The 58,534-nt window shown below is 30.6% G+C and overlaps 1 protein-coding gene and 1 long non-coding RNA gene across 11 annotated transcripts; one reads left to right on the top strand and one right to left on the bottom strand.

The window, feature by feature from the left end:
- Window positions 1-21,564: 21,564 nt before the first annotated feature.
- On the bottom strand, window positions 21,565-58,100 carry LOC147803243 (inositol 1,4,5-trisphosphate receptor-like). Of its 10 annotated transcripts, XM_087150644.1 has the most exons (12): window positions 57,758-57,964; window positions 56,392-56,558; window positions 54,616-54,743; window positions 48,939-49,022; window positions 43,638-43,707; window positions 41,064-41,255; window positions 36,721-36,832; window positions 31,715-31,872; window positions 30,256-30,455; window positions 28,828-28,900; window positions 28,474-28,569; window positions 21,565-21,794 (listed from the first exon to the last, which is right to left on the bottom strand). In XM_087150644.1, the coding sequence occupies exons 8-12, from the start codon at window positions 31,772-31,774 to the stop codon at window positions 21,648-21,650; spliced, it is 576 nt and encodes a 191-aa protein (XP_087006770.1). In that variant the 5' UTR covers window positions 31,775-31,872; window positions 36,721-36,832; window positions 41,064-41,255; window positions 43,638-43,707; window positions 48,939-49,022; window positions 54,616-54,743; window positions 56,392-56,558; window positions 57,758-57,964; the 3' UTR covers window positions 21,565-21,647. The 10 variants fall into 10 exon arrangements, with proteins under 10 accessions (XP_087006770.1, XP_087006762.1, XP_087006760.1 ...); XM_087150636.1 differs by lacking the exons at window positions 36,721-36,832; window positions 41,064-41,255 and adding an exon at window positions 56,231-56,361 and having other exon boundaries at window positions 56,462-56,558; window positions 57,758-58,100; XM_087150634.1 differs by lacking the exons at window positions 36,721-36,832; window positions 41,064-41,255 and having other exon boundaries at window positions 57,758-58,100.
- Window positions 52,237-52,427, top strand: LOC147803244 (uncharacterized). Its single transcript, XR_015428938.1, has 2 exons — window positions 52,237-52,313; window positions 52,345-52,427. It is a non-coding gene; the product is annotated as an uncharacterized LOC147803244 (long non-coding RNA).
- Window positions 58,101-58,534: the final 434 nt, after the last annotated feature.

The raw sequence follows: 58,534 nt of genomic DNA, 5'->3' as shown, positions 1-58,534 counted from the left end.
TTTTCTGCTATTAGTCCCACTTTCCCAAAGAAAAATAATTATTTTTATCTATATAACACTTTATTCACGTTGAAATATCGAAAAATAAATTTCAAAAAATAAAATAAGGAAAATAGAAAAAAAAATTAAAAATTAATCCGAGACCTGGACCGAACCCCTGACCACCGCGTTTACAAACTTCTTTACCCATAGCGGTAACAACCACACCACGACTCACACGATACTTCCACGAATATATAGCTTAAAAATTTTTCCTTCCGGTTAATTGACAAACTCTATTTTGGCCCTTTATGTGCCCCCTAATTAGTGTATAAAAATCCCCTTTGGTACGATAGTTTGGTATATAAAAATCTATTTTCTGGCAGTGTTTGAAAATTATAAGTTAATATTAAAGGGAGTTACGGAGTGAGTGGTGTGCGTAGCTCCGGAGACGAAATTTATCCCTTTTTCTGCTATTAGTCCCACTTTCCCAAAGAAAAATAATTATTTTTATCTATATAACACTTTATTCACATTGAAATATCGAAAAATAAATTTCAAAAAATAAAAAAAGGAAAATAGAAAAAAAAATTAAAAATTAATCCGTTACCTGGACCGAACCCCTGACCACCGCGTTTACAAACTTCTTTACCCATAGCGGTAACAACCACACCACGACTCACACGATACTTCCACGAATATATAGCTTAAAAAATTTTCCTTCCGGTTAATTGACTAACTCTATTTTGGCCCTTTATGTGCCCCCTAATTAGTGTATAAAAATCCCCTTTGGTACGATAGTTTGGTATATAAAAATCTATTTTCTGGCAGTGTTTGAAAATTATAAGTTAATATTAAAGGGAGTTACGGAGTGAGTGGTGTGCGTAGCTCCGGAGACGAAATTTATCCCTTTTTCTGCTATTAGTCCCACTTTCCCAAGGAAAAATAATTATTTTTATCTATATAACACTTTATTCACGTTGAAATATCGAAAAATAAATTTCAAAAAATAAAATAAGGAAAATAGAAAAAAAAATTAAAAATTAATCCGTGACCTGGACCGAACCCCTGACCACCGCGTTTACAAACTTCTTTACCCATAGCGGTAGCAACCACACCACGACTCACACGATGCTTCCACGAATATACAGCTTAAAAAAATTTCCTTCCGGTTAATTGACAAACTCTATTTTGGCCCTTTATGTGCCCCCTAATTAATGTATAAAAATCCCCTATGGTACGATTGTTTGATATATAAAAATCTATTTTCTGGCAGAGTTTGAAAATTATAAGTTAATATTAAAGGGAGTTACGGAGTGAGTGGTGTGCGTAGCTCCGGAGACGAAATTTATCTCTTTTTCAGCTTCTAATCCCACTTTCCCAAAGAAAAATAATTATTTTTTTATCTATATAACACTTTATTCACGTTAAAATATCGAAAAATAAATTTCAAGAAATAAAATAAGGAAAATAGAAAAAAAAATTAAAAATTAATCCTTGACCTGGACCGAACCCCTGACCACCGTGTCTACAAACTTCCTTACCCATAGCGGTAACAACCACACCACGACTCACACGATGCTTCCACGAACATGCAGCTTTAAAACATTTCCTTCCGGTTAATTGACAAACTCTATTTTGGCCCTTTATGTGCCCCCTAATTAGTGTATAAAAATCCCCTTTGGTACGATAGTTTGGTATATAAAAATCTATTTTCTGGCAGATTTTGAAAATTATAAGTTAATATTAAAGGGAGTTACGGAGTGAGTGGTGTGCGTAGCTCCTTAGACGAAATTTATCCCTTTTTCTGCTATTAGTCCCACTTTCCCAAAGAAAAATAATTATTTTTATCTATATAACACTTTATTCACGTTGAAATATCGAAAAATAAATTTCAAAAAATAAAATACGGAAAATAGAAAAAAAAATTAAAAATTAATCCGTGACCTGGACCGAACCCCTGACCACCGTGTCTACAAACTTCTTTACCCATAGCGGTAACAACCACACCACGACTCACACGAAGCTTCCACGAATATACGGCTTAAAAAAATTTCCTTCCGGTTAATTGACAAACTCTATTTTGGCCCTTTATGTGCCCCCTAATTAATGTATAAAAATCCCCTTAGGTACGATTGTTTGGTATATAAAACTTTATTTTCTGGCAGAGTTTGAAAATTATAAGTTAATATTAAAGGGAGTGTAGGAGTGAGTGGTGTGCGTAGCTCCGGAGACGAAATTTATCCCTTTTTCTGCTATTAGTCCCACTTTCCCAAAGAAAAATAATTATTTTTATCTATATAACACTTTATTCACGTTGAAATATCGAAAAATAAATTTCAAGAAATAAAATAAGGAAAATAGAAAAAAAAAATTAAAAATTAATCCTTGACCTGGACCGAACCCCTGACCACCGTGTCTACAAACTTCCTTACCCATAGCGGTAACAACCACACCACGACTCACACGATGCTTCCACGAACATGCAGCTTTAAAAAATTTCCTTCCGGTTAATTGACAAACTCTATTTTGGCCCTTTATGTGCCCCCTAATTAATGTATAAAAATCCCCTTAGGTACGATTGTTTGGTATATAAAACTTTATTTTCTGGCAGAGTTTGAAAATTATAAGTTAATATTAAAGGGAGTGTAGGAGTGAGTGGTGTGCGTAGCTCCGGAGACGAAATTTATCCCTTTTTCTGCTATTAGTCCCACTTTCCCAAAGAAAAATAATTATTTTTATCTATATAACACTTTATTCACGTTGAAATATCGAAAAATAAATTTCAAGAAATAAAATAAGGAAAATAGAAAAAAAAAATTAAAAATTAATCCTTGACCTGGACCGAACCCCTGACCACCGTGTCTACAAACTTCCTTACCCATAGCGGTAACAACCACACCACGACTCACACGATGCTTCCACGAACATGCAGCTTTAAAACATTTCCTTCCGGTTAATTGACAAACTCTATTTTGGCCCTTTATGTGCCCCCTAATTAGTGTATAAAAATCCCCTTAGGTACGATTGTTTGGTATATAAAAATCTATTTTCTGGCAGAGTTTGAAAATTATAAGTTAATATTAAAGGGAGTGTAGGAGTGAGTGGTGTGCGTAGCTCCGGAGACGAAATTTATCCCTTTTTCTGCTATTAGTCCCACTTTCCCAAAGAAAAATAATTATTTTTATCTATATAACACTTTATTCACGTTGAAATATCGAAAAATAAATTTCAAGAAATAAAATAAGGAAAATAGAAAAAAAAATTAAAAATTAATCCTTGACCTGGACCGAACCCCTGACCACCGTGTCTACAAACTTCCTTACCCATAGCGGTAACAACCACACCACGACTCACACGATGCTTCCACGAACATGCAGCTTTAAAAAATTTCCTTCCGGTTAATTGACAAACTCTATTTTGGCCCTTTATGTGCCCCCTAATTAATGTATAAAAATCCCCTTAGGTACGATTGTTTGGTATATAAAAATCTATTTTCTGGCAGAGTTTGAAAATTATAAGTTAATATTAAAGGGAGTGTAGGAGTGAGTGGTGTGCGTAGCTCCGGAGACGAAATTTATCCCTTTTTCTGCTATTAGTCCCACTTTCCCAAAGAAAAATAATTATTTTTATCTATATAACACTTTATTCACGTTGAAATATCGAAAAATAAATTTCAAGAAATAAAATAAGGAAAATAGAAAAAAAAAATTAAAAATTAATCCTTGACCTGGACCGAACCCCTGACCACCGTGTCTACAAACTTCCTTACCCATAGCGGTAACAACCACACCACGACTCACACGATGCTTCCACGAACATGCAGCTTTAAAACAATTCCTTCCGGTTAATTGACAAACTCTATTTTGGCCCTTTATGTGCCCCCTAATTAGTGTATAAAAATCCCCTTAGGTACGATTGTTTGGTATATAAAAATCTATTTTCTGGCAGAGTTTGAAAATTATAAGTTAATATTAAAGGGAGTGTAGGAGTGAGTGGTGTGCGTAGCTCCGGAGACGAAATTTATCCCTTTTTCTGCTATTAGTCCCACTTTCCCAAAGAAAAATAATTATTTTTATCTATATAACACTTTATTCACGTTGAAATATCGAAAAATAAATTTCAAGAAATAAAATAAGGAAAATAGAAAAAAAAAATTAAAAATTAATCCTTGACCTGGACCGAACCCCTGACCACCGTGTCTACAAACTTCCTTACCCATAGCGGTAACAACCACACCACGACTCACACGATGCTTCCACGAACATGCAGCTTTAAAACATTTCCTTCCGGTTAATTGACAAACTCTATTTTGGCCCTTTATGTGCCCCCTAATTAGTGTATAAAAATCCCCTTAGGTACGATTGTTTGGTATATAAAAATCTATTTTCTGGCAGAGTTTGAAAATTATAAGTTAATATTAAAGGGAGTGTAGGAGTGAGTGGTGTGCGTAGCTCCGGAGACGAAATTTATCCCTTTTTCTGCTATTAGTCCCACTTTCCCAAAGAAAAATAATTATTTTTATCTATATAACACTTTATTCACGTTGAAATATCGAAAAATAAATTTCAAGAAATAAAATAAGGAAAATAGAAAAAAAAAATTAAAAATTAATCCTTGACCTGGACCGAACCCCTGACCACCGTGTCTACAAACTTCCTTACCCATAGCGGTAACAACCACACCACGACTCACACGATGCTTCCACGAACATGCAGCTTTAAAACATTTCCTTCCGGTTAATTGACAAACTCTATTTTGGCCCTTTATGTGCCCCCTAATTAGTGTATAAAAATCCCCTTAGGTACGATTGTTTGGTATATAAAAATCTATTTTCTGGCAGAGTTTGAAAATTATAAGTTAATATTAAAGGGAGTGTAGGAGTGAGTGGTGTGCGTAGCTCCGGAGACGAAATTTATCCCTTTTTCTGCTATTAGTCCCACTTTCCCAAAGAAAAATAATTATTTTTATCTATATAACACTTTATTCACGTTGAAATATCGAAAAATAAATTTCAAGAAATAAAATAAGGAAAATAGAAAAAAAAAATTAAAAATTAATCCTTGACCTGGACCGAACCCCTGACCACCGTGTCTACAAACTTCCTTACCCATAGCGGTAACAACCACACCACGACTCACACGATGCTTCCACGAACATGCAGCTTTAAAAAATTTCCTTCCGGTTAATTGACAAACTCTATTTTGGCCCTTTATGTGCCCCCTAATTAATGTATAAAAATCCCCTTAGGTACGATTGTTTGGTATATAAAACTTTATTTTCTGGCAGAGTTTGAAAATTATAAGTTAATATTAAAGGGAGTGTAGGAGTGAGTGGTGTGCGTAGCTCCGGAGACGAAATTTATCCCTTTTTCTGCTATTAGTCCCACTTTCCCAAAGAAAAATAATTATTTTTATCTATATAACACTTTATTCACGTTGAAATATCGAAAAATAAATTTCAAGAAATAAAATAAGGAAAATAGAAAAAAAAAATTAAAAATTAATCCTTGACCTGGACCGAACCCCTGACCACCGTGTCTACAAACTTCCTTACCCATAGCGGTAACAACCACACCACGACTCACACGATGCTTCCACGAACATACAGCTTTAAAACATTTCCTTCCGGTTAATTGACAAACTCTATTTTGGCCCTTTATGTGCCCCCTAATTAATGTATAAAAATCCCCTTAGGTACGATTGTTTGGTATATAAAACTTTATTTTCTGGCAGAGTTTGAAAATTATAAGTTAATATTAAAGGGAGTGTAGGAGTGAGTGGTGTGCGTAGCTCCGGAGACGAAATTTATCCCTTTTTCTGCTATTAGTCCCACTTTCCCAAAGAAAAATAATTATTTTTATCTATATAACACTTTATTCACGTTGAAATATCGAAAAATAAATTTCAAGAAATAAAATAAGGAAAATAGAAAAAAAAAATTAAAAATTAATCCTTGACCTGGACCGAACCCCTGACCACCGTGTCTACAAACTTCCTTACCCATAGCGGTAACAACCACACCACGACTCAAACGATGCTTCCACGAACATGCAGCTTTAAAACATTTCCTTCCGGTTAATTGACAAACTCTATTTTGGCCCTTTATGTGCCCCCTAATTAGTGTATAAAAATCCCCTTAGGTACGATTGTTTGGTATATAAAAATCTATTTTCTGGCAGAGTTTGAAAATTATAAGTTAATATTAAAGGGAGTGTAGGAGTGAGTGGTGTGCGTAGCTCCGGATACGAAATTTATCCCTTTTTCTGCTATTAGTCCCACTTTCCCAAAGAAAAATAATTATTTTTATCTATATAACACTTTATTCACGTTGAAATATCGAAAAATAAATTTCAAGAAATAAAATAAGGAAAATAGAAAAAAAAAATTAAAAATTAATCCTTGACCTGGACCGAACCCCTGACCACCGTGTCTACAAACTTCCTTACCCATAGCGGTAACAACCACACCACGACTCACACGATGCTTCCACGAACATGCAGCTTTAAAAAATTTCCTTCCGGTTAATTGACAAACTCTATTTTGGCCCTTTATGTGCCCCCTAATTAATGTATAAAAATCCCCTTAGGTACGATTGTTTGGTATATAAAACTTTATTTTCTGGCAGAGTTTGAAAATTATAAGTTAATATTAAAGGGAGTGTAGGAGTGAGTGGTGTGCGTAGCTCCGGAGACGAAATTTATCCCTTTTTCTGCTATTAGTCCCACTTTCCCAAAGAAAAATAATTATTTTTATCTATATAACACTTTATTCACGTTGAAATATCGAAAAATAAATTTCAAGAAATAAAATAAGGAAAATAGAAAAAAAAAATTAAAAATTAATCCTTGACCTGGACCGAACCCCTGACCACCGTGTCTACAAACTTCCTTACCCATAGCGGTAACAACCACACCACGACTCACACGATGCTTCCACGAACATGCAGCTTTAAAACATTTCCTTCCGGTTAATTGACAAACTCTATTTTGGCCCTTTATGTGCCCCCTAATTAATGTATAAAAATCCCCTTAGGTACGATTGTTTGGTATATAAAACTTTATTTTCTGGCAGAGTTTGAAAATTATAAGTTAATATTAAAGGGAGTGTAGGAGTGAGTGGTGTGCGTAGCTCCGGAGACGAAATTTATCCCTTTTTCTGCTATTAGTCCCACTTTCCCAAAGAAAAATAATTATTTTTATCTATATAACACTTTATTCACGTTGAAATATCGAAAAATAAATTTCAAGAAATAAAATAAGGAAAATAGAAAAAAAAAATTAAAAATTAATCCTTGACCTGGACCGAACCCCTGACCACCGTGTCTACAAACTTCCTTACCCATAGCGGTAACAACCACACCACGACTCACACGATGCTTCCACGAACATGCAGCTTTAAAACATTTCCTTCCGGTTAATTGACAAACTCTATTTTGGCCCTTTATGTGCCCCCTAATTAGTGTATAAAAATCCCCTTAGGTACGATTGTTTGGTATATAAAAATCTATTTTCTGGCAGAGTTTGAAAATTATAAGTTAATATTAAAGGGAGTGTAGGAGTGAGTGGTGTGCGTAGCTCCGGAGACGAAATTTATCCCTTTTTCTGATATTAGTCCCACTTTCCCAAAGAAAAATAATTATTTTTATCTATATAACACTTTATTCACGTTGAAATATCGAAAAATAAATTTCAAGAAATAAAATAAGGAAAATAGAAAAAAAAAATTAAAAATTAATCCTTGACCTGGACCGAACCCCTGACCACCGTGTCTACAAACTTCCTTACCCATAGCGGTAACAACCACACCACGACTCACACGATGCTTCCACGAACATGCAGCTTTAAAAAATTTCCTTCCGGTTAATTGACAAACTCTATTTTGGCCCTTTATGTGCCCCCTAATTAATGTATAAAAATCCCCTTAGGTACGATTGTTTGGTATATAAAACTTTATTTTCTGGCAGAGTTTGAAAATTATAAGTTAAGTGTAGGAGTGAGTGGTGTGCGTAGCTCCGGAGACGAAATTTATCCCTTTTTCTGCTATTAGTCCCACTTTCCCAAAGAAAAATAATTATTTTTATCTATATAACACTTTATTCACGTTGAAATATCGAAAAATAAATTTCAAGAAATAAAATAAGGAAAATAGAAAAAAAAAATTAAAAATTAATCCTTGACCTGGACCGAACCCCTGACCACCGTGTCTACAAACTTCCTTACCCATAGCGGTAACAACCACACCACGACTCACACGATGCTTCCACGAACATGCAGCTTTAAAACATTTCCTTCCGGTTAATTGACAAACTCTATTTTGGCCCTTTATGTGCCCCCTAATTAATGTATAAAAATCCCCTTAGGTACGATTGTTTGGTATATAAAACTTTATTTTCTGGCAGAGTTTGAAAATTATAAGTTAATATTAAAGGGAGTGTAGGAGTGAGTGGTGTGCGTAGCTCCGGAGACGAAATTTATCCCTTTTTCTGCTATTAGTCCCACTTTCCCAAAGAAAAATAATTATTTTTATCTATATAACACTTTATTCACGTTGAAATATCGAAAAATAAATTTCAAGAAATAAAATAAGGAAAATAGAAAAAAAAAATTAAAAATTAATCCTTGACCTGGACCGAACCCCTGACCACCGTGTCTACAAACTTCCTTACCCATAGCGGTAACAACCACACCACGACTCACACGATGCTTCCACGAACATGCAGCTTTAAAACATTTCCTTCCGGTTAATTGACAAACTCTATTTTGGCCCTTTATGTGCCCCCTAATTAGTGTATAAAAATCCCCTTAGGTACGATTGTTTGGTATATAAAAATCTATTTTCTGGCAGAGTTTGAAAATTATAAGTTAATATTAAAGGGAGTGTAGGAGTGAGTGGTGTGCGTAGCTCCGGAGACGAAATTTATCCCTTTTTCTGCTATTAGTCCCACTTTCCCAAAGAAAAATAATTATTTTTATCTATATAACACTTTATTCACGTTGAAATATCGAAAAATAAATTTCAAGAAATAAAATAAGGAAAATAGAAAAAAAAAATTAAAAATTAATCCTTGACCTGGACCGAACCCCTGACCACCGTGTCTACAAACTTCCTTACCCATAGCGGTAACAACCACACCACGACTCACACGATGCTTCCACGAACATGCAGCTTTAAAACATTTCCTTCCGGTTAATTGACAAACTCTATTTTGGCCCTTTATGTGCCCCCTAATTAGTGTATAAAAATCCCCTTAGGTACGATTGTTTGGTATATAAAAATCTATTTTCTGGCAGAGTTTGAAAATTATAAGTTAATATTAAAGGGAGTGTAGGAGTGAGTGGTGTGCGTAGCTCCGGAGACGAAATTTATCCCTTTTTCTGCTATTAGTCCCACTTTCCCAAAGAAAAATAATTATTTTTATCTATATAACACTTTATTCACGTTGAAATATCGAAAAATAAATTTCAAGAAATAAAATAAGGAAAATAGAAAAAAAAAATTAAAAATTAATCCTTGACCTGGACCGAACCCCTGACCACCGTGTCTACAAACTTCCTTACCCATAGCGGTAACAACCACACCACGACTCACACGATGCTTCCACGAACATGCAGCTTTAAAACATTTCCTTCCGGTTAATTGACAAACTCTATTTTGGCCCTTTATGTGCCCCCTAATTAGTGTATAAAAATCCCCTTAGGTACGATTGTTTGGTATATAAAAATCTATTTTCTGGCAGAGTTTGAAAATTATAAGTTAATATTAAAGGGAGTGTAGGAGTGAGTGGTGTGCGTAGCTCCGGAGACGAAATTTATCCCTTTTTCTGCTATTAGTCCCACTTTCCCAAAGAAAAATAATTATTTTTATCTATATAACACTTTATTCACGTTGAAATATCGAAAAATAAATTTCAAGAAATAAAATAAGGAAAATAGAAAAAAAAAATTAAAAATTAATCCTTGACCTGGACCGAACCCCTGACCACCGTGTCTACAAACTTCCTTACCCATAGCGGTAACAACCACACCACGACTCACACGATACTTCCACGAATATATAGCTTAAAAAATTTTCCTTCCGGTTAATTGACAAACTCTATTTTGGTCCTTTATGTGCCCCCTAATTAGTGTATAAAAATCCCCTTAGGTACGATTGTTTGGTATATAAAAATCTATTTTCTGGCAGAGTTTGAAAATTATAAGTTAATATTAAAGGGAGTTACGGAGTGAGTGGTGTGCGTAGCTCCGGAGACGAAATTTATCCCTTTTTCTGCTATTAGTCCCACTTTCCCAAAGAAAAATAATTATTTTTATCTATATAACACTTTATTCACGTTGAAATATCGAAAAATAAATTTCAAAAAATAAAATAAGGAAAATAGAAAAAAAAAATTAAAAATTAATCCGTGACCTGGACCGAACCCCTGACCACCGCGTTTACAAACTTCTTTACCCATAGCGGTAACAACCACACCACGACTCACACGATACTTCCACGAATATATAGCTTAAAAAATTTTCCTTCCGGTTAATTGACAAACTCTATTTTGGCCCTTTATGTGCCCCCTAATTAGTGTATAAAAATCCCCTTTGGTACGATTGTTTGGTATATAAAAGTCTATTTTCTGGCAGAGTTTGAAAATTATAAGTTAATATTAAAGGGAGTTACGGAGTGAGTGGTGTGCGTAGCTCCGGAGACGAAATTTATCCCTTTTTCTGCTATTAGTCCCACTTTCCCAAAGAAAAATAATTATTTTTATCTATATAACACTTTATTCACGTTGAAATGTCGAAAAATAAATTTCAAAAAATAAAATAAGGAAAATAGAAAAAAAAAATTAAAAATTAATCCGAGACCTGGACCGAACCCCTGACCACCGCGTTTACAAACTTCTTTACCCATAGCGGTAACAACCACACCACGACTCACACGATACTTCCACGAATATATAGCTTAAAAAATTTTCCTTCCGGTTAATTGACAAACTCTATTTTGGCCCTTTATGTGCCCCCTAATTAGTGTATAAAAATCCCCTTAGGTACGATTGTTTGGTATATAAAAGTCTATTTTCTGGCAGAGTTTGAAAATTATAAGTTAATATTAAAGGGAGTGTAGGAGTGAGTGGTGTGCGTAGCTCCGGAGACGAAATTTATCCCTTTTTCTGCTATTAGTCCCACTTTCCCAAAGAAAAATAATTATTTTTATCTATATAACACTTTATTCACGTTGAAATATCGAAAAATAAATTTCAAAAAATAAAATAAGGAAAATAGAGAAAAAAAAATTAAAAATTAATCCGTGACCTGGACCGAACCCCTGACCACCGCGTTTACAAACTTCTTTACCCATAGCGGTAACAACCACACCACGACTCACACGATACTTCCACGAATATATAGCTTAAAAAATTTTCCTTCCGGTTAATTGACAAACTCTATTTTGGCCCTTTATGTGCCCCCTAATTAGTGTATAAAAATCCCCTTTGGTACGATTGTTTGGTATATAAAAATCTATTTTCTGGCAGAGTTTGAAAATTATAAGTTAATATTAAAGGGAGTTACGGAGTGAGTGGTGTGCGTAGCTCCGGAGACGAAATTTATCCCTTTTTCTGCTATTAGTCCCACTTTCCCAAAGAAAAATAATTATTTTTATCTATATAACACTTTATTCACGTTGAAATATCGAAAAATAAATTTCAAAAAATAAAAAAAGGAAAATAGAAAAAAAAATTAAAACTTAATCCGTGACCTGGACCGAACCCCTCACCACCGCGTTTACAAACTTCTTTTCCCATAGCGGTAACAACCACACCACGACTCACACGATACTTCCACGAATATATAGCTTAAAAAATTTTCCTTCCGGTTAATTGACAAACTCTATTTTGGCCCTTTATGTGCCCCCTAATTAGTGTATAAAAATCCCCTTTGGTACGATTGTTTGGTATATAAAAATCTATTTTCTGGCAGAGTTTGAAAATTATAAGTTAATATTAAAGGGAGTTACGGAGTGAGTGGTGTGCGTAGCTCCTTAGACGAAATTTATCCCTTTTTCTGCTATTAGTCCCACTTTCCCAAAGAAAAATAATTATTTTTATCTATATAACACTTTATTCACGTTGAAATATCGAAAAATAAATTTCAAAAAATAAAATACGGAAAATAGAAAAAAAAATTAAAAATTAATCCGTGACCTGGACCGAACCCCTGACCACCGTGTCTACAAACTTCCTTACCCATAGCGGTAACAACCACACCACGACTCACACGATGCTTCCACGAACATACAGCTTTAAAACATTTCCTTCCGGTTAATTGACAAACTCTATTTTGGCCCTTTATGTGCCCCCTAATTAGTGTATAAAAATCCCCTTAGGTACGATTGTTTGGTATATAAAAGTCTATTTTCTGGCAGAGTTTGAAAATTATAAGATAATATTAAAGGGAGTTACGGAGTGAGTGGTGTGCGTAGCTCCGGAGACGAAATTTATCCCTTTTTCTGCTATTAGTCCCACTTTCCCAAAGAAAAATAATTATTTTTATCAATATAACACTTTATTCACGTTGAAATATCGAAAAATAAATTTCAAAAAATATAATAAGGAAAATAGAAAAAAAAAATTAAAAATTAATCCTTGACCTGGACCGAACCCCTGACCACCGTGTCTACAAACTTCCTTACCCATAGCGGTAACAACCACACCACGACTCACACGATGCTTCCACGAACATGCAGCTTTAAAACATTTCCTTCCGGTTAATTGACAAACTCTATTTTGGCCCTTTATGTGCCCCCTAATTAGTGTATAAAAATCCCCTTAGGTACGATTGTTTGGTATATAAAAATCTATTTTCTGGCAGAGTTTGAAAATTATAAGTTAATATTAAAGGGAGTGTAGGAGTGAGTGGTGTGCGTAGCTCCGGAGACGAAATTTATCCCTTTTTCTGCTATTAGTCCCACTTTCCCAAAGAAAAATAATTATTTTTATCTATATAACACTTTATTCACGTTGAAATATCGAAAAATAAATTTCAAGAAATAAAATAAGGAAAATAGAAAAAAAAAATTAAAAATTAATCCTTGACCTGGACCGAACCCCTGACCACCGTGTCTACAAACTTCCTTACCCATAGCGGTAACAACCACACCACGACTCACACGATGCTTCCACGAACATGCAGCTTTAAAACATTTCCTTCCGGTTAATTGACAAACTCTATTTTGGCCCTTTATGTGCCCCCTAATTAGTGTATAAAAATCCCCTTAGGTACGATTGTTTGGTATATAAAAATCTATTTTCTGGCAGAGTTTGAAAATTATAAGTTAATATTAAAGGGAGTGTAGGAGTGAGTGGTGTGCGTAGCTCCGGAGACGAAATTTATCCCTTTTTCTGCTATTAGTCCCACTTTCCCAAAGAAAAATAATTATTTTTATCTATATAACACTTTATTCACGTTGAAATATCGAAAAATAAATTTCAAGAAATAAAATAAGGAAAATAGAAAAAAAAAATTAAAAATTAATCCTTGACCTGGACCGAACCCCTGACCACCGTGTCTACAAACTTCCTTACCCATAGCGGTAACAACCACACCACGACTCACACGATGCTTCCACGAACATGCAGCTTTAAAACATTTCCTTCCGGTTAATTGACAAACTCTATTTTGGCCCTTTATGTGCCCCCTAATTAGTGTATAAAAATCCCCTTAGGTACGATTGTTTGGTATATAAAAATCTATTTTCTGGCAGAGTTTGAAAATTATAAGTTAATATTAAAGGGAGTGTAGGAGTGAGTGGTGTGCGTAGCTCCGGAGACGAAATTTATCCCTTTTTCTGCTATTAGTCCCACTTTCCCAAAGAAAAATAATTATTTTTATCTATATAACACTTTATTCACGTTGAAATATCGAAAAATAAATTTCAAGAAATAAAATAAGGAAAATAGAAAAAAAAAATTAAAAATTAATCCTTGACCTGGACCGAACCCCTGACCACCGTGTCTACAAACTTCCTTACCCATAGCGGTAACAACCACACCACGACTCACACGATACTTCCACGAATATATAGCTTAAAAAATTTTCCTTCCGGTTAATTGACAAACTCTATTTTGGTCCTTTATGTGCCCCCTAATTAGTGTATAAAAATCCCCTTAGGTACGATTGTTTGGTATATAAAAATCTATTTTCTGGCAGAGTTTGAAAATTATAAGTTAATATTAAAGGGAGTTACGGAGTGAGTGGTGTGCGTAGCTCCGGAGACGAAATTTATCCCTTTTTCTGCTATTAGTCCCACTTTCCCAAAGAAAAATAATTATTTTTATCTATATAACACTTTATTCACGTTGAAATATCGAAAAATAAATTTCAAAAAATAAAATAAGGAAAATAGAAAAAAAAAATTAAAAATTAATCCGTGACCTGGACCGAACCCCTGACCACCGCGTTTACAAACTTCTTTACCCATAGCGGTAACAACCACACCACGACTCACACGATACTTCCACGAATATATAGCTTAAAAAATTTTCCTTCCGGTTAATTGACAAACTCTATTTTGGCCCTTTATGTGCCCCCTAATTAGTGTATAAAAATCCCCTTTGGTACGATTGTTTGGTATATAAAAGTCTATTTTCTGGCAGAGTTTGAAAATTATAAGTTAATATTAAAGGGAGTTACGGAGTGAGTGGTGTGCGTAGCTCCGGAGACGAAATTTATCCCTTTTTCTGCTATTAGTCCCACTTTCCCAAAGAAAAATAATTATTTTTATCTATATAACACTTTATTCACGTTGAAATGTCGAAAAATAAATTTCAAAAAATAAAATAAGGAAAATAGAAAAAAAAAATTAAAAATTAATCCGAGACCTGGACCGAACCCCTGACCACCGCGTTTACAAACTTCTTTACCCATAGCGGTAACAACCACACCACGACTCACACGATACTTCCACGAATATATAGCTTAAAAAATTTTCCTTCCGGTTAATTGACAAACTCTATTTTGGCCCTTTATGTGCCCCCTAATTAGTGTATAAAAATCCCCTTAGGTACGATTGTTTGGTATATAAAAGTCTATTTTCTGGCAGAGTTTGAAAATTATAAGTTAATATTAAAGGGAGTGTAGGAGTGAGTGGTGTGCGTAGCTCCGGAGACGAAATTTATCCCTTTTTCTGCTATTAGTCCCACTTTCCCAAAGAAAAATAATTATTTTTATCTATATAACACTTTATTCACGTTGAAATATCGAAAAATAAATTTCAAAAAATAAAATAAGGAAAATAGAAAAAAAAAATTAAAAATTAATCCGTGACCTGGACCGAACCCCTGACCACCGCGTTTACAAACTTCTTTACCCATAGCGGTAACAACCACACCACGACTCACACGATACTTCCACGAATATATAGCTTAAAAAATTTTCCTTCCGGTTAATTGACAAACTCTATTTTGGCCCTTTATGTGCCCCCTAATTAGTGTATAAAAATCCCCTTTGGTACGATTGTTTGGTATATAAAAATCTATTTTCTGGCAGAGTTTGAAAATTATAAGTTAATATTAAAGGGAGTTACGGAGTGAGTGGTGTGCGTAGCTCCGGAGACGAAATTTATCCCTTTTTCTGCTATTAGTCCCACTTTCCCAAAGAAAAATAATTATTTTTATCTATATAACACTTTATTCACGTTGAAATATCGAAAAATAAATTTCAAAAAATAAAAAAAGGAAAATAGAAAAAAAAATTAAAACTTAATCCGTGACCTGGACCGAACCCCTCACCACCGCGTTTACAAACTTCTTTTCCCATAGCGGTAACAACCACACCACGACTCACACGATACTTCCACGAATATATAGCTTAAAAAATTTTCCTTCCGGTTAATTGACAAACTCTATTTTGGCCCTTTATGTGCCCCCTAATTAGTGTATAAAAATCCCCTTTGGTACGATTGTTTGGTATATAAAAATCTATTTTCTGGCAGAGTTTGAAAATTATAAGTTAATATTAAAGGGAGTTACGGAGTGAGTGGTGTGCGTAGCTCCGGAGACGAAATTTATCCCTTTTTCTGCTATTAGTCCCACTTTCCCAAAGAAAAATAATTATTTTTATCTATATAACACTTTATTCACGTTGAAATATCGAAAAATAAATTTCAAAAAATAAAATAAGGAAAATAGAAAAAAAAATTAAAAATTAATCCGAGACCTGGACCGAACCCCTGACCACCGCGTTTACAAACTTCTTTACCCTTAGCGGTAACAACCACACCACGACTCACACGATACTTCCACGAATATATAGCTTAAAAAATTTTCCTTCCGGTTAATTGACAAACTCTATTTTGGCCCTTTATGTGCCCCCTAATTAGTGTATAAAAATCCCCTTTGGTACGATTGTTTGGTATATAAAAATCTATTTTCTGGCAGAGTTTGAAAATTATAAGTTAATATTAAAGGGAGTTACGGAGTGAGTGGTGTGCGTAGCTCCGGAGACGAAATTTATCCCTTTTTCTGCTATTAGTCCCACTTTCCCAAAGAAAAATAATTATTTTTATTTTTATATAACACTTTATTCACGTTGAAATATCGAAAAATAAATTTCAAAAAATAAAATAAGGAAAATAGAAAAAAAAATTAAAAATTAATCCGAGACCTGGACCGAACCCCTGACCACCGCGTTTACAAACTTCTTTACCCATAGCGGTAACAACCACACCACGACTCACACGATACTTCCACGAATATATAGCTTAAAAATTTTTCCTTCCGGTTAATTGACAAACTCTATTTTGGCCCTTTATGTGCCCCCTAATTAGTGTATAAAAATCCCCTTTGGTACGATAGTTTGGTATATAAAAATCTATTTTCTGGCAGATTTTGAAAATTATAAGTTAATATTAAAGGGAGTTACGGAGTGAGTGGTGTGCGTAGCTCCTTAGACGAAATTTATCCCTTTTTCTGCTATTAGTCCCACTTTCCCAAAGAAAAATAATTATTTTTATCTATATAACACTTTATTCACGTTGAAATATCGAAAAATAAATTTCAAAAAATAAAATACGGAAAATAGAAAAAAAAATTAAAAATTAATCCGTGACCTGGACCGAACCCCTGACCACCGTGTCTACAAACTTCCTTACCCATAGCGGTAACAACCACACCACGACTCACACGATGCTTCCACGAACATACAGCTTTAAAACATTTCCTTCCGGTTAATTGACAAACTCTATTTTGGCCCTTTATGTGCCCCCTAATTAGTGTATAAAAATCCCCTTAGGTACGATTGTTTGGTATATAAAAGTCTATTTTCTGGCAGAGTTTGAAAATTATAAGATAATATTAAAGGGAGTTACGGAGTGAGTGGTGTGCGTAGCTCCGGAGACGAAATTTATCCCTTTTTCTGCTATTAGTCCCACTTTCCCAAAGAAAAATAATTATTTTTATCAATATAACACTTTATTCACGTTGAAATATCGAAAAATAAATTTCAAAAAATATAATAAGGAAAATAGAAAAAAAAATTAAAAATTAATCCTTGACCTGGACCGAACCCCTGACCACCGTGTCTACAAACTTCCTTACCCATAGCGGTAACAACCACACCACGACTCACACAATGCTTCCACGAATATACAGCTTAAAAAAATTTCCTTCCGATTAATTGACAAACTCTATTTTGGCCCTTTATGTGCCCCCTAATTAGTGTATAAAAATCCCCTTTGGTACGATAGTTTGGTATATAAAAATCTATTTTCTGGCTGAGTTTGAAAATTATAAGTTAATATTAAAGGGAGTTACGGAGTGAGTGGTGTGCGTAGCTCCGGAGACGAAATTTATCCCTTTTTCAGCTACTAGTCCCACTTTCCCAAAATATAAAATAAATAATCCCATAATATAAAATAAAATCCATATAATAAAATCCCATAATATAAAATAAATTAAAAAAAATTAAAAGTCGACCCTCGCAGGGTTTCGAACCCAGGACCTCCGGGACTAGATATATACACCTTGCCCACAGCGAAATGAAATTTATAGGTTAATATTATACGGAGTAACGGGGTGTGATGTGTGCGTGCCTCCTGATACGACTTTCGTCCTTTTTTCAGCCATTATTCGCTCTGTAACAAAGAAAAATAATTCCTTTCATATTTAAAACACTTTATTCACTTAAAAAAATTGAGAAAGAAGTTAAAAAAATAACATTAAAATAAATAAAAAATAATCAAAATTTATTTGTTTATTAGTTATTATTCGCTATTTCATAAACGAAAAATAGTTATTTCTATATACAGAACACTTCATTCACGCTAAATTGTCGAAAAGTATATTAAACAACATAATATAAATTAAATAAAAAAATTTTTTGGTCGACCCTTGCAGGGTATCGAACCCAGGACTTCCGGGACTATATACCATCCTTGCCCACAGCGCTACCAACTGCACCACGATTCACATACCTGCTCCGCGTATATTTAGCTTAAAGCACCTCCTCCCGGTTAATCAACAAAACATATTTTGGAACATTGTGGACCCACTAATTAGTATATAAAAAATTCCTTCGGTACAATTGTTTGTTACATTAGACTCTAATTTCAGGCCGAATTTGAAATTTATAGGTTAATTTTATAGGGAGAAACGGGGTGTGATGTGCGCGTGCCTCCAGATACGACTTTTGTCCCTTTTTCAGCCATTATTCGCTCTTTAACAAAAAAAAATAATTCTTTTTATATAAAACACTCTATTCACTTAAAAATATTGAGAAAGAAGTTAAAAAAATGACATTAAATAAAATAAATAAATAAATAAAAAATAATCAAAATTTTACTGTTTATTAGCTATTATTCGATATTTCATGAAGGAAAAATAGTTATTTCTATATACAGAACACTTCATTCACGCTAAATTGTCGAAAATGTATTAAATATTATAATACATTATCTACAATTAATACATTAGTATAACATATAAAGTTTTTAAATTTTGACTCATCTTTTTTATGATACCTGGGCTCTAGCTGCCCAAATTTTTAAAAAAAAAGATACTCAGTGAAAATTCTGGGAACCCCTTTAAAACTATTATTTTACTGTTGGGGTAGCTGGAAAGTAATTTCGGTGTTTTAGAGTGAAATAAACTTTTTTTTTCCCTACACAAAAGATAAAATTAGTCAAATATTCTATTTGACTGACTTTTCTACTATTTCCATGATCCAAAGCTCATAGAACTTCAGGTCCTTATAAGCAAAACTTTTTTTTTTATTTTACTAGAAATGTCATTACTGCACAGAATGGTAATTTTATCACAATTTTATGTGATTTTTATTGATAAAATCTTTAAAATTTAAAAATTTTGTAAAATTCGTAAAAATGGTAATCAAGATATGATAAATGATGTAAATAAATAAATATTAAATGATAGTGGGAGTTCGGGTCTACATGGGGGATGCGACAATACCTCCCAATCAAGCTACTATAATTTTGTACCGAGTTAACTCGGGTGGGTCTATAAATTGAAAATATTTATTTATTATCCCGACAATACCCGGGCATAGCAGAATTTGTCAGTTTTTTTTCCCGTTTTTACTAGATTGGAATAAAAATCTGCTGTCATTGGAAGATTACAAAGGTTTGTTTATGACATTTGCTGTTGGATTGCGATACTGCACACGTGCTTTGTGCGATTGTATATACGACGGTTACTAAATTTACGTAGGGTCTGCGTAGGGACCGAGGGTGTGCGGTATTGGTCCTCGTTAAACTGTGCTGCCGTAAAGTGCTCGACTTCGCGTGCAGGTCGTCGGGCTACCGAAGCGGAGGCGCCTCCCCCTTTGCAGAGGATCAAAATTGTAATGGCATGTCTTCGGATCATCCTCCGGGATGTTTCCCAGACCGTCGCCAATAGCCCATTGTGCAGCTCTAGTGCGACGTAAATTACAACAACAAATTTATGTAGGAAAAAAAAAAGAGTAAAAAATATAGCGTATCACTTCACTGTTGTTTGGAAAGTATCACTTTGTTTTGTCCCTTGTTTTAAAAACTATCATACGAAGACTAATATTTAACTTATTTCATTTTCTGAGATAACTCAGGATAGTACAGTGATGGTAAATTAAATGTCATCATGAAATGTGCCTCATTTCAGCAAATATTCCTCTATATAAAATGTATTTTTTAAAAAGAAATAATTTTTAAGCAATCTTACTAAGAGCAATTGGAATTTAAGAAAAGAAGATAATTTTATAACCATCATGCTGTTAGTATTATATGATAATAAAGTTCCATCCCAGGAAAAACAAATACATAGGTCCAGCACCACAAAACTGCTGGTTGCCAGCAGCTAAAGCGACGGGTCTAAGTCACTTTCAACTGTACTTATGCTGGCCAGTAGTATTCAACACAGCATTCGTCGTCTAAGAAGCGCAGGATGAGGGATTGCCCGACATTTTCCAGCAGAGGGTAATCAATAATTGAGGGCCAGCAATTTATATGCACTCAGCAGCATCCTTTCAGTCTATTGAGACTTACTAGAAGTCACTGACCTAGTTACAGGGGTAATTAAAACCCTCAAATCCAATTATTTTTATTTAATACAATTCAATTAGCTAAATAAATATCTAATAACATATTTGAATAAATTATTAATAAATGAACTAAGAAAATATTTTTAGGTAATTCTCTCATTTAAATTGCTTTTTGTAAAGAAAAATATTTTTTACACAGTTCAACCCCTTAGTCCAGAAGATGTGCCCTGCATAATCTATGTTTAACTCCTTAACGATCGGTTAATTTTCATGAAAACGATCATAAAAGTGCCTATTTTCTTGGCTTTTGTATTTATATTTAACTAGTTTATAACAACTAGTTTAAAATGAACTAATTACACTTACTCTACAATTACCTTAAAATTTTCCTGTTACTGCCACCAGGTGTGTAAAATGAGAAATAAAATGTTTTCCTTGCAAAAGAAATGAATTAGTTTTATTCTTATTGGCGCGTTACTACTGAACACTCCAGCCCGTTAATATCACGGGAGCGAGAAATAGCGGGCAAAATCTCACCCCGTCATTTTCACGGGAGCGAGAAGGAAGGGGTTAAACTTATTAGTACATTTTTAAGCTAGGTAAACATACATAATAGTTTTTCCTTCACTGTGCTATTCTACTTAAAAGCAGAGTAATAAAACTGCTGTCCAGATTTATAGAAATTCCGTATCTCACAAGTAATTGTTCAAGTTTTAACTTGTAGTCAATATATGTATATAAATTACTAAACATAAAATAAATAGATAATAAAGTTAAAAATAGAGTTTTAAAATAAAAGCTGTGCGTTTTTAAGGAATCTAGTGATACTATTGTACCCTATACAGAAACTATATACAACCTACAGCCGATAATATTAAGAAGCTGTCTACAGATGATGATTTAGTGCAGTATTGATCATGAATTCATGTTTTACAGATTATATTTTGTCTTGCAGGAAATTTAGCAAAAAATAAGTGTATTGTACAAAAATGTACTAATATAATCACCTGGTTATCTCATGTAATGAATTGAATGTACACTGAAAGTAGTTAAATACATAATCAACATTGTCTCTAGCATACATTTTATTATACAAAGATATATAAATACAAAGACATATCCATAAACAATACAAATATTACACAAATTTCTATTTATATTTAATTTTAAAAATAATAAAGACAACAGAGAAATAAATATTTTTGTCAACATAGAATCCCTTGGAATAGCATAGAAGAGTTCTGAAAAACTTCAATATAACAACTGCAACAAACAATGCTTGACATTTTTCAAAATCCTGAAAGAGAAGATATTAAAATAAGAATTATGCAAATCATATATTTTAAGCAACTTGAGTATTTTTGTACAAATGTGCTTTTAAAACTAAAATTTCTATTTTGAAAAGTTTTTGTTTTCATTATTTCATTGATAAATTTTGACTCAACAACAAAATACATATTGTAACACCATGCAAGTATACACCTGCCTTATAATTTAGAAAGATTTTGAACACAAAATTCCTTTTTGAAGGAAATTATTGACTCACGAACCCATTAAGATTGACACCTAGTACAGGAAAAGCTGACTGTTAAATGAAAAGTTATTCAGGGTGTTCACTTTTTTATTTTGTGCACACCTTTTCTCAGAAAATATTTAACTTTCAAAAACATACTGTTTTTTTTCCATTATTTATTTTATGGTGCTCAATTTTATTGCTTTTAATATTTAAAATAATTATGATACTCTAATGTAAATTATTGTTTCAAGGAAAGGCATAGAAGAAAAAGTACTTCTAAATATATAGTATTACTTACATACATGAATTTATCAATTGTATTTCTTTTTCGGTTTATTTTAATGATTAAATTTGCTATTGGATTCCTTCGACAAAAAAAATGTCAAAATTTACAACGTTTTTCATATTAAAACAATAATACGTAATGAAATTGAAACCAATTCAGTAATAAATGAAAAAAGATTGCTCAAAATTTGCTAGTTAAAAAGGCAAATAATTTTCCAATACTGTAACTAATTTATATTTCAAAAAGTTTTTAAATTACTTTAATGGTGATGCTTTGAGAAATTCATAAGTTTTCCTTACATAAAAAACACAAGAGTTAGATAAGAATAATCACAGATTTGAGCAAGTCACGATTTCCGTAATGTCTCTATATAACTGGTACAGATGTAAGACAAAAAAGGAAATGTTTAAATAAATATTAATAACATTGTTTACATCTCTGAAGAAATTTTTTTTACTTCACTTTTTTTTATTTATTTAGTTGCTTTTTTAACTAAAATTTTTTCTTAAATACTCCATTACTACGCCTACTACAGAGTTCTCCCTTGGAATAAAAAAGCGCAAGATGCTTCCGCACAGAAAAGGGTACATCGAGTTTTTAAAGGGCTTTTATTTAACACAATAAATATTTAACAAAATGTGTACTATTATGTAGTAGCTGAATTTGATTCTCAACGACTGTAAAATTACCATCTTATACTAATTTACATGTGTATTTCAAAAAGTAGTTCTCACCCATTATCAAAATGAGAAAAATTTTTAGTTTACGAAAAAAAAAGATATGCTAAAAGAAAACCATTGTGCACAGTTTAAAAAAAAAAAAATTAATTGTTAAACTAGAGATCTTTTTCTATAATTTAAACTAAAAATTATGAGAAAAATAAATACTTAAAGGTACATTTAAAAAAAAATATATATTTATTATATTAAAAATATATATTTATCCCTTAATAAACTTATTGATACCAAAAAGAGAAACTTTGAAAAATTTAACCAGATGAGAAAAATCCTAACAAAGTAAATATTTGTAATGGTATCAAAATCAAACCTATTAACACGAATAATTTTAAAAGTATGTAATTATCATATACACATTTAATTTTTTAAAAGGAATATTAACAGACAGTGTCATCAAAGGGCAGTGAGGAGGGGTGGCCCTTCTCGAGGAAGTACACTACATACTACATGCATTTTCACTTGATACAGAAAAATTAGTTGTCATTTTCTGTAGATTAGTATAGCAGGGGTTCCACATTAACCACTTTCAATATATGCTTTTCGAATTCTAGTAAAGAAAAACTTTGTTATAAGACGCACACATCAAGGGTCACAAAGGAAAAGAAACAATCTAATCTAATGAATAATTCGGAGGAAAACCGGACTGAAAATATTTTAACCTGTTTGATTGCCAGAGGACTGAAAAGTTAAAAAATAATCTTTGAAAACTTCAACATTTCAATGCGCAATTAAATTGGTTCTGTTGTTTTTCATCTTTTTTAACTCATAAGAAAATTGTGAAATTTCTATAAATTTTTTGCTTCCTTCACACTTAAATGTTAGTTTAGTGATTCCTATTGCATTTACATTTTAAACTTCTGTTTCAAGAAAGCTTTTTTTTTGAAAAGGTGTATTTTTGCCAAATAAAAAGATTTTCTACTATATAAGAATAGATAAATAAGTGAAATGTAGGTGTTATTAACATTATTTTTAGTTACCATAAATTAAAAAACTTTTACGAGGCATTTTACTTGCTTGGAATAAAAAAAATTTCTTATTGCAAAGAATTGTTCTACCAAATAATGTCTTAGAAGGCATTCAATATTGTACAGGTTAGTTTCAAGATGCTTCAAACCAGTACTTTGTCATTTATTTTTCTCTCTTTAACCTATATATTTTTAAGCTATGTTAACAAGGTAGGTTTTTAAATATGATTGTGTTTGCACAATCAAAATCTTATTGTACTTAATAAAATTAAAAAAAGCATAATAAAATTTATAAATATAACACTTTTTTTCATTGAATAGGGGAGAGAACTATTAAAATGAAAATTAATAAACTAATAAATCATGTAGGGAATGGTTTCGACGTTTCAAGAATGGTGTGGTATAGTATGAGCTGCTACTACCTGGCGATTCCATTATAGGCGATCGGTATAGGCTACAATTGATTCGTTTGTGCCGTGCATTAAGAGAAAAACAGCCCGAATACGAGCAAAGACATGACAAAGTTATTCTTCTTCATGACAACGGTTGGCTTCATGTCGCAATTTTTTTTTTGTAAACGCTCAAGTATTTGCCAAACATTGCTCCTTCTGATTGCTGGTTGCTCCGACGGACGCAGCACGATTTGGCAGGTTCACTTCTTTTGCAGAAATCGAAAGTTGCCTCTTAACTTGGATCGCCTCAAAAGAAGAGAAGAGATAGAATTCGAAAATTGCCTGAGAGGTGGGAAAAAGTAGTAGCCAATGATGGACAATACTTTGATTAATCTGTTCATTAATTTTGTTCTGAAATAAATGGATTTTTAACCACAAAAAAAGGACTGAATTAATTTGTACTCCCAATACATAACTAATTATTTTATGGAGCAATAAATGCATACTAAAGGCAAAACAGGACACCCAAATTCTAAGTCCTGTTGTCCCTTGGGTCCTTTCTGTTTTTCTCTTTCATTTGAAAAGAGAAATGAAATTAAAATTTTTTTTTTAAAATGTGCAAACATTTCTACGTAATTGTAATGATCTGTATCTCTATTTTCAGGGTGGCCACTCAAATCAGATTTCAAATTTCCCTGATTTTCCCAGGTTTTCCACATAAAAATCTTAAAATTTCCAGGTTTTTGCTTCTTTTTTCGTGTAAAGTGTAGGATGTGTACAAGAAAAGTGTCGGTATTATAAAATATTTTATTCAAAATATTATTTTTTTAACATATTATCTTGAAAAAAATAATTTATTTTGACAATTTTCAAGATTTTTTATTTAATTTTTAATGTTTTGGTACAAAATTTTGAATCAAAAATCATTAATGCAACAATTGTAGAGATTTGTTGACAAACATTGCAGTTAGCGATTGTAAAAATATGTGATTGGTTGGTTTGCTGAGAAAAAAATAATTCATAGATTTCTTTGTATGGGAGTAGAAAAGCTTTCAGAAAAAGGGTGCAATATAAAGTCTATTATTATTAAATTATAACCAACTAATTTTTGGAGAATTTCATAAAGTTAAAAATACAAAAACATTTTGTCAAAATAGGAAAAAAAAATACCACCAAAGCATCGGAACAAACTTGAGCCATAAATGGATTCAGCCCAAGAACAGAATTTAAAAACAGAAGCTAATATCCTAATCCCTCTTTCCACCTCCACCAGAATCTTTCCTAAATTGAACAGTCCCATAGCGGTCAAAGGTTTCTACATTCGTTTAGCAACCGTGGCAGAATTTTATGTGGCATTCTAGTTTAACAGAGCTGTAATGGAGCAAATTTTGATGCAAGCAAAGTATCGCTAAGTTGATAATATTTCAACTGTTTGGCGATACATTTCCGTTTACAAAAAAGTGGGTATAATGGATGAAATAATTTAAATTTAAAAAATTTGTAAATAATTTAAATTGGTGAAATTAAAAAAATGATCAAAGAAAAAATTTCCAGCTTTTCTTTAAAATTCCCTGATTTTTCCAGGTTTTTATCCAAATTTCCCTGATATTTCCAGGTTTTTTCCAGTATAAAAAAAATTCCCTGATAATTCCAGGTTTTCCAGGTGGGTGGCCACCCTGTCTGTATCTCTATTTTATTAATTTTTTAGCTCCTAATATTTATCCTTTTTTCAAAGTTCTTTTTTTCAAGGGAGGAATCATTTGAAAAGAATGACTGGAGGTAGTTATCTTAAAAATCTTTTACAATTTTTATACATTATTTCATAATAATTAACACAGATACATAAATAACAGAATACAAAAAAGGACAGTTTTCCTTGAAACTTAAATAAGTTCTTCTCTAATTCATTAGAATATTGTGGGCAATCACTGGAAAATAGTACTTGAAATAATTTGGAGATATGATTTCACGCTTAATAGTTTGTAAATACTTAATAATCATTAAAGAAATTCCTGGCTTTTGCTAATAGAAATATTGAATAAACAATTTGGAATGTTTATATCAAAATAGATACATCTAATTAGTAGCGGGACTGAATCGAGAAGAGACTAAAACCGCAATGAGAATGAAATGGAGGAAACAAAATGTCACAAGACTTCAAACTACTAAAAAAAAAAAAAAAATAGTATTAAAAGATCAAATGCCTTATGATAATTAACCATTAAATGAAACTTTTGTTTTGAGGAAGCACTAATTAGTGTTAAGCATAGACTCACTCTTAGAGGCTTGAGGCTTACTCTAAATTTAAGCCGGTTTTATATGTGTTAAAGATTTTGTATGTAAGATTAAGTTAAAATTTGTAAAGATATAAGACTAAGTAAAATATGTTTGAGATTAGTATATTGAGATCACTTATTTAAAAATTAGCAAGTAAATAAAAACTATGTCATTAGCCTGAGTATGGAAAATGTTTCCAGACAATGAGTCTCAGCTAGTTGTCAAGCCCAGGTGGGACTCATCTCCAATAAGGATGCATTAGCTTCTTATTATGAAATACTAGAATGTAAGCAGATCAAAAAATTATTAATAATTATTACAAATGAAATTATTTATTTTCTATTTAACAAAGATAATGCACATTATGATGAGTTCCGAACTTAATAAATTAGATGGAAGAAATAACTGACAAAAATATAACATTTGTAATCTTTGAAATCTCTGTGACTTATTAATTATCGTTAGAATAAATTTAGAAAGCTTCTCCTAATATAATTTGAAATAATTTAATCTTAAAATATTTTTCAATTGCTACAAGAATTATACTGACAGAAAAAGAAATTTATGTAATTTTCACAAGCTTCCCACAATTTTCTAGAGCTAGATACAAATTTAAATTTATGCACTTGATAATTTATTAAAATATCACATTCCATTAAATTACAATAGAAGTATTTTGAATAATTTTAAAGAAGTTCTAATTAAAAAAAAGTACACATAAAATCAAACTCTTAAAAATAACTAAATACTAAAAATAAAAAAAAAAATAAACAGTTAAAATAAAAAATTTAAGCAGGTAGGCTGGTAATAGTCGTATTTAGGCTCTGAAATAAATAACAGGAACGATGTAACTGCAGAAATACGAAAGAGAATCACAGCAGCAAATAGGTGCCTTTATGGATTAAGAAAGCTTTTAAGATCAAATGTAATCAAGAGAAAAACAAAGCTGTTATTATTTAAAGGCCTCATTAGGTCAGTTTTAACATATGCTTGTGAAACATGGACATTGACTCGTGCAGATGAAGAAATGCTGAGCATATTTGAGAGAAAGATATTACGGTGCATTTTTGGAGGAATAAATAAAAACGGTCAGTGGTTAAGAAGATCAAATTTAGAACTCTATCGATCATATAATGAACCAGACATCATAAGATTCATTAAGGTCCAAAAGATAAAATGGGCAGGCCACTTAGTAAGAATGGAAGAAGACCGTATTGTGAAAAAGATTTTTGATGCCCGGCCGACAGGAACACGTAGAAGGGGCAGGCCAAATCTCAGATGGCTAGATACCCTGGAGAAAGATTTATCTATATTAAAAATAAAGAATTGGAAGTCCATTGCCAAAAGAAGGACAGCTTGGAAAAAACTACTGGAGAAGGCCAAGGCCCATCCTGGGCTGTCGAGCCAGTGAGGAAGGAAGGAAGGAAGGCTGGTAATAGTAGTAATACTCTTATTCACATAAATATCTCTTCTTCAATTTTTTTTTTTTTTAAATGTAACAGAAGATAAGAAGCCATTAATAAAATGAAGAAATTGAAATTTTCAGCAGTTTACAAAATATTTAATTTATTTTGTTATCAAAGAAAAAAATCTGTAAAAAATAAGTAAAAAATTAAATAAACAAAAAAATGAATACCTAGAAAACAAAGTAATTGGTAATTTGAATTAAAAAATTAAGTTAAAAAATGCTAAATAATATTGCTTTATTTTTAATCCTTTATTTATTAACTTGAATAATGTAAATAAATATTTAAAAAAAAATGTCCTCAGTAAATAGGAAATTTATTTAAAATATTACTTTACCAGTTGCTTTGGACTCATATTATGGAGAATTCGTTCAGCATTTTCACTGTCACCTCTGCCTTCCATTCTTGCCAGCAATAACTTCGATGCATTGTTCTGTGTAAAAGAATACACAATAGGTTACAAAAGTAGCTAACAATTTTTTTAAACCAAATTTAAATCCGTTAAGTTAAATCTAAAACATTGCATATTGGTTTACTTAAAAATTTTTTTTTAATTAAAAAATGGAAAGGTTAACAACAAATTACGAAAACAGCTACAGTTTAGAACCAATTACAGGTTTTATTATTCTAATATTCCATAAGTTTATAAAGAAAAACATTTTTTGTTAGATTAGAAGAAATATACAGAAACCTTCAGTTCAAGGACTAAATCCATTCGTTTTCCCCATACTGTAGTAGTAACTACCTGGCTACCACACTGTTTCCTAACCAACCAAGGAACTTAATTTAGAAACTATTAAGGACATTACATTAGGTTGGATTTCAATAAGAACTATCTTACACAGGGTTACCACTCAAATCTGGGGAAAAAATTCCCTGTACATATTATACACAATATATTAAGAGGAAACAACAATTACTGTGCTCTTGTGTGAGATATATTGGGCTAACTATTTTTATTAGTTTTAATTGCTGGAAAAACAGTGAACATACTTAAATAATGCTTTAGCAAATGAAATAATTTAGTATAGCTGAAATATAAGTGTTAAATATCCCATAGATTAGTCTTTGAGGAGTCACCATTTTTTAAAAGACAAAAATAAGAAACAAAATTCCCTGTATTTTCCCAGTTTGTAAAGAAAAAATCAAAATTCCCTGCATTTTCCTAGTTATTTTAAGTGATTTTTAAATTCCCTGTATTTTCCAGGCTTTTCCTGTGGAGTGGCAACCCTGTTACAATCAGAGAATGATAAAATCATTTCTCTCCTTTCTTTTGGGATCCTGAACAACAATTATTCGAGTCCTTACAACATAGGATCTAAATAACAGTGAGAAGCATTTCAATTATCGATTTGAGAAACATTTGCTTTTAAACCACTTTAACCAATATTTTAAAAGCTGACATAGTTGTTCAACAGAAACTGGTCAGATTGTTCTAATACAGCCAACTGAAATTCAAATCTTGGCCCTGAGAAGTAGTACAATATTTACATTGCACCAGAGCTGCATAATGGGGGACAGTCTGGGAAACATCACTGAAGATGGTTCAGAAACATGTCATCACAAGTTTGATCCATCTGCCCACAAAGTTTAGCACATTATGGTAGAACAGTTTAATAAAGTCACTTCTCAGGCTGATCAAAGTGGTTACCCACTTGCTCAGTGAAGCTTGACTTTGGTGATGTACAGGAAGTCTTACGATCAGTTGACTGTGGGATGGCTCTGAGAAGTACATTAACCAATAATTTCAAAAGTAATATTATTCTCACTTAAATTGGTTCAAAATAATTTTTCTTAAACTTAAAGTATTTAATATCAATAAATGGTATATGAACTGATGGAATACTTAAAAGCACAGTCACTCCTTAATACAAATAGAAAATTGCTATCAAGGATATTTTCTTTACAAAATTAACTTAATTTATTCATTTTAAAACTAATTACATTGGATTGAAAACTTTTAAAGAAAAGAGTTAGTTCAGTATTAGAAAAATAAAATTTTCTAATACTGATTTTTGGAGAGGACCAATTTTTACCACATGAGTACACTAAAACAAAAGCAAATACAATGTGTAAAAATAAACAATAAATGTAAAGAAAATAAATCAAAACTATTTACTTGATTTTCATGGCATGGGCCTGGCAATATTCAGTAAGTGTTTCTAAAGTTTGATTAACTAAAGCAACATTGTGTTCATTAATATATAAACCTAATAATCCAAGGTCTCCTGTAGTACTTCCACATATACAATCAAGGAACATAAGAGTTTCAGATACAACATTGTAACTATTTTTATCAGTTTGGTTTCTCAAGAAATTCTAAAAATAAAAGAAATTAAAGATCTTTAACAAAAGCAGATGGATATTAAATATTGTATTCATTTTTTCAAGTTTTGATTTTAAAAAAAGGAACAGATAAAAACTAAATAGTCATAAGTTATGTAATTAAACATTTAATTAAAAAAATTTAAATAACATTTTAAAAAAAAACAATTAAAATAGTGCATAGTTGTCCAAAATAATGTTTTAAATAAAAAATTTTTTGGGGGTAGTTTTTATTTGCAAGATGCAAACAAAAATATTTAAAAAAATATTCATAACTATGCAATGCTTATCCACTCTTTAAAATTATGATAATAATTAAGGATGTCGATTATAATTTGGAAAAAAAGAGAGAAAACTAATCGGTTTGCACAACACATACATTTTCTTTCTTAGACTTAATTTAATTTATTATATGTTTCTAATTGTTAACAGTCTTAACGAAAATATCAAAATAAATAATAGTAAATAATATCAAAATTAAATTATTAGACCTAGTTATCATTGTGAATCCACACAACTTAACAGAATTAAAAAAATATATGGTTAAATGTGATGAAAAAAAGTTTGCTTTACATTCAGAAAAATGAAAGATGCTTTAAAACTTACAAAATACAAGAGGTTTCATAATTAGAACACTAGCATGCCATAATAAAGACAATTTTCGATACAAGACTTTGGTTATAATCTCCACAAAATAAATTGTACTATATTTTCAGTTATGTCAATGGCCACAGTTATACCAATTGTGGGTATTGTATACAAATAACCAACACAAGGGTTCAACATAACTAAATGATGACTATGAAAGATGCAAGGAAATCTTTTTAAAAAGTCACAATGCATATAATTATTTGAAGTCTATCACAATATAGTGAGTTGTTTCAGATAAAGAGTGAATAAAAATGTAGTTCTTTACAATATATATTTGAAGATAAATAAGCACACTGCAACCTGTAAATTTAAAATAAGTCAAATATTTGAGATAATTGATTTACTACTTCAACAGTCTTTTTGGATAAAACAAACTTTCTCAATTTCACTTTGAAATTTAACTATAATTACTAAATAAACAAAACTAAACACCACTCAATCTATAGCTACGAAGCTACATCCAAATTTAATGAGCTAAACTTATGTCTCCCGTAAAACATATTAACACTAAATAAGGAGCTAAGGAATATTTTTACTTTGAATTTTTATTTAATTTATCCTTTTTTTCATTAATAATCTGTGCTATGAAAATATGCACTTACTTGCAAATCATAATTATGGTTTTCACACAAGAGTTGTAAGAATCTTAAAATAGGCTGCATCAGAACTACTTCTTGGGGAAGTTTGTTTTCTTCGGCATCTTTTGCTTTTTCAGCCTTTTCGGCTAAAATTTCTTCAAGAGCAATGTGGGTATGAGCCCCTAAAAAGAGTTTGATACAAAACTATTAGGAAAAGGAAAAATATCAAAATTTTGTGAAATAAATGTCTTATAACATATTGAATAAATATAACGGAAATATTAAATGAAACTATTTTAATCTTATATTCTATACTCAGACATTTTAACTTAATTATTATCGATTTGAAACAATAAATATTATTGACTGCATTCATTGATTAATGTGCTTTAATCTCCAGTATTGTTTTTTTTTTAAACTCTTAATGCTGCCATTCAAAACTAAACTAAACTCAGTGACACAACAGCCCATAAAGGGCCAAGGCCTACTGTGCCCATCTCAGTTTTCTTAACCTTGGGCTCAGGGGTGCAGAAGCAAGATGTTGCGGCTAGGTGGTCAGTCGAATGCAAACCCCCCAGTGTTTAGCCCCCAAGCATGCTTGGTACTCATTTATCGACCCACTGAAAGGATGAGTCAACCTTGCCCGGCCCGAGGATCGAACCCAGAACCTGTGGCATGGGAGCGCGAAGCTTAACAGAAATTAAGGGATTGTCGTGATGATGACTATTGTTGAAAAGACAAAATACAACACAATATGATGAAGTAAAAATAACTAATTAGAAAAATATTTACCAGGGTATCTGTTACATTTAATAAATTTCAAATTCATGACTTAACGAAGTTACTATTTTCTCTGACAAAAACACAACAATAAATTTAAAACAGCATTATAAATACATTTATTGAAATGGTAATACCTACTATTTCAATGTCAAACCAAAGTTATTATACTCTGCCTCTTCATATTTATAGATTTTAAATTTAAAAAACAGTGTAAAGAAAGAGTTGAAGCCATAAAATAGCTGAATAATTTTTTTCTTCGGCGAAAGATACTTTTCTTGTTCATCGGAAAATAAAAGAATACTCCTGAATTTTCTGTTTACATTTTGGAATAAAAAAATTTACCAATTACTGGCTTGCCTTCAGGTAAAATTTTAAATTGATAAAATAAAAATAATAACAAAAATTCTGAAATCACAGAAGTTTCAAAGATAATTCGCTCCAGAAATGATGTTTTTCCTTTAATTTTTTGAAAGAACACCATAATTTTTATAGAACACGATAAAAACATTTTATATTTTAATCAAATATGGGAGTGGTGAGTGGGAATTTTGTTACAAATTCAGATATTCGGAACACTATGAAATTGGGGGGGGGGGTAAATTCCACTTAAAAAATTTAATCGGCAACCTAAATCCATGACGTTTCATGATTTTTTTTTTAAAAAAATTAGTTAAAACCATGTCAAATTTTGCTCAATACCAAAATTCATGACTTTCCAGGTGCGCGGATACCCTGTATTTAAAAAAAACCTGGCAGATTCCTTATTTATATCAGATAAAAATATTACAGATGTAATTATGCTTTTATAGAAACTAATAAAAAAATAGCATCAGCAGAAATGCAGAAGGGAATTATCAAAGCAAAAAAAAAAATATATATACATTTAAGAATATTACAATAATATAACAAATAAATATACCAAAACAAAAGTTTTGTCTCAGAAATTTTCTAATAAATAAATAAATAGCAATATTTATATAATTGATATGTTTCATAGAATTATTCTAAAATAAAGAATATAATAAGAAACACCTGTGTGGTGACCTGGTGAGAAAGAATAGTTTCAATGTAGCTCATACATGTCGTTAAAGGCGACTAAAGCGTCCGGGGGTATGAAAATTTACCCCGACCTGCCCAAATTTAGGGCATACGGGAAAATGTTTATGTAAATCCAAAAAGATATACAAATCATAAAATACACAAGATACGTAAAAAAATGGCAACAGCCCATGAACATGGTGGGCGAGTAAGATAAATATTAAGCTATAGAACAAAAGAGAAATTTAAAACCTGGGAAAAGCCCCAAAACAAGTAAAATTCTAAAAGTAATTTAACATCAAATGCTAAAATGAGCAATTTTAAAATCTATAAGAAATTAAAACTTGGGTGAAATAGTAAAACTTTAAATTGACGAATCATATAAAACTCAACAAATAAAAAACTAACATCATAGTGTAGACAGATAAGATGATAAAAGCAGGTGTAAAGTTTTAAAAGTCAATAGTTAAAATCAATAAGTAAAAAGTTAAAATTGTTGGCACGATGGAGGGACAGTCTAAGTTTAGAAGTAATAGTTCAAGTATTATAGTTTACGTAAAGTCTAAAATGTTCTTTAGGGTCACTTTGATGATGTATTTGATAGTATTCCTGCAGGCCTGATTAGCGTCTGGAATTCCGGGCAATCAAGTAATAGATGTTTAATATCCTGGAATTCACCACAGAAGTTACAGTTTGGGGATTTCCCGAAAAGGCGGTATTGATGATTACCAAACACGCCATGGCCTGTAAGAAATTGATTTAGGTAAAAATCTGCCTGCAGTCTGGTGACCCTTGGATCTTTAAAAAATGTACAAGTTTGACGACTTTTAGTATTGTTTGTCCATTCGCTTTTTCCCCGTGTCATGACACGTTCATTTATTATCGACTTGACCTGTACTTGGGTTAGTTGGGCAGTGAAATCCACTCGGTCGAGACTGATGGCTTCCTTGGCTGCCCGATCCGCCTCCCCACATGAGCTCTAGTCCAATTAAGAGTAATACCTTTATGCCATTGTTTTTTAATTGCAATTACCGTCGAGTTTTTGTGAGTTGGGTCAGCTAGGGCATCAGCGTCCGGGGGTATAGCCGGGCACACTGCCCCTGGGGATTATATTAGGGAACTGGTCCTCTATGTCAGGGGTTGGGCGTGGGGCCAACTACCCCACCCTGTAAAAGACCTCCAGTTCAGAAACCTCAACAATGTGCATATACCGGGCTCTGTTTTACCCAGTCGACTCTGCATGGGAAGGGATATCCTTGCAGTTCAGGAAATCAGATGGTTGGGAAAAGGCGTTTTTGATAAAAAAGGGAATGCAGAGTATATTACAGCTGCCATGACAAATCACACCATTTTGGTGATGGTTTCATTGTGAACAAAAGACTCAGTAGGGCAGTCATTGACTTTCAGGTTATAAGCATGAGACTCTGTAAAATAAGACTGAAAGGAAGACATTACAACATAACCCAGATTTGTGCTCATGCACCGACTGAAGAGAAAGACTATGCGGAAAAGGACTTATTTTACGACCTGTTGATGAAGAGCCCTGCCCTGCACACACAGGACATGAAGACGGTAATTGGGGACATCAATGCTAAGATCGGCAGGGAAGGATTTGTTAGATCCCGTGATGAAAGCCTTCACTTCGATACTAACGGACAGAGAAGTTTTGACTTTACTGTGTCGGAAAATCTGTTCATCACAAGCACGGCATTCCCACATAAAGATATACACAAGCATACTTGGCTGGCCCCTGCTGGGTTAACTCTTAACTAGATGGATCATATACTTGTGGACACGAGACACCATAGCAATGTGATGGACGTGAGAAGTTTTAGAGGAGCGAATGTCGACACGACAATGTCCTTGTGATATCCAAAGTCAGACTCCTATTATGTAAGAATTTCTATCACAGGAGAGAAATCAGAGATTTCAAACCTGACATTTCTAAATTAAATGATCAAAACATTCTTAAAGAATATAAAATTAAATTCTCCAATTGAATTGGTGAACAAAAAGGGAAACCAGGCTTCACTTTTGACTGGTACGCAATAAAAGATAACATTTCGACATCTGCACGTGAAGCTATCCCAGATCTGGAACGACGAACACGAAATGAGTGGTTTGACAATGATTGCAGAAAGGCCACAGAAGACAAGAACAAAGCCTATATGCTACAAAAGCATCATACTCACCAGAATTTCATGCACCAGATAAAAGAAAAATTTGGTTCACAATCAACACACTTAAATAAAATAATTAAAAAATATATATAAATATAAAAAGAATAATTTAAAGGTAAATAATAAAATATAAAAAAAAAGTTGTGACAATCTGTTGGGAAAAAAAATATAAGAGTAATTCAAGTAAAAGTAAAGTGTGTTAAGCAGGTATAACAGTTTGTTAAGTTTTAGTAATTTGCAATAACATAATTTTTATAGTAATAAAAAAAAATCACTTGATTGACATCTTTTAAATAAAAAAGTATTTGAGTTGAAAAATAATATGTTTGATTAAAAAGTTTGAGATAACAACCTATACACATTGAAGGAGTGTCATTGAGTTGAATGGCAAAGGAGCAGAAATCAGCTGTGTTCAAATGCTAAAATGGCAGTGATTCAAAACCTTTTCTATTTGGGTATTAAGTAGACATGTACTATCAAATATTTCAGCAAACATGTAAAATGATTGGTGCTTTCAGACCATATGGACCGACGGGAAGCCGAAATAGATTGTGATTGGATGAATTGTGAAGACGTTGAATAGAACAATGTGAAAAGCATGCTTTTGCATAACGCGCGAAAGTCGACATGGTAAAGAAAGAAAAAAAGTTCATTTTCGGGATATTAAGCACTTTTTAAAAACACCCAATGAAAAAAGCACCTTCAAGGGATTTTAAAAAACGAAAATAAGCACCTTTAAGTCCTTTTTAAAAACGCTACGCACCATGTAATAATAATGAAAATCGAAGTGAAGATTTGTTTAATATTTTTCTGAAACTTGACACGAAACAAAAAGAAACCAATAATTTGCAATGATGACAAACTTTGTAATCTATTAGTATAATAAAAGCAGAACAATGAATAAAAAAAACACACTTGGTCGTTATCAGAACTTAAGCTTTCATAACCATTTATAATAGGAACAAATAAGAATCAAAAGTTACTGGTTAATTACTGCCCTTGTAAGTAGATAGTTAAGACTAAACATACCTGTTCTCCATAGTCTGGGTCTAATGACATCATTTCTTTAAAAGTTTGCAGCACTTTAATGCAAAGTTTTTCCTCTTTTTTCTCCAACAATCTTTCAGTTTGACATATAAGTCTAAACAGCAAATAAATAAACTATGTGAGAACTAATAAAATGTCAAATAACTGATAATGTATTCATAAAAAATTTCAAATTAGGAGTAAGCATTTATTGAAGGAAAATGATAAAACAATAGCATTTGGTATAAAAATTCATTAAATCAATTAAAAGTGGTATCTTTACCATTTGCATGTACCAAATTTTTTTGAAAAACATACTTCTTTAAAATTTTTTGGGAAATTTAGTACATTATACAGAGTAATTGAAATATGGAGGCGTATTAAATTGAAGAAAGATTTATTTAAGAGATACAATAAATTTCCTGCCCTTAACTTAAAGCAATTTATTTTTTAACATAGGCTTGCTATATGTTATAAATTTTATTACTCTATAACTTAAATTCTATGATTATTGCAAAAATCTTTTTCCTAATATGTTGCCCTTGTATTCAAGAAAAGTAGGGTAATCTTTCTGCTGGTAGTAAATAGAAATAATGAATATTATGTAAAAAAGAATTTTGAAAGGCAAGCGTCAGTCTTTTAAAAATATTTAGTCTAGTGTTTGCTTATAACCAAGCATCTAACTAACCAAGCATCTAAATTTATTATATTGATATTGAGATTTGCTAATAGCACAGAAACTGTTATTTTTTAAAACTCTTTCTGATTTTTGTGTTGCTAATGATTTATTTTATGTTATTCTCATGTTTGTGAATAAATAAATTTTTCACAGGAGTAAAAATTCTGTAGTGAACCTATCATAAAAATAAGCTATCCTCTAATGTAACAGTTCATACAAATAATAATATTTAAAAGAGAACTGTTTAAATAGTTCTTCAGACCGGAAAAAAAAACTCCACATTGTTTACGCGAAGGAAGCAAAATAAGAAAGGGCAATTAGTTATATATTAAGAAATTCTCTATCCAACTACAAATTACTAAATCATCTTGTTAAACATATAAAAAACTTTAATAAGACTAATTAATGTAAGAAAGAAAACTAAGATGCAAAAGTGGCATAAGACTCAATAAGTGATGTGTGTGCGTGAGCCATTTTATCATAAGATATTTTTTAAAAAATACTTTTTTTTTGTATTTAAATATATATATACAGATGGGTGACAAAATAATACGAACACCTGTGAAAAAGTGTGACTTATTTCACACCTGCAGTACAGCCGCGCCACCTGCAACAGAAGTCTGCCACCTAGTGAGCGTGAAGAGGAAGCTATCAGTCTCTCAACATTAGTCACCTGTGTTGCATGAGTTTATCTAACTATCTTTTATGAGGTGAAATGTCTGACCTGTCAGAATTCCAAATAGGGATCATTGTTGGGGCGCGTTTAAGTGAAGCATCAATGACAAAAACAGCAAAATTTTTGGGGTTTGCAAGAAGTACTGTATCAGCCGTTATGACAGCATACATGAAAGAAGGTAAGACGAAGTCTTCAAAGCAAAACAGTGGCCGAGAGTCAAAGCTTGATGATAGGAATAGACGTGTCTTGCAGCGCGTTGTAGCTCGAAAACACAAGCAATCGTTATCCGAGATAACATCAGACATGAACAGTCATCTTCAGGACCCTGTTTCAAAAAGAACTGTTCAAAGAGAACTTCATGCAGTGAACATTTATGGGAGAGTGGCAATTCGTAAACCCTTGGTGACAGCAACCAATGCTTTCAAGCGCCGTCAGTGGTGTAGAGGTCACAAAGGCTGGTCCCCACAGCAATGGCAGCAGGTAATATTGTCCGATGAATCATCCTTCACCTTATTTCAGATCACCGGAAGCGTTTATGCCTGGAGATCACCCAAAGAAGCGTTTGATCCTGAATGCCTCTTACCAACTGTGAAACATGGAGGAGGCTCCATTATGGTTTGGGGTGCGATATCTTAGCGTGGTCTTGAGCCACTAGTACGTCTGCATGGGAGAATCAAATCTAAGACTATCTAAGCGTTCTAGCGGATCAAGTTCATTCTTTTGTACAGACTGTATTCCTTGGAGAGAGACCGATTTTTCAAGACGACAACGCCCCTATCCACACCGCTAGGTGCGTTCAAACATGGTTCGAAGAGCATTACAATAAAGTTGAGCATCTCGCATGGCCCCCTCAGTATCCGGACTTAAATATTATTGAACATTTGTGGCAACATTTGGAGTCTAAATTTCGTTCCCGATTCCCACCTCCATCAAATCTTTTGGAACTAGAGGCCGCTTTGCAAGAGGAATGGCTTAATATTCCTTTAAACGTTGTCCATGACCTTTATGCATCGCCCTATTAATAAAGATTTTCTGATATTTCACAGGGTTTTGCATTATTTTGTCACCCATTTGTATATATATATATATATATATATATATATATATATATATATATATATATATATATATATATATATATATATATATATATATATATATATACATTACCAAGTACTGAAATGTAATTTATATTATTTTGAAATGAAAAAAGTATATTATAATGAATTATACATAAACAATAATGCTATAAAGAAAATTAATATTACTGAAAACAAAGATGTATTGATGCAATTAGACAAGGTATGAAGAAAATTATACTTTTTTAAAAGAACTCAAAATTTATGGCACCACATATAAAGGTCTAAATCTACTACCTTGCAAGTAGATTTTAACTTTTTAATTCCTTTTTCGTATTAATTTGCATTAATAACTAAACCTTTAAAAGTCTAACGAAAAAGAAAGCACAAAGAACAATATTTTTTTAAAAAAAAGATAAACTAACTTTCGAAGAATTTACTGTACATTTCAATTTAATGTAAATTTTTTGTTTTCAAACTTAGTGAATAATTACAAAATTGAACCATTTTATTATAAAATGCTTAACAAAGTCATAATTTATCCTTTCGAGTAGCCATAATTATACAAATTATTACAATATACTAATGACCAAGCCTAGTTGTATAATTTTAAACCATGAATTTTAAAAGGAAGCAAATATATTGTAATATATATTCTTTTAATAAGAAAATATATATTCTTTTAATTGGCATTACTTCTTGTTTTTTTCTTACAGTTAAATTTTCAGAAAATTTTTCCTTAAACTCAAAATATTGTTTTCAATTAAAAAATAAGGATAAAATAACAAGTATGCTCGAATATTTATATTCAAGCAATATAAATAGAAAGCAAGACATTAAAAAGTGTAATACATATCAGTTATATTTAATTTTAAGTTAAAAACATATTTAAATGAATTATTACATATTTTAACAATTGCAAATATATTTTGATAACCGATACAGTGATTAAGAAATACTTTCACTAAGAAACTTTTAATTAAAAAAAACTATTAAATTTCATTAATGAATTGATAAGCATAATTGATAAAAGATTGAATTCCACCTCGGTGAAGACCTGAGTTTATAATCTTTTATATAGGTTTCCTTTTACAAAAGATACCTTAAAACTGCCCTCCCTCCAAAAAAGCACTATATCCTCCATGTGCAGTATCCCCCACGTCCACACAAATCGTTTTTTTTTAGAATGCTTCACTCTCCTCATAGAGTATCATTCCAGGCAAAATGCAGAATACATTAATGAAAGAACCAATATAATAATGAAAGGACATGCTTTCTTCCCCTTGCCATAACTAGCCACACATTCATTTTTGTCTCTCTAAAATACTTTACCCTCTATGCATGGTCTAATTCTAAATTATAAAAGAACGGCATTTTGCTTTAAAAAATTGAACTGAAAAATTGTTCCTATCAACCATAGTGATACTGAAAAATTAAGGACTTTTAAAAACTTTGTATCAAAATTAAGTACTTTCAAGGGCCCTTACTTTCCAAAATAAAAATTAAGCAGTTTTTAAGGACCGTGGGAGCTCTGATTTCATTAAATTTGCTGTCTAATAAAAAAAAAAATTGATTGTAGAACCTTAGAACACTTACAACTTTCAACATTTTTATTCACACAAAAGTGCTATCAAATCGGTATATTTTATTTACCATATTTGTTTTTGAAGCTCAGAACATAAAATAGAAAATTCACATATATTTATACTCACATATATTTTTCTACTAAAATAGTTTTGTATCTATCTCATCAGTAGATATAAAAATTAAAAAAAATTTTTGTGGGATGAGAGCTATCTGAAAATAATTGGAAAGTACTTATATCCTTTCTCCAAAATATTTACTCTTCAGTTTTTTTTTTTAAAGATTTAATCATTTGAGCTAATTTTTGAAGCCAAATATTGCTACATACCTTCTCGTAATCTAGATATGGTAGAGTTTTTGCTGGTTTGAGGTTGAACAAGAGGAGTTGGTTTATGACATTGTCCTGTAGCCCTGTACATAGCCATGACCCATAGATGGCACTAATTTTCATCGTCACTGGCATAAAGTAAGCTATCACCTTCTTTAACCGCATTGAAGAAAAAACTCAAACCTTTAAGATCTGAAATTTGAAGTAGCATTAAACAAAACAAGAAAAGGGAAATAATAAATTAAATCCTATAAGTACAAAGAGATTTTATTCAAACAAAAGTAGATGCTTGTTCAGAGATGCATTTATTTTCTGCACTAACTGATGTTGCCCTAAATGCTCAATTTGCTTCATTCTTTTTTTGAATTTCAATAAGTTTAATAAAAATATTACAGCAACAGATTTTCTCCAGACAACAGTAACATATTTCAGATGACACTTTTGCTTAAATGAAAAGGTAGCAAAAATAGTTAGAACACCATTAAATACAAGTAATTTTTGAAAACCACTATCACATTAACAAAGATTAATTTTATTATGAAACATTAACTGGTGATTCATCTCAGATCCTAGAGCCAATGAGACAAAAACAATCTGAACAATAAATTAGTTTATTTCAAACTGAACAAACCCAAAAACAAATTGCACTCCAAAAAATGACACAATTTATACCAAAGGCCGGGATAGCCTAGTAGGTAGGATTATGGGCCCATGTCCCAGAGGTCATGGGTTTGATCCCCGCCAGACAAAGACTCCCGGTGTAGTAAATAGTGACTGACGGAAGTTAAATGTGTCGAGTTACTAAGTCCACCATGTTCCCATTACAAATCATACTTCTGGGGGTACTTAATTAGGAGGTTCCTTATCTTCAGGATTGGTTCAAAATTACAAGGCTATGAAGTTGAATATTAGCAGAAATGGACCCAAAAACTTGGGTCAGCTGTTCAACAACGGTTTTAAAAAAAATTTATACCAATCTTATTAGTTTAAATCGGATTTCATAATACACAAAACTAATGCCAATTTTTTTAATCACAAAATGAGCATATTTCATATCAAAAGTAAGTAAAAAATTCAATATAGTTCACATATAGGACATTTGTTACAAATAAAATGTTTCTAAAAAAAATTACGGTCTGATTAACCCCATTCCTGCTTGTTTTCTACTAGAGTTCATATTTGTTAAGTTACACTATGACCACCATTCCACTGAGTGTGCAGTTCAGCACTGTTTTGCACTGAAAACTCTTTATTCAAAATAGACCAGAATAAGAAAAATCCAACAAGAATTATGTTGAGTTTTAATCGCTAAAGCTTAAAATCCTGCCATTTGATTAATTGACTCGTTAATTTTTTCAGATTAGTAGTTTAGTGTAATAATCGTGTTATATTCTTATTTTTTTTCTTTCAGTTAAAGGTCTATCAAATTGGTTGTACAAATTATTTAGAATAATTTGTAAGATACAAAAGTTTAGTTATTGGAGTTTACGCATATTAATTAAATACAAACTAGAAAACTAAGTAAATAAAGTAAAACATAGAAAACATATTGCCAAGCACTAGTTCAACAAAATCTACAGTACATCATTTCCGTAGGTTCTGACTTCTTTTCTCTGTAACTGCACATTGCAAAATTATACTGTGGATAACTTGTAATAGAAAAAATAATATTAAAGAAAGACACATGCATAAGTTTAATAAATTGAAAAAAGATTATAACTAAACAAGATATATGGTCTAAATATTTCGCATGATAATTTTTTTTTAGAAAACATCGATATTTTTATTGAATTGATGCTGATGCTAATATAACACAGGGATATAACAGACTATAAATAATATACTATATAGCAAGAATTTGATATTCCTCTATTACTTAGAGGGAGGGGGGGGGAACAAATACAAGTTTGAACATAACATACACAAAAAATGCAAGTCATTATATTAATAATAAAAGCTAATAGATATATTTTGTTTTAGTTTTCCTTTTGTTTTTCAAAACTCACATTTGAAAAATATTAAAACTAAATACTATTCTCCTAAATTATTCATAAATTAAAAAGCAAATAATTAGACAATAGCAAGTTTTTTCAAATCTGAAACAGTTTAAACTAACAATTATTTTCAAACCAGAATAGTTTAAAAAATGAGTTTAATGTAATTTTCTTAATGATATATGGCTGTATTGGTGAGAATTAGACAACATTTCTATCTAATTGTCAAAATTAGCCAGTAAGTGTTTAGTCTACAGTGTGTTTCAAAATGGTGATGTTCCCTTTTGTAAGTGCAATGTTCTTTAAAAATGTTTTGTTTATATCTAATTGACTACTAAATAAGTTAACACATAACAATAAAAATTAAAGTTGTTAAAAATCATAGTTATTCTCATAAAATAAAAATTTATTTGAAAAACAGTCTCTCACAATTTATATGTAACTGCTACAATATAATAGAAAAAATAGCACAAGAATTTGAAAATTTCCAAACTTTTATGTTTTAATATTTTTTTACAACTGATTAGTCATGGATCAGTGAGCATCTTAAGACATTTTTATAAACAATAAAAACACCCACCTGGATCAGCAAAAAAAAATCTTTTTTTTTCCATTTTTTCCAAACTTGCTTTCCTTGTGCAAATAAATACCTGTGAAATAATTTTCAAAACAATTTTCATTAAAACATAAAGCACTCATTTCTGAAATAAATCAATAAATGTCAATAAATAAAACAAATATAAATGAAATAAAACTACTCATTGAAAAATTTATTATTTAAAGCAGTCCTTATCTTTTTCTTTCTCAGGTCATCCTCACAAAAATCAAACAAATGTAAAAATTCAAAGTTTATTCATTTATTTAATACAGTAAAACCTAGTAACAACAATATTTTGGGGACCAAATTAATATATTATTGCAGAGATATATATTGATGTATCGAGGGCCTACATACTTTGGGAAAAACAAGTTACTTCTTTCCAATAATGATTTTTAAGAACTAAGTATAAATCTATAACAATAACTGATCCCCCGTGGCAGAATCGCAGCGACATTGTCGCAGAATGTTACAGAGTTCTTGCAGAAAGATTTTTCTTTTTAAGAACAAAAAAATGTACTTTTATTTTCTGCAGAAACTTACACATAATATTTGAATCATACATTTAGATAAGAAATTTTGTACGCACTCAATTTAGGCCGATAGTATCATAAATCGATGCAATGTTTTGATTGAATTTTTGACAGTTATTGATATAGACTTTCACATGGTTTTTAAATATCCCGATATATTTCAAACAATAAAAATATTAGAATCATGCATTTGAGTATTTACTTTTCAAGGCACTGATTCTATCTAATTTTTAGCAGTTATTGCTATTGATTTCCCCATAGTTTTTAAACCTGATACTTTTTATACAATATTATTTAATACAACCTAATCTGGAAACGAAACATGCATTTGAGGAGTCTGATTTGTGTGATTTCGTCTGTGATCTTTTCTACGGCAATTACTACTATGGATTTCAGTATTTTTATTGCGATGATTATTTACAAAATGTGAAGAAGGAAATAATTTGTCTGCTCGCCACCAACAAAATGTGAGAATATCACCCATAATATTAGAATAAAAAATTATTACATGTTCAGTTAAAAAAGTATATATATATTTTAAATTTTTTCATTTTTTAACACAAATATAACTTTATTGGGAACAAAAACGAACACATAAATACAAAGAATACATATTCGTCTCCAAGAGGAAAACCCTGTCCAGGCGACAAAGAAAGGTAATACAATAAATTTAAAATAGAAATTTAAAAAAAAGAAAAAAAAGAAAAGGGGGGGGGATATTACAATTATAAATTATTTTGCTCATCATAAGACATCATATATTGTTGAACACTGTAATAATAGAAAAAAATGCATGAAACTATATAAAAAAATAACAAAGGTAACATAAGAAATTCATTTGGATTGGCACAAGACTGGTATAAAAAAATCAAATGCTTCCTTTAAAGTGAAAAATATAGATCTAAATCGTCAATGTTCATCACAAATTGAATAAAGCATGCTTAAAAGAATATATTTGGATGTTTTGCAACTGAAACGGTAATTTATTGTATAATTTAGGTGCTGAGTAAAAAAACTGTTTTCGTGAATTTTCTTTTGTAAAGTGGGGAATCTCATATATTTCAGTTGGTCTCCTTTCAGACACATTAGTTTTTAATTTGCATATTAATTTATTGTTGTGTAAATAGAGTAAAATACGAAAAAATACATTATGGCGAAATGGTAGTAGATTAATTCTTGTATATATATTAGTAGTAATTATAATAATTAGAGAATTAATAATCTTGAAGCATTTATTCTGAACTGAGATTAAAGGAAGTAAATTAGTTTTATATTCACCGCCATATATTATTGCACCATAATTAATTAAAGAATAAAACCAGGAGTAATAGAGTGCTTTCACAAAATTAAAATTAATTTCATTCTTAAGGTGATAAACTTTAACTAAAATTAAGCGCAATTTTTTAACTAAATTGTTAATATGTGTTTTCCATTTCAAATTAGAATCGATATATAGTCCTAAATATTTGATATTATTTACAGATTATAGAATGTAGCATTGACAATTTTCATTAGCACTTTTACAGGAGAGAGAGTGAAATTTTAAATTTAAGTTAATTTCTGATTTTCTTAAACTGAAATAAATGTATTTAGTTTTATTTAGATTTAAATTTAAGTCATTTACAGTAAACCATTTTGAAATTATATGTAAATCAGATTCAATTTGAAGAATTAGTTGATTTAAATCAGTGCAAGAATACAAAATTACGGAATCATCAGCATATGTTATTATCTTACCAAAAAAGTTTGAGTTGACAAAAGTCATTGATGAATATAATAACACAATAAGGGTCCTAGAACAGATCCTTGAGGAACACCACGTTTTGAAAAAATATAATTACTAAAATTACTTCGGATTTTTACTCTAAGTTCTCTGTTTGAAAGATATGAAATAAACGAATTTAAAATAATTCCTCTGAAACCAGCAAATTCTAATTTTTTGATTAAAAGATTGTGATTGATATTATCGAAAGCTTTTGATATATCAAGAAATATAGCTACTGTTATCTTATTTTCAGCAATACTATTATGGATAAATTTTGAAAATTCCAGAAGAGCTTTTTCTGTACTTTTGCCTTCAATAAATCCATGCTGATTTTCAGAGAAAAAATTTTTATGTTTTAAATAATTGTTCATTTTATCAGCTAGAGCTTTTTCAATGATTTTGGAGAAAACAGGTAATATTGAAATTGGTCCATAGTTTGATAAGCAATTTTTATCGCCGGTTTTAAAAATAGGAGTTATGGTTGCTTTTTTTAAAGAAGTTGGAAAAATGGATGACTTGATTGAGGTATTGATGAAATTAGTTATAAAATTTATATTGTTGAGAGCAAATAGTTTAAATAATTTTACATTAATACCGTCATAGTCATAGGAGTTTTTATTAGAAAGAGAATTTATCAAGTAAAGTACATCACAATCATTCAATTCTAGGAAAACAAACGAGGTTAAACTTAGTGAAATATAGATTTGAAAACTGTTTGAATTTAGGTTTGAGGTACTGTTAGCATTTGCAAATGATTTATTGAATTGATCAGAAGATTCATAGTCGTTTAAAATATCAGGTAAAGTAGGTGATTTGCTCTGATTACCAATAAAACTATTTACAAGATCCCATTTTTGTTTATTTGAATCATAATTTAAAAATTTGTTTTTGAAATATTCTGATTTTGCTGTTTTAATTAAGTTCTTAAGCTCAGAAACTATAGTGTTCTATGCTGTTTTGTAAATAATATCCCATGGATATTTTCTAGTTTTTTTTAAATGGTTTTTCTTTTTTTCAAATTAAAATCAAGATATTACTAGTCATCCAGTTGTTTTTGGCTCTTTTGTTTAATTTACGCATTTGTTTAATTACGCCAAATATTTGAATCAAAAATAAGCACTTTTTAAAGACTTTTCAAGCACTTTACAAAAATTTTCAAGCACTCAAAAAATTCATATTCAATCAATGATATTATTGAAAAACAAAAACTTTTTATGAACAGTTTTAGCGTTAAAAAAAAAACCCAAAAGGAAACGGACGTAAATCGAAACAATCAGTACTTTCCCACATCACTGAGTGAATTCAACTTGACCCTGAAGTCAGAACAAAAGTACCCTTACCCCCTACGTCAAAAAAAGTGTTAGAAGTAAAATAAAATACACAAGAACAAAATTAAAATAAATTAAAAAGAAAAACATTTCATAAGGATCTGATATTCTCTATCCGAATTGGAGCACTCGGGTTTCGGTTTCAAATGTGCGCGCATGAGCAAGGCATAACGTGGGTACGACATGAAGTCCGCGTGAATGATTACGTAGCAAACTCCTCATTTTTCGTGAAATGCATGGGATCCACCAGATATCACTGAAGGGGGAAAAAAATTATTCGGAAAAAAAGCACTTTTTTAAAACGCCAGATGAAAAAAGCACCTTTAAAAGCTTTTAAAAACGAAATCCCCAAAAAAGCACCTTTAAGTACTTTTTACAAACACTACGCACCCTGATTTAAAATTATTTTTTAATTTATTGAGTTTGAAAACAAAACTTTGATATTGTTGATCAAGAGAATCTTGAGGATTATAATTAAATTTGTAATTTGACAAATAATTAGAGCTTATTATAGTTGATTGAAATTTTATTTTCAGTTTCCTTAATTTTATTTACCTCATCGTTATAAATACTGCAAAAGGTTGGATAATTATCGCTTATGTCATTTATGAATATTCCGGATTTGATTGAAAATTTATTTGTTTTTACGAAGACATGATCAATGCAATTTCAAGAGGAATTTACTCTAGTTGGTTTGTCTATATAACTTTGAAATCCAAATTGGAATAACAAATTAATATATTCATGAGTAATAAAATTATCACTTAGAATATCAATATTTATATCCCCCATCAGTATCATATTAGGATATTTAAGTTTAGAGATTATTACTTTAAGTTCAGTATTAAAAAAATCAACACTAAAATCATGAGATCTATATAAAGATAGAAATAATAAATCTAAAGATTTGCAATAAAGTAATATAGATTCTGCGGAAACAAAATGTACAGCTAACTCTGAAATATCAAGACATCTTTTAATAAAAACACAAACACAGCCAGAGCGATTATTATTTCTGCAATTAAAGAATGAATTATAATCATCTATTGAGTAAAAATTAGTTTCATTTTGGTAAATCCAGATTTTCGACATAATTATAACACTTATATTTTCAATCGTGCTAGAAATATGTGAAATAAAATTATCAAAGTTGGCTCTTAAACTTCTAATATTTATATGTAAAATATTAATGCTTAACTTACAGGTTGAGGTAAAAAAAATAATTTAGATCGTCCAAATTTTCGACTTTTAGGCAGTCCGGCACAGATAAAAATGTTTCTTCAGTTGGATGGAATATTAAGGTCTTGAGATGATTTCACACATAATATTTTGGACGATTCATATTTTCTCAGGAATATTTTACCATCGCGAAACCAACAAAACTTGAATCCCTTTTCAGATTTAGCCTTACGTGAAAGATAAAATAGATGCTTCAGTATTATAGTTTTTTTTTGTAAACACAAAATTTTTTCTAATTTAAATTAGTAGCAGATACGTTTGCTATTATTAAAAGTGTCTTGCAGATAGATATCAGTGCTAGAAAGTTTTGTTGCAGATAGCTTAAAAAAATTCTGCCACAGTGAACTAATTCACATTCAATTCAAATAGTGTTATAATTATGTGATGCACTAAAAACTTAAGAATGTACATAGCTTACTTATGAGTATCATCTCCAACTTGAGAAGCATTGTCTTCAATGTAAGTTCCAAGTAATTCAATCCTTACTTTGGCAGCCAACTCACTAATAAAATAAACACACTAATTTTTATTTAAATAGTAACTAACTATATTCAACTCTTCATTAGTTACTTTGTTAATGATTGAAGAATATACTCAATACAAAAAAAATGGAGAATAAATTTAAATTCAGATAAGTATAAAGCTTAGCTCACCAGACATTATTTACATCAAAGAAAATATATAGTCAAATTCCAAAATAGCAAAAATTTCAATGCAACGAATATTTTAAGAATCCCTAAATGAATCTCTATAGAAACAATGAATTAAAAATACTGATATTATGAAATTGGTAATCCGATTTAACGAAGATGAAAATAAGCAACATTTCTCATTTTCTCTCATGATTAGAGCTGCAGGTCTCGCCGCGAAATTGTCCTCTTTTTTTTTCTAAAATCTGCTAATTTCTTAATATGTTTTGATTTTTAAGAAATTGCTTTAAATTAGAAATTTTGTTTTCATTTTTTAATTTATTATTTTTATTTAACGGAATTTTTTACTTTTCTAAGGCCTCAAAATTACTAGAAAGAGTAAAAAAAAAAAAAAAAACAATTAAGTGTAACGGAAATGCTCTTGAAAATGCCACGTTACAATAAAAAAGTCCATGAAAAAGAATTTTTCTTAAAAAGAAAAAAACAGCTAGATATAAACAAAAACTTTTCTTAATTTTTTTAATGAAAATTTTATGCTGAAAATCTCAATTTAAATGTTTTATATTAGCATATTCTTAGAAGAAGAAAATTGTAATGTTCCAACTACTAAGTAATGAAGTAATGTTCATTAAAAAAATGCTTGTAAAAGGAAAAGTTAATCAAAAAGAAAGTTAATTAAATTTCCTAAAACAAAACTTTAATATTGAAAATCACAGTTCTATGTTACTGGTTATTCATATTACAGCACAGGGAAAAAGTGATAATAAATTAATAGTATGAGACATTCTGTTAAAATGTTGAGTTATAATGAAACCAGCAAGAATGAAAAAAAAAATCCTTCTTAATTCTTAGAATTAAAAGTATCGAAAAAATGATGAAATTTACTTATCTGAAAACATATATATATATTTTTAAAAAAAGCCAAAACTTGTGGTTCAATGTAAACTAATCTAGTTTCAATTCTTCAAATTTAGTTTTTCCATTTGTCTTGTATATGATAAATTTGCTAGCCATGTGCAGAAACAGGGATTTTAAAATGTAAGAAATTTGTGTAAAAAATATATCTAATAATAAACAATACTATATAGTTTATATTATCTTTATCATATTTATACAAATTCAAAAAAAAAAAATATTTTTCTAAAAACTATTCTGCTTAATATTTGGCTGATCCTTCGACCAACTGAATTTTTGACAAAAGGGCCAAATACTCGTTACATCCTTAATATAAATGGATACCCCTAATATATTTTTGGAACCTGAGAAATTCATAAAGAGGCGAAAAACATGAATTTTTAAACAGCTCACTGTTTGTAGTTTTGATTTCGATTTTTTGTTGGTTAAGTGATTTTTTTCAATTAAAAAAAGAAAACCTTTACTATATAGAAAAATCGAATAATCAATAAAAAGAAATAATAAAGTACATTACCAAATAAAAATTAGATTTTATTTTGAAATATAACAGTTTTGTTTTCATTTTAGGCTTTTGTTTAAGACATATAAATTTTGTTCAATTAAAGTATTTAATTTGTATTTGTTGAATTCCATGCCAACTGAAACCAGTAGTGAATTTTTAAAGTTTGAGCAATATCTTCGTATTTGGTATCATTGTAAAGGAAATCCATTGTAATTTATGAATTTAAATGTTATTCTTTGGAGTTATGCATGAGTATAGTAAAATTTATCATAAATAGATAGGCTTTATGATTTCGACTTATTTTACCAAAAAAACTGTCTCCTTTAAAGAAGAATAGGTCATTAAAAATATTATGATTTTACATACAGCTTGATTTATATTGTGAAATAAATTGTTCCTGAGTTCAATTATGCAGTGATTACTGTAAAATAAAATTTTTCTTATTGCTTAAGTCAAAAATTCGCAAAAATATGTTTGTCCCCTCTGTTACAATTATTCTCTTAAGGTCTTACAATAAATTCCTTAAGTACAAGCATGCTATGTTACATTCTTGAAAAAAAAAAATACAAATTTTAAAGTTTCTCCTATAACAGAGAGGACAAAACTAAATACCCCCTCTGTTACGCAAAATTGATAAGTTGACCATTAAGGAACTCTAGGAATGTAAACAGGTGCTAATGCATCCCGATTCAATTAGTTTAAACCAGTTCCTGCACTATTAGAGCACACTTTTTCAGGGTGGCCACTCAAATCAGATTTCAAATTTCCCTGATTTTTCCAGGTTTTCCAGATAAAAGTCTTAAAATTTCCAGGTTTTAGTTTCTTTATTCTAATGAAGTGTAGGATGTGGGTACAAGAAAAGTGTCTATATTATAAAATATTTCATTCAAAAAATTTTATTTTTTTAACATTTCTTGAAAAAAATAATTTTTTTTGATATTTTGGCAAGATTTTTTATTCTTTTTTCAATGCTTTGGTACAAAATTTTGAATCAAAAATCATATTTTGACCAACAAAAGAGTAAAATTAATTATTAGTATACAGTCAGTTCTTAAAAAGAAAACTTTTTTTAAAATTAAAATATGTTATAAAAGGTTAAAATGAAATAGAAAAATTAGCATTAATGCAACAATTTGTCGATAAACATTGCTGTTAGCGATTGTAAAAAGAAAATGTGTGATTAGTTAGTTTGCTGAGAAAAAATAATTCTCAGGTGTCTTTTAATGGGAATACAAAAGCTATCAGAAAAAGAGTGCAATATAAAATCTATTATTATTATTAAATTATAACCAACTAATATTTGGAGAATTTTATAAAGTTAAAAATACAAAAACATTTTGTCAAAACTAAAAAAAATTACCACGAAAGCATTAGAACAAACTTAAGCCATAAATGGAACAGAAGCTAACATCCTAATTCCTTCTTCCACCTCCCCCACAATCTTTCCTAAATTGCACAGTCCATAGCTGTCAAAGGTTTCCACATTCGTTTAGCAACAGTGGGAGAATTTTATGAGGCATTCTAGTATAACAGGGTTATAATAGAGCAAATTTTGATGCAAACAAAATATTGCTAAATTGATTACATTTCAACTGCTAGGAGAAAGTGTGAAAAAAAGTGGATATAATGGATGAAATAATTTAAATTAAGAAAATAAGTAAATAATTTAAATTAGTGAAATTAAAAAAATTTCCAGCTTTTCTTTAAAATTCCCTGATTTTTCCAGGTTTTTATCCAAATTTCCCTGATTTTTCCAGGTTTTTTCCAGTATAAAAAAATTCCCTGATAATTCCAGGTTTTCAAGGTTTTCCAGGTGGGTGGCCACCCTGTTTTTATACAAAGCTGTGCAATTTTTATTTGACATTGCACTTAGTTTATGGTTAAAAGTTTTTTAAGTGAGTAATCAGTATGGGGAAAACAGCAGCTGAAAGAATGAGAGAATATTGAACTAGAATGTTCTATATTCTCTCAGATAAATAAAGATATTTGTGAGAAGAAAGATAAAGAATATGAAGCAAAAATTTATGATAACAGAAGTATTTTGAAAAAAAAACTTAACAGAAAAATTGATAAATTGAAAAAAAAAATGAAGATAAAGGAAAAATAAAAATGCACTGATACAAGCAGTAGAAATTGAGGAAGAATATTTTCTTTATAGTATTCTTTAGGCATTGGGGAAAGGTATTAAAAAAATCAACCATGCATTATATGTACATTCAAGAAAACATTATACTGTTCTTCGCATATTCTATAACCTTACTACCAAAACAAAAGAAATAGCTTAGTAACCGAGTTTCTGATGAAACAAAAAAGGCTTGTAATAAATTTCTACTCATCTAATAAACTTTCTTACCAGACTTCTGGTAGAGCTGAGTGTATGATTGTCAAAGAAAATGAACAGAAAGTCCACAAAGTCAAATGTGCACCTTGATGGAATTTTATCAAGTATCAAAGCAGATCCATCCAAACAAAAAAATTGGCAAATCTAAGTTTGCTGTACTACGACCTATCCATATTTTATGTGTAGGTAAAACACCATATAAAATGTGTATATTCTATTCACGAAAATGTAAATTTACTATAAAAATCATAGTTGTTTACCTAATAACTATATAGAATTACTATATATAACAACTTGTGACAATCGCTCAATTGACTTTTTACTTTATAATCATTGTGCAATAGATAGTTTTGTAACTGTAAAAAACTCTAGGAAAAAATTTAGTAGTTAATATTGTTGCCGAAATAACTGAAATTGGGAAAGAAACAAACACTTGTTTTTTTTTTATTTTTTAAACACAGTCTTGTAAAATAAAAGCTTTCAAATATATCTACAAAGATGTAGCACGGTTTTCAATTATAGCAGTGATGTCAACTCTAACTTTAAATAACCGAAGAGTAACTTATAATAGTGATATTTCATTTTAACTTTTTGTCAAATTTTGTTACATTCCATGTCCTCTCTGTTACAATGCATTATTTGGTCTTGAAAAAAATGTGTTTGCAATTTTAAAAATCTTATAATAATTTATTTTACCTACCTTGAAATGTGATAATTTTAAAAAAAGTTACAGATAATGTTTCGGATGGTCTAAATCACAGATCTTAACATAAATAACACTGCATGTCAAAAATATGGGATTTCATTCGTTCCCTCTGTCACAAGTACTTTTAATTAACTTGCAATTTAACTATGAGGATCTTTTATTATTTTATGCCAATTAATTAAACCCTAAAGTATCATGTTCCAGTAGAATTTTTGTTTTCAAAAATATTTAATATATATTTTAGAATAAAATAGTTGTGTGATTTCCCCTCTGTTATGCTTGGAATTTAACATTTATATTACTTAATTATGTACCAAATTTTTTCCTACTTTCATTCAATGAGCAGTGTAGTTTTTTTTTTTTTTAAATAGAATCTATTTTTAAAATGAATTTTTGTATTGCAAAATATGATTTTAAAAAAAAGCACTTCTTTTCTCCAATGTTTATTTATTTATTTTGATAAATCTATTTTTGATATGATAAAAAATGGCAATTTTTTTTAAAAAAAGTATTAGTTTTTTCATTTTTTAATGAATTTTAATACTTGAACACCTTTAATTTTCTACAAATATATTACTAAGTTTATTGATAAAAAAAAATTAGAACACTAATGTATAAATAAATATTACTACATTTGCTGTTAACATGTCCAAATACATGTGCAGTCCTTCGTTAGTCAACCTGCTGTCAAGTGGCCCTTCACTCAAAAAGGTTGTGCACCCCTAGTTTACATGATTCAAGTTTCAAACAAAACAAGTTTTCCTCAGTTTCAAACAATTTTTGTTCAAAAACTTGGATCAAATAAGCAGGCCTTAAAACCAGGAATGGCACAACTATAGAAAGAAACTGTACAAGTATGGGTCTATATCCTCCTTCACACTGAATTTGTAACAAAAACTTTTTTTAAAATACAGCGATATACAAACAGATTCATATACATATCCAAACATATTCAGAGCTTAGCATTAAAATAAAACTTACACTATCAGGCAAACTGCAGCCATTTTTGAGGCAGGTGCTTTTGTAAGCTTTTCGCAAAATGTGTGAATAAGAAGTTCAATCTCACTTTGTAGACCCAATATAAGGTGGGTTTAAAGTACATTCTGCATCTGAAAAAAAGATTCAGCATCAATAAAATGAATGACAATCAAATTGATCACTGACATAGGCTCAAACTTTAAAGGCTATCAGGAAATAATTTGATAAGTAGAAATACAAGGTTAGCAGAAAATAATTGGTTTAGACCCATTGTTTTTCATCTGGATAATTTCTTCAAAAATATTTTCTTAATTTACCATAATTAAAGCTATATTATGTTCATTAAATTGTCATTGTAAAGAAATTTTTAGTCTAATTATCTTCTTACCAGTAATTGCATATGTAAATACTACTTAAATGTTATGTGTGTATACTTCATGATGAAACGTAGAAGGCAACATTAAGCTTTGGTCCAAACAATTGTAAGTGCTGACAGAAGATCAAGAATTATTTTTATACTATTAAATGCAAAATTATGTTTAAGAGGACATCATACCACATGAGAAACTTTTCGTTGCAAATTCTCTTTCACCTTAGAACAACTTATTTAAATTAAAGAAAAAGTGAGTTCAGACAAACCTAGAGTAAGTCATAAAGTTTCAAATACTGGTAATAAAGTATTAAAAGTAACAAAATGAAAATAAGTTATGAGAAGATAACTTCTGATTACGCAACGGTTACTTCCAATAATTTGTTCGCATTTTTAAATTTAGAAAAATAAATTTCAGCGATTTAAACTTGATAACTTACTCTAGGTTTGTCTGAACTCACTTTAAATTAGTTATGGAGATGAAAGAGAACTTTCAATGAAAAGTTTCCTTAAGGGTATGGAATTCTCTTAAGTCATTTTTCAAAACAAAATATAAATGCAGGAAAAATGTTTATACCCAAAACAATAAGTGTAATGTTAATGAAAAGAGAAAATCTGGCATTCCATGGAAACTAAATTAGTTTTTTAATTAAAATTTAAAATGTTTCAAATAAGGTATGTGTAAATTTTTATTCATTAATGTAATGGTTCCAATTTCAGTTTTTAAAAACTTTTTACTAACTTCTATTGGTTCAGTGGTTAATCGTAGAGACAATTGAATAGAATTATTGAGTTCAATGAAATTAATACCAATCGTTTATTTTTACACTACAGTATTTCTTAATACTTATACCACGCTCATGATTTTTTTTTCTTTTTTTAAAGCTTCGTATCGCTTTAAAAACAATTATATTATCCATAAAAAAATTATTTCTTAAAACAGATGGGACCAAAATTAATGTTAAAGTACCATAAAACATTATAAAAAGAGGAAAATAACAATTTATAGAAAGTAAAAATAATGAGATGCAATCGTAATGATAATTATAAACGGAATCTTTTCCCTTCAATAAGAAAAATTACTTTTAAGAATACATTTCAAATTAGAATTTAATTTGAGTCTATTTTAATAATTCTTTGAAGAAAACACTGTAATATAATCATTTGTTATTTCAGAAAAATAAAACCATGTGTGGACCGTGGTTTCATTTTTTACTCTTAGTTATGTGTTTATGTTTAGGCATTAACCTTGAAGGTGGCTTTATGATTTTAAAGAGTGTAGAGCGCTTGGACTTTTGTCTGTTATTTTGATTGTCTATGTATCTGCATCTTCCTTATTAAATGTGAACCTCTGGTACTTGTTTTTCTTATATGTGGACCTGCAATGAAAAAATCAGGTAGATATTTACTCAGTAAGATATATTTAGAGCTGGCAGCAATTGTTCTTTAAAGAAAACTCCCAATCAACAGCAACTTTACCAGCTTCATGAATTTGCAACAGCCAATCACGTCTTTTAAATCAGTCAGAAATCCTTCACCTGAATTCTCCGATCAAATAGCTATGATGATCTTGACACTAAAGAACAAAATTATAAATCTCAATAATGGGCAGAAAAAGAGACTTTTCTTATTCAGTAATACGATTCTACCCTTAGAGTTGTTTCCTAAAACTGATCTTTTTGGAATCAAGCGCTTTTTCAATAGCTGAAACACTCAAATAGCATTTGTAATTATTTGGTCTGGTTAGATTTTAAGAACCAGTTTTACCAAAACATGATAAAAAGTAGGTTCTTAGTGGTTAAAAAAGATGGAATTAATCAAATCCTGTTAAAAATTGACAGCCCATAATTTATTTGCATGTTTACTACTTATAGCTGATACGATTAAATAATATATATATTTTACAGATAATACTTGCCAGTAATGGATAATATATCATTCAAAAAGCAATTAAGGACTAAGGATGCACTTAAACATGTTCATTAAAAATATTATTTTAAACATGTTTATCTGTAGAATTATTATTCTCTTACTATGCTATCATAAACTCACTTTAATAAATACTTAAAATAATAAAACATTTTATTTTAATAACAACCGAGACTGCTATTTTTTTGTTTTTGTTTAGTACCTTATCCTGTAGCTTATTACAGAAAATTAATAATTTTTGTAGTTGTTGTTCCTACCTGAAAATAGCCAATTTGTAGGGAATAACCTATGTACTATATTAAAGCAACTAATCATTAGATGCATGAAACTAGATGTTTACAAAGAAAAAGCGGACAATTTTGTTCACTGCTGACAAAAACTTACTAGCACCAAACAGGCATCAATATAAAAATATCCTTAAGTAATTGTACACCAATATTTCGTCTTGAAAATAGATCCATCACAATATTTTTTGTTTTAAAACCCAGTTTTTTTTAAAAAATTTAATTTTAACACTTTATGCTCTTAATTTTAATGAATTAACGCAAGGTTTAGTAAAAATATATAGTTTTGTAAAATTTTTTGACAGATCTCTCAAAAGATATGAGTGTCATTTGACTTGTAACTATATCATTTACTATAAACAAATAATAGTTAGGTTCGTTACAATTGTTACAAACGCCTCATATTTCTTCCACTTTAATATGAAATCAAATTAATATTACAATTTGATTTCATATTAAAGTCGAATGAATTAATAAAAATCAGTCAGATACCATAATTAAAAGAAATATGAGAAAAACAGTTCCATGCTGATTACAGAATACATAAAAAATTAAACTCAACCTGCATTTCATCAGTTGAATCATTAAAAATAGGAGCACTTATCCTAATTCGGAATTATATTTATCAGAAAACTTAATGTCCTATATTTATTTCAGAAAGACTAAATAATACTAGAATCTTGAATCGGAAAGAGATCAAATTTTTTGTTATGCTAAGAAGCGTGCTGCTGCATATATCTGTGCGATTTAAAACAAGCTTTAAACTTTCAAAGCTTTGTGGAGACGTAGTAGCTGCAGGTGGCGTGGTACTTTATTAACATCGCACTAGAGCTGCACGATGTGCTATTTGCAACTATCTGGGAAACATCTCTGAGGATGATACGAAGACATGCCATCTAAATTCTATTCCTCTGCAGAGAGGATGGCTAACCTGCTTTGGTAGACAGAAGGCCTGCGCGCGAAGTCGAATACTTTACCGCTGAACAGTCTTACGAGGACCGATACCGCTCACCCTCAGTCCCTACTCAGACTAATCAAAGTGGTGATCCACTCGCTTACTGACCGCAGTCAGTTTTGCTTGACTTCGGTGTTCTACTGGGAACCGTGTCTTTACTAACAGTCCACTGCAGGACATAGGTGGCATAGAGCAGCACTCTTTACCTATGGCAATGTATGCTTTCGCCAATAGCGTGTGGAGAGTCGCGCCATCCAATATTACATTATAAAGCGTTCTTTCAATTTATATTTCAACGAAGCAAACAAGAAATGAATTTGGATAACTCCACTAGCAAGCTATGATACAATTACGAAATTGAAAATAACACTACAGTGATATTGT

Source organism: Parasteatoda tepidariorum, chromosome 9 (assembly GCF_982258835.1).
Source record: "Parasteatoda tepidariorum strain Cologne lab strain chromosome 9, Ptep-v5.0, whole genome shotgun sequence".
Taxonomy (NCBI): Eukaryota; Metazoa; Arthropoda; class Arachnida; order Araneae; family Theridiidae; genus Parasteatoda; species Parasteatoda tepidariorum.
The sequence above is the reverse complement of the archived record's forward strand: the minus strand, read 5'-3'. Positions and strand labels throughout refer to the sequence as shown.

Excerpts from the sequence above, each read along its gene's own strand:
- LOC147803243 (XM_087150634.1), bottom strand. The coding sequence starts at position 43,671 with ATGGAAAAAAAAAGATTTTTTTTTGCTGATCCAG. Across the intron at positions 28,901-30,255 it reads GCCCATGCCATGAAAATCAA|GAAACAGTGTGGTAGCCAGG; the intron begins GTAAATAGTTTT and ends TTGGTTGGTTAG. Across the intron at positions 21,795-28,473 it reads ATATGAGTCCAAAGCAACTG|GATTTTGAAAAATGTCAAGC; the intron begins GTAAAGTAATAT and ends CTTCTCTTTCAG.